The 72,089-nt window shown below is 41.1% G+C and overlaps 1 pseudogene; it reads left to right on the top strand.

Moving 5' to 3' along the window:
- Positions 1–37,101: 37,101 nt before the first annotated feature.
- On the top strand, positions 37,102–37,171 carry LOC122125941 (annotated as a pseudogene).
- Positions 37,172–72,089: the final 34,918 nt, after the last annotated feature.

Genomic DNA, 72,089 nt, shown 5'->3' with positions numbered 1-72,089 from the left:
AAATGCAAACTCACTACGTAAAGAACTCATAAGACCCATAAGAAAGACGGGATCATTGCAAGATTATGTTAAAGCATGCATAGATGCATCACCAGCAGTCATTCAAGGAATGGCATATGCTGCAGCAATGAAAGGAGAACCATTCAGTGCCTATGTACAAAAATTACATAAGACACGACCCCAGGAGGGAAATGGGGTCTGTTTCTCATGTGGCCAGTCAGGAGACATGAGTAAAGATTGTCAACAAAAGCAAAATAAACCTAGTAACAGTAAGAAAGGTAAAGCGCCTGGACTTTGTCCACGATGTAAGAAAGGCAATCATTGGAAAAATGAGTGTAGATCAAAATATCATAAGGATGGAACTCCCCTAATAGCAGAAGAAAAGGAGACAAAAAACGGGAAGAGGGGCGCTCCCTCAGCCCCGTAAATGAAAGAGGGGAAACACCTACTGTTGCACAAAATTCCACTAAGGGATCAGTTCCATTAAATCCCTTGGCTCCTCCTTTTACAGTATGGGATTTGCCAAGAGCTACTCCAGGAAGCGCAGGGTTAGATCTGGCAGCAAAAAGAGATTACATTATCTCTATCATGGATGGTATTCAGTTAATAGACACTCAAGTTTATGGTTCTGTAATTGAAGGAACTGTGGGCTTGATAATTGGTAGAAGCTCAAATTATAAGAAAAATTTTGAGGTATTACCAGGCGTAGTTGATGCAGATTATCAAGGGGAAATTAAAGTAATGGTAAGGTCTTTAAAAGAAAATATACAAATACCCAAAAATCAAAGAATAGCTCAAATCTTAATTTTAAATATTCCAAAACAAATCCTAAAACAAGATCGAGGAACAGGAGGTTTCAGTTCCACAGAAACTGTGGCCTGGGTACAATCTATTTCTAAGGATCGACCCATGAAAACTATAAAAGTAGATGGAAAACCTATTAAAGGTCTTTGGATACCGGGGCAGACCGAACATGTATTGCAGGAAAAGACTGGCCCTCATCTTGGCCAATTATGAAGACAGAATCTACATTAAAGGGATTGGGTATGGCTAACAATGTTGCCCAAAGTTCAAAAATTTTAAAGTGGGAGTGTGAAAATAGATTTGGAAACTTTCAACCTTATATTATATCTTCTTTGCCCTTTACATTATGGGGCAGAGACATTATGCAAAACATGGAATTAAAATTAGTTACTTCAGAGTCTTTTAGTGTACAAAATTTTTCATAGGGGCCACTGATGAAAAGTTTGCTGATGCAATATCATGGAAAAATGATCAGCCTGTGTGGGTTGATCAGTGGCTCCTAACACAAGAAAAGATACAGGCTGTAGAACAATTGGTAAATGAGCAATTACAAAAAGGACATTTAGAGGAATCCAATAGTCCTTGGAATACTCCAATTTTTGTAATTAAAAGGAAATCTGGGAAATGGAGGTTGTTACAAGACCTCAGAGCCATTAATAACACCATGCATGACATGGGGGCTCTTCAGCCAGGACTTCCATCTCCTGTGGCTGTTCCTAAAGGACATTATATAATAGTCATTGATTTACAGGATTGCTTTTTTACAATAAAATTGGATCCTAATGATTCTCAAAGATTTGCATTTAGTGTGCTCTCATGTAATTTGAAAAGGCCCTGGCAGAGATATCAGTGGAAGGTCTTGCCACAAGGTATGAAAAATTCTCCTACATTGTGTCAAAAATTTGTGGATAAAGCTTTACAAAAAACTAGGGAAGAGTTTTCTAATGCTTATATTATTCATTATATGGATGATATATTAATAGCTGCTGAAAGTAAACATTTAACAGAACAAATTTTAAAACATATGATTGAACAATTAACCAACTTTGGTTTGCTTATTGCTCCAGATAAAATTCAACATAATAAACCTTTAAATTATTTAGGAAAAATAATACATGATGATTACATCATGTCACAAAAAATGAGTATTAGGCTAGATAAATTAAAAACATTAAATAATTTTCAAAAATTATTAGGAAATATAAATTGGGTTAGACCCTATTTAAAAATTACCACAGGAGAATTACACCCATTGTTTGAAGCCCTAAAAGGAGTTTCTAATCCTAAATCTAAGAGACAATTGACTCCAATAATGCTAGAAAAAATTTCATTGGTGGAAGAAAAGTTACAACAAGCAAAAGTGGTCCAATTGGACTATAACAAAGATTGGGATTTTATAATATTAAAGACATCCTATACTCCTACTGGATGTTTGTGGCAAGATGGAGTTCTGGAATGGCTTCACTTGCCTCACATTCAAACAAAAATGGTAGTTTCTTATGTATACTTGTGCAGTCAACTCATTGTCAAGGCCAGGAGTAGGTCCCGAGAGTTATTTGGAAAAGAAATGCATAATATAATTATACCTTATAATAAACAACAATTAGAAATATTATTACAAAATGATGATAATTTGGGGTTAGCATTATTAAATTATACAGGACAAATAAAATTTCATGTTCCTCAACATCCTTTATTAAAATTTGTGGAAGAAGTAGAAATCATTTTTCCATTAGTGGTAACCACAACACCTTTAGAAGATGCTCTAACAGTTTTTACTGATGGGTCCTCAAATGGAACTTCGGTGGTATACATTCCAGACCACCCCCCTATTATTAAAAGGGCATCTAATATATCAGCGCAACAGGCAGAAATTATTGCTGTAATTTTAGCCTTAACCACATTTCCCCAGCAGCTTAATATTTACACAGATTCTAAGTATGTGGTTAACTTATTTCCAGGTATAGAGACAGCTCTTTTATCAGGACAATCAAAAATTATAGACTTGCTACAACAGTTACAAAAATTAATTCAACTTAGAAAAGAAAAAATATTTATTGGACATATAAGAGGACATACAAATTTACCAGGTCCTCTTGCATTTGGAAATATGATGGCTGATTTATTAACTAAAGAAACCATCATCTGTAATGCATTGGAAGTAGCACAAAAGAGTCATGCAATGCATCATCAAAATGCATTAGCCTTAAGAAGAGTGTTTAACTTAATTAGAGAACAGGCTAGACAAATTGTAAAAAATTGTGATTATTGTCCAGATGTTTACCATCCATCAAAATTAGGAGTTAATCCTCGAGGGCTTAAACCTTAGGTTCTCTGGCAAATGGACGTTACTCACATCCCAGAATTTGGAAAATTGTCTTATGTACATGTAACAGTAGATACCTTTTCTCACGTAATGCATGCTTCAGCTCGTACAGGAGAAGCAGTAAAAGATGTTATACAACATCTAATGACTTGCTTTCAAGTTATGGGGCTTCCCAAAAAACTAAAAACTGATAATGCACCTGCTTATACATCACAAGCCTTTAAAAAATTTGTATAATGTGGAATATAGAACATACTACAGGGATTCCTTATAACCCTCAAGGTCAAGCAATAATTGAAAGAAGTCACCAAACACTAAAAATCCAGTTACAGAGGCAAAAAGAAAGCAATCAATATTACTCCCCCCATCAGGCATTACAACATGCTTTATTTGTAATAAATCACCTTAATACTAATGAACAAAATCTTACACCTATGCAAAAACATTGGGGCGAAATTGGATTAAAAGTTCATCCAAAAGTTAAATGGAAAGATTTGCTTACAGGCACATGGGAAGGACCCGATATATTAATCACCTCGGGAAGAGGGTATGCATGTGTGTTTCCAAAGGATGCTGAGTCACCTATCTGGATTCCTGACCGACTCGTGCGCCCCTACAATAATAACAGAAACCAAGAAAATGAAGCAGAAGAAGGCGATACAGAAGCTTAAAAGGCTTCACCCTTCTCTTCAACAGGCGAAGACAACAAAAGAAGTCCAACCACCAACCTGGGGACAAATTAAGAAGCTCACCCATTCTTCAGAGGAGATTGTGGTGTCTACAGCAAAGACTATCACTGTTAAAAATATGTTTCTTGCTATGCTTACCATTATGTCTGTGCAGGCAGTGTCTGTTTCAGGAGAACAATACTGGGCATATGTTCCTAAGCCTCCTCTTCTACATCCCGTGGGATGGGGGGATGAGGATGTAGTAAAAGTAATGACAAATAATAGTGACCTGCTAGGAGGGTTGGAAGACTATTCTGATTTTCATATGACTTCTCAAACAATTAACTATGAAGGAATGACAGATACCACTCCAATTTGTATAACGCTATCAGGAAAAAATCTCCCGGGTGTTTACCTATAAACTATAGAACATTTTTGACTGATGCCCCTGATCAATCCAATAATAAAAAGTTCAAAAAAGGATTGATGTGTGACATCCCTGATCGATTTCGTGATAAAAGTTCCAAAAACGACTGATGTGGGAAATTGGTATGATGACATTAGGCTTTCATACGTATAATGAATCCTTTGTTATTCCTAAGAAAAATATACATTTAGATAACTGTTTACAAAAATATCATGAAAAAGATCAATTTTGGGATGCATTAATTACCTCACCAAAATGGTTGGAATGTGGATTTCAAAAGGCCTCTTTATTACAACCCTATGGGGCACCAGATAGTAATTTTGATTTTTCTATTGCTAATCCCAATTATGATTATACTACCTACTTAAAACAAAATTCACAAAAGTTTAATGGTTATGTTCCTGATACATACGGGGAACCTTTAAAAAGATGGTTCACTCCAGGGTAGGTGGCTCCCATTTTGGTGAGTCACTCCCCCTTACACAATAAAACGGGCGTTCAGCCGGCTTTGTTCAGACTTTTTACAGCAACAAACATGATTTTATGAAAAAAGCCCAAAGAAACTAAGAGTACTGCAATTGGGGTAAGAGCATGTGTGGGTTATCCTATGGGGATTTTAGCTGGAAAACCAGATAACGTAATTATTATTAATCAAGGAAAATCATACTGTATTAGTTGTAAAAATTGTATTTTTACTAATTGTCTTACTTCTTCTTTGGATAAAACATATTCTGTAATTTTTATCTTAAAAAGACCTTCGTATGTATTGTTACCTGTAGATCTAAAAAATGATCCTTGGTTTGAAAATTCTGCTTTACAAATGTTAAAAACTTTGGATGTTATGTTGTGGCCAAAACGCTTTGTTGCAGCCTTGATTTTAGGAATAAGTGCTTTAATAACAATAATTACCTCTTTAGTAATTTCTACAGCAGCCTTAGTAAATGAAGTAAATACTGCTCATTTTGTTAATGATTTAAGCAAAAATGTTACATTAGCCCTAGCAGAAAAACAAATTATAGATAAAAAGTTAGAAATGAAAATAAATGCTCTGGAGGAAGCGGTTCTGGCTATAGGTCAGGAAGTTCAAAATTTAAAAATACAACTTTCAGTTAAATGTCATGCTAGTTTTAATTATATCTGTGTTACTCCTTTAAAATATAACTCTTCTTTTAATTGGAATGCCACCAAAAATCATCTGTTAGGAATTTGGAGAGATAACGATATTTCTCATGATATGGAGGCTTTACAGGACAAAATTACAGCAGTTAGTAAAGTTCATTTAGATGTAAAAAACTTACAATCTTTGGCAGAGTCACTTAAACATAACTTGGAGGCCCTCAATCCTCTGGATTGGATTCATGTAATAATTATAATTGCTATTGTCGGATCAATTCTCTTAATTCTTATTCTTATATTTCCAATCATTTTCCGGCTGATCTTTAAATCTGTCTCTTCTGTGCGCCAAGACATTCACAAACTTCAATTAAAAAATAAAAAGGGAAGAAATGCCACGCCACATACACTTGGTTGAAACTTTTGGAATGAAAGGTTCTGGACAGGAGTGGAGTCTGGCATAGACTCAAGCCCCAGGCATCCCCCAGGAGTTGGTGGAGAACTGGATTCCCTAAAAAAGACAATCTGGTCAGACTTAACCCGTTGTTCTCTGAGAAAGAGAAGTTCCAGTGTGACTGCTGCTCACCACAGTGACCCAGGGCCCAGTGGCAGGATGCCTGCCCTGTGCCCTGACAAGTCCCACCTGGGAGAGCGTTTGTCATGCCTCCAGGCCAGTTCAGGCCTGCCATTGTATACAACTCTTGTTTCCTCCTCTAACAAGCAGCCCAGTCTGAGAGGCACAATGGAGAAGAAGCTGCCGAAGCAAGCGTTTGGAAAGGAGCAGAGATCACAGCAGGCAAAGCAGCCATGAAGATGTGTCTGCAAGGAGTCCTTAGCTGGGTTCAGCAAAGAGAGGCCGGCGCAGGTGGGCGGAGCACTTCCATAAAGCTGCCTGTGGTGGATAGATGGCTTCTGACTTGACATTGACAACAGAATAAGGGACTGCAAGTTCAATGAATAGTCTCTGGCCAGAGAAACAAGGTCAAACGCTTAAGTTTCTGCACTTCCAGTGGTTCCTGGTATTTCCAGCTGAGTGGACATCTTTCTGTGACCAGTGGGTGCCTTGCCACCTTCTGCGGAGTCTGCGTGAGAGATTGTGTTGGACAAAGAGCTTCAAGGAAGCATGCCCCCAGGAAGGGGGTGTTGGTTCAAGGCTTCCCATACACTTGGCTGCACCTTTATAGCTTCTACCTTTATTCTTACTATATTCTTCTTGGCTGTACATTCGTTGCCTTTATTCTCATTTTGGGTATTTTTCTATTGATCTGGGAACAGAGCATGTTGTATTTTTCCAGTCCAATAGAGATGGCTTCTCTAAGTAATAAAGACGAAGGCCAAAGATTAAATGTGGGCAATCCCCCAATCAATCTATCATCTGATGTGACGTTGCCTCCAGAAACTCCTACAACTTCACAAGCGGTTTTGCAGCTCACACATAGTAAATATAGAGACTTAAAATTTCCAGATATGTCCAACAGACAAAATCAATAAATTAAACTAAGTTAGAAAGAGTTATCCCAGTAGTTTAGAGAGTTCTAAAAAAGAAGAGACCTCTGATTATATAAGAAAAAGAAAGATTCTCCCAACAGTTATGACTAAGTTTAGTCCAACTTAAGTTATAGGGAATAGATGGTGTTTTCACACAAAATATAAAGTTAGTAACATATTTCCTGAACCAACCAAGAACCATTTCCTTATACAGGAGCTTATAAAGATGAAATTAGTTGGATAAAAATAAAATTAAAAAGAGTATAATGTAAGTACAGCCTTGTCTTAGGTTTGTTAATTATTAAACATAAAAAGGCTGAATAGATGACGTATTCTATTAAACAATATGTTAGACTTGTTTCGCACCACTTAGCTTAAACAGTTGGTGGGATAGTCATTAATTTTCATGTAATTCATCAATGCTTTCCCTTTAAAAAAAATTGATTACGTGCTTAAATAAACAAAGAATCTATGTCACAATCACACACTGTATAAAAATGTTAATTCTCCTCAATAAAGATACACTCAGATGCAACTCTTTTGAGTCTGTGTCTGTTTGTCACTTCACTGACTCCTTTGTCCACCTATCCCGAGATCTCTGTCCTGTCGGTCCCAGTGTTCTGGCTGAGCTGGTCCGTCGCACTCCTGTATTGTGTCTAAAATGAAACCTTTGTGTGTGGCCCACAAGCAGTACTGCCCAGCTTACCTCAAGTTCACACCCTCAAACGTTACCAGTGAGGGATCATACTCCATGTACCTTGAAAACAGTGCCTGGTCCTGCTGTGTCTGATTCCTCAGGCTTTGGAAAAGTAGGATAAGGACAGTACAAATCTTCCATGGGTGGAGCTTCCTTCTAGTCTGCTGGTCCTCAGAGCTGACCTATGGGCAAAGTATGTCCATATTCCTGTCCAGTGATCTGGACCAATACAACCTTGACCACATACAATGGGACCACAGATCTATACACAGATCAAATGCTTGAATGTATGTAGGTGCACCCGGGAAAAGGCTCATCTTCTGTGTTTATGCTTCCCAAGGTTGGAGGCATCATTCAGAGACTACAAGCACATCTTTTTCTGTGGCCCAATACAAGGGCCTGGCCCCAGTCTCTGGCCAGCACTCAGATGCCCTTTCCCTCTACCTTCCCTCTTCACTCATGCTGCCTGCACAGGCCAGAATGCCACCAATCCCTCGTGTCCCAACCCTCACCCTCCTGCATCCACCACCCCACACAGCCAAGCCAAATCCTATCTCTCCTACCTCAACCTCACCTGCAGGAAACATCCCCCTCGCTGCAGGTCATGTCCTGGGATATCCATTCACTCCCTGGCAAGCTCATCCCTGAAACAGGAGCTGCTCTTCCACACCTGAGAAGGGAAAGGAAAAGGACTTGAGGTTGAGGGATAGTGCAGAGAGGACAGAGGAAAACAATCCAGAGACAAGAAGGGAAAACAGAGGGAAAGAAGACTAGAAATAACAAATATTGAAATACAGGAGGTGGGGGAGAGAGCACTGGGGGGAGCAATCTACAATCCTACAAACACCCCAAGTCTCACTGGCAAGCGCGGTTCATCCTTCCACCATTGCCCCAGAATCCTCCTGCGAGACCAAATTGAAGGACACTCAGTCAGTCAGGTAAGGCCCACAAAACTCACTTGTCATGAGATAGGTCGGACAACATGCTTTTCACTGGCTGCCCACACCCATCTTTATAGCCACAAAAAAATGGTATAAAAATCCAGATGGCCCTTGCCTGAAAAATAAAGGTTCTTGGACCTTGTGTAGAGGATAATAAAAGTAGAGAGGAGTATATGCTATTGATGATAGAGTCTGCTTCACCATCACAACCTGCGTGGTGGACCGTCTCTCCAACTCTACTCACCTCACCACAATGGACACCTCTGCTGCACAGCAGTAGCTGCTGGGACCTGGATGGTGCCTGCATCATGGTAACAAGAAATGTTTCCTGGGGCTGGGAAGCACGAAAGAACCTTGAAGAATGATGTGTGTTACTGTCTTAATAAAAGATAAACTGGTAACCATCAAAAAGAAGCTTTTAAAGTTCTCCAAGTATGCATTGTTAAGGGAACATATGATAGGTGAAATATTACTGTTAAATATGAAACCCTGTGGAGGCACATGCTTCTGCACCCCATGCTCCACCATGGCTGGATGCTGGCCTGTGTGGCAGGCACAAGGTCAGAGCCTTTGAATGATTTGTCCCTGGACGAGACCTCAACACCTAGCGTCAATACCACAGCCAGAGCAGGGGTTCCTCACAAACTGCAGCAGACACATTGCTAGTTTGCTTTTCAGTCAGAGGTACACCCCACTAGGATAAAGGGGGGATACAGCTGCCTAGAAAGAAGAAAGCAAGGCTCTGCACTGGTTTAAACCACATGACCAGCTGTGTACTCTACTGTTAGGTTCTGGCTCTTGAGCCAAATAAATTCATCTGTTTTGGAAAAACCCAAGGTGGTTTATTTCCAGTAGTGGGGGTGAAATCCAGTCCCCCCCCCCCATTCCAGGAAAGTACACATCCCCAGTCCAAGGGCACAACCCTGTCCACTCACTCCTACACAGTCAATGGTGGTAACTGCACTGGGATAACCATGCTCCTGTTTTGCACCCAGCTGGCCTGGTTTTAGGGTAGACAGTCTCCTCAACTCCACTCTGCAGTACTGTGACAAAAACTTGAAAGCCCACACTGTCTTGAAATGTTACTTCCTGTCCAGCCACAACCCTGAGTGCATCCCATGACAGCATCAGTATTCCAGTGCTTGCTTACATAAAGGCAAAAAGAAACTAAACTGACTAAATGGATGAAACAAACAAGATAAAGTACATTTCAAGTATCAGGATTCAAAATACCAAGCTTCCATTACTTGCAGATGACTTAGTAGCGAATCCTACTAGAATATCTACAGAAATGCAGCTAGACTGCAGAAAATACAAATGTCCAAACTACAGAAAAACAGCACAATGAGTGACTCTCTTAACTTCAATTTTCTTATAATTCAAAAAAATAAATAAAATCTGATTTAAAGGAAAATACTACTAAAATCAACATTACAAAACTTGTCCAGTCTAAAAGATGACTGGGGCATGATACTCCAGAGACCAAAGTGGAATAGTTAGCAAGATGGAAAAAATAAAAGCCAGAGGGAGCAAATGAGAATACAGAGAACTTTACATCTGAATGTCTTCCACAAAAACTCTTAAACAATTCCTGTCAGTTAAAAAGCAGACAAACAGCCATGCACTGACAACCAAGGGGATAGCCTGACCCTCCCTCACTGTGGGAGGGCTATTTGGTACCCAGAACTGAAAAGGAGTTTGCACATGTCAAAAATTAATTGCTAATCTTCTTCCTCAGCCACCTCCACAGTGAGAGAGTATTGTGTTCCTGCTTCGGAAGTTAAATGCTTCTCCAAGCAACGACTGGCTCTTGCTCTATCTTGATGCCTCCTGTGCCAAGGATCAAACACAGATGCAGGCCAGCTGACAGAGTTGGGCACAGCTCAAATGACTGAGAAGTCCAGGCTCCCCAAGGCCTTTGACAAGTTCAGGGTATGGACTCCTCCCCCAAAGTACTCTGGCTTAACCTTATTTCTCCCTAATCCAATCCAAGTCACTGCAGAGGTGTTTCTGTTCTTTCTGGGTAACGTCTCTTTTGGAGGTATACTTCCCCTTGATGAAACATATTTTAATGAAGTTCATTTTAAAGCTGTACCTCATGCTTCCACCTACAGCAGTCTCAACAATCCAGAAGATTCCCGGCGTGGACTCAAGGAACTTTGACTTCCTGTCACTCTAGGTTGGTGTGACCTTTTATAAAACTTCAGGTTTATGGAATCACAAACCTTATAATTCAAGCTTGACTGCTCAACGCAAGTTGCTCCTCCTTGCTCTGTATGTTATCCCATGGTCTAAATGTACCATGTCCTCATTTCCTGTCACCTGCAGGCACACACCTTAGTATTCCACTCTTTGGCTGATACTACAACTAAAGCTCCTACAAACATCTCTGAACAAGTCCTAATGAGGCCATATTGTAGTGTGGACAAATATTTAGGAGCAGAATTGCTATATTACATTCTAAGAGCACAAAAAGCTGTCTATTTCCAGAGTGACTTTCTGTACCATTTCCTATGCTCAAGAGAAATACTCATGTTCTGTATTATTCTCTGCCAATAGATAGATGATCACTCATTCATGGTGTCAGTCTGTGTCAGTTGGCACCTCTGCTTTGGGGCCTGTGACTACACAGTACAACCTGGCAGAAGTGAGCCTGCTCAATTCCCAGCAGCTGGATGGCAAAGGCAGAGAGGAGAGCCCCAGTATCCCCTTCATGGGCATACCTCAATACTTCAAGCCCTACACTTCAAGGATCCCACCCCTTCTACTACCACCATGAGTCTTTGAGGGGCACTCATCCCAGTTGAGCACCCTGTGATCTTAAGGTGTAACTTTGCTAATGTCTACTGCTGCTACAGCTTTTGTGTCCTCATCTAACATTCATATACCACATCTTATACAAAAACTGTTATAAAAAAAAAAACAAAAACCGTTGTCTTTTTATTAGTAGTGCTGGGGCTCAAAGTCCAGACCATGTACACACTAAGCAGGTTCTCCAGTGCTGAGTTCCATTTTCTGCCTTTTCAAGTCTGGCCTCAGCAAGTGCTGAGGACTTGAGTTCAATTTTCAATACTAGGAAAAAGAAATTCTTATCTGATCATTTCTGCTTGTCTCAGACATATACTTGTTATTGCAAATAAGGGAAACCATGGGACCTATGTTTCTTTGGGCCTGGCTTACGTCACTTAATATAATTTTTCCAATTATTTCCATTTCCTAACAAATGGGGCAATATCATTTTTTCTCATGAAGCCACAGAATTCCATTGTGTATATATACCACATTTTCTTGATCCATTCATCTACTGAGGGGCATCTGGATTGGTTCCATATCTCAGCTATGGTAAATAATACTACAATAACATAGTTGTGCTGGTAGCTTTAGTATGGTCTTGTTTGTGAACATTTGGGTAAATACCCAAAGGTGGAATTGTTGGTAGGGGCGGGAGATAGGGGAGATGAGAAGGGATGGGAAGGGGAAACAAAGGAAGAGGCAAAAATGCTTGATAAGAAATGTACTCATTACCTTGCCCATGTAATTGTAATCACTCTGGGGATATTATCACAATAAAAAAAGAAATTCTTATATGGTTTTGGTATACTTCTTCAGCCAGGTAGATATGTAGATATAGACATATTGCCAAGAGGTTCTGTATAGTCTGTCTTTTTGCTAGCTCTCTGAAAGCGAACTAAAGCCCAATGCATTTTATTTTTCCCAAGTATAATTAATTCACGTTCTGTATATCCTTCTTAACAAACATTAGGTTTCGGAGTTCTGGCTTCCCTCCACAGTCCCATGTGCCACTTGGAGTTCTATTTGGTGCATAGGCCACAGTTCGGGCTCATCCACTTCCACACACATTGTACCACCACTTGGAATAACCATCTATTTCTCACTGAATTATCAAGTCTCTTTTGATTTTTTTAAATCAAAAAACATTATATTCTTCAATTGATTCTGAACTTTCCATTCTGTTCTACTCACTTACCTGTCTGTCATTGTCCCAAACTTTCATTGTCCCAAGCACTTAGTAATATTTCTTTTTTTTAATTGTGAAAATACTGTACAGCGGGCTTACAATTACATGGGCAAGGTTATGAGTACATTTATTATCAAGTATTGTTGCCTCCTCCTTTGTTTCCCCTTACCATCACTTTGTAACATTTCTTGAACTTGATCCTTTTCAAAATTATCCTGCCCATTCCAGATCCTATGCACATCTATAGAAACTTTAGAAATTGAATCATGAATTTCTATTCAAAAAAGCCTGCTAGGACATGGTTAAATAAACTGCCACACTGGCAGCTCTGAACATTCACTACATGAACATAGACTCTTATGATATCATAAGGCAGAGCCAGTCTGTGAGCAGCTGCTACAACATTTGAGATCCCAGTGATGACACTTGCTATATGTTGCCTAGCTGGCTGATGGTTGGTAGTTCATGGAAGCCTCAGATTGGGGTTGGTCCCCAGACAACCAAAGACTGGATCAAAAGGCTGGGGCTTTTTGCCCAGAGAAACAGAGGCCAAGGCAGTGTTGATGATCAGTGGCTCACATCACTGCTCATACCTACGTGATGAAGCCACTGTGAAAACCGAAAGCACAGAGTTCAGCCCAATTCTGAAGTTAGCTGGAAGTCCCTTGTGGGAAAGTGGTGAGGCTGAGGAAGGCTTGCAAGAGACAACCACAATCTTCCTAAGAAAGTTTCATCAGCCCGGAGCTGGTGGCTGAAACCTGTAATCCTAACTAGCTACTCAGGAGGCAAATCTGAGAATCGTAGTTCAACGCCAGAATGGGCCAGAAAAGTCTGTGAGATTCATGTCCCCAATTAACCACCAAAAACCCGAAGTGGTGTTTTATTTCAAGTGGTAGCTCTTGTGCAAAAGAGGTCAGGGAGAGAGTTCAGGCCCAACAAACAGTAATAAAGCCAGATCACAAAGGCAGCAGGGCCACCTAGTGGTAGAAATAAATACCTCAGAACTCACAATGCTGGGCAGACTACCTCAAATGAGGGCAAGTCCTAAAAAGACCTAATAAGAGGCCCTGTACTCAAAATGAATGGTGATCCTTGACAACTAAAGATCATAAAAAACATAAGCAGAAGAGAGCCAGGTGCCAGGCCAATGCCTGTAATCCTAACTACTCAGGAGGCTGAGATATAAGAATCATGGCTCAAAGCCATCCCAGGAAGGAAAGTCTGAGACTCCTATATACAATTTACCACCAAAAAAATCTAAAAGGGGAGCTGTGGCTCAAGTGATAGAGTGTTAACCTTGAGCAACAAATCTGAGGGAAATTGCCCAGGCCCTGAGTTCAAGCCCTAGTACTGGCACACATACGTACACACAAACACACACACACACACACACACACACACACACACACACACACACACACACACAGAGCACAAGGCCACATTTCCAAGCCAATCATGCAGCTGCTCTGAGGCAGCTTTAGGAGTGGGTCCCTGAGCTAGCAATCACTCATACCTGTGTGTGACTTGCCAACCTGCTACTGTGTAATTTCTCTTATAGCCACAGCAGAGGGACCAACTTTTCCCTGTTTCTACCCCTTCCACCCAGTCCCAGCACCATGCTCAATCTCATAAGCACAGACTTCTCCTTGCACATAAGGTTCTAATAGGTGCCCCCAAACTGCCAACCTCCCAACCCCAAGGAAAGGAAGAAGAAGAAAAATCTGCTTTTTCTCCAAACTCCATGGGATTTCTTTGTTTGGGGAGTACCTAGGACTCAACACTATATCTCCCCGGCTGGCAGGGAAGTGCTGGGCTCAAGCAGGCCTCCTGCCTCAGCCTCCCAAGCTGCTGGGAAATTCAGGTACACCACCTGAAAATGGAAACCTTCTTTTTCATTTCCCTTTTGGTGCTGTGAAAAGAAGCACATGCGATCTGAACTCAGGGACTCACACATGCTATTAACATGCCCTGGCTGCCCTCAAGCTCAAAGTGATTCTGGTGAGACTAAATAGAGTAGATTTGCCTCCCCCATGAGAAAAGTAAAACATGGGAGTGGAGCACAAATCTACTAAGTTCAAGGCTGACTGATAACAAATATGATATGGTGGGGCTACACAAGGAGACAGGCATACAGCACTGAGGTTTCCAAGATACTAGCTCCTCACTGTGAGCCGCAAAGCTGCAGTACAACAGGTGAAGCACAGGAGAATCTTCCCTGCACAGAAGTATCTTCCCAAGGAGCTTCCAGAGACCAGAGCCACCACAAGGTTTATTCCCTCTGCCTCCTTGAGAGCCCAATCAAACCAGGATGCACTTCGTTAGTGCAGGATATGATCCTGCCAGCTCATCACAGCAGAAGCAGTACTGTGCTCCTGTGTTCATCCTGCCACTGAAGGAGGACAGCCACCCGGGGAGGAGTGTCTCATCATCTGAGGGAACCTCTTCATCTGAGGGAGGTCTCATTGCCCTGGGAGGGTCTTGACACCTGGGAGTCTCCATTTGAAGAATCATACCTTCGTGTTATTTTTGGTGCCAGCACCAAAAGATTTGCTAGTTCATTGGAGACAGAGCTTCCCAGACTTTTCTGTCATGATTGGCTTTAAAACACAATCATAAAAACATAATCATCAGATTCTCTGATCTCAGTATCCTGAGTAGCTTGGATTATGGGAGATGTTACCAGAACCAAACAGAAACCCAATCCTCAATGAAGGCAACAATTCAGTATAAAATCCAGCTCAGTATAAAATCTGAGCTCCTGCTCAGTCCTGGAGGACATACAGGCAACCCCACTCAGAGCCTAGAACAGGACCAAGGGGCGAACATAAGATAATGCTGCACATGGCCACCTAAGGACCAGCCATGCTCACAACAGGGACCTTGGGTGTAGAAATAGTTGCAAAGGGCTCAAGAAGGAAGTGGAAATTTCAGCTAGCTGAGGAAGCCTATGCTACTTGGCCAGAGTGGCAGCTCCCTCTGCCTGTTGCACAGTGTCATGTGGCAGACACTGGGCACACTGGCATGCCATCTACTCAACCAGGCTGGTCCAGATGGGTACAAAGGTCCTATGTGCTTCCTAACAGGAAACAAGACCCAGAGGTTTCTCATCATGTGTGAGAATTGACTCTCACCAAAAAGAGGAGGAAGCCCCCAGCAACAGCCTGATGGGACAGCCTCTGTGAGCCTGTTTTGCAAGTGGAGTTCAATGGGGAATGCTGTCCCAGACTGCACCCTCTGAGCTCTCAAGGCAAAAAGAAAATCAAGGGGTATTGCCAATAGATAGAGAACTGAAAGCAGCTCTGACATGGGGAAGAGGCAGATATCTGAGCCAGTGGTGAACACCATAAATAAGGACTGTTCAGCTCTATACGAGTCTCAATTTCCCAGAACAGCAGGAAAGAGAACCAGAAAGCTGGGGGTCTATAACCCTGAGCACACACAAACTCAGTGGGCCTGGGCCCTGCTCAAGGGCTCATCTGGAAGGGTGAATCCTCCACCTCGCTGAGACCCGGGCACAGCAGTTAAGATGAGAGGTGACCTGTCTGCAGAGTACAGCAGAAGGGCAAGCAGAATTTAAGCTGGAGAAGATAAGCTGTGGCCCCCAAAAGGATGAGACAGCAGACATAATGGATGGGCAATGAGAACAGCCCTGTGTTGTATCACAACACCAGCACTTAGGGGCAAGCCACCCAACAGTTCCAGCCTGCAGCCCACTCTATGTCCCTCTAACTACCTGCTATGAATCAGCAACAGTCTGCTACAGAGGTCAGCATGGGTCAAGGATCTCCACCGTGATGAAATTCTTTTGTCCTAAATCATCATTTGATCCCCAGTGATTATCATTGCTAAAACGAATGACTGTCTCCCAGCACACACAGACTTGAACAGCACAGGACAGACACTCCTCACTGCTGTGGGAGTTTTCAACAAAGGTGCTAAGCCTTGAACAAATTGCATAACTCAGCACTATTTCCCTCCCACTGTCAGGATAAACCTAGGCACTGTGGAACAAAAGCCCCTCCCACATTCAGAGAGAGAAAAAATCCTCCAGATGAGGTGCTCAGGCTGCCGGCCAAGGCAGAAACATGGTGGATGCTAGTTGCCAAAGAGCAGTCATGAGGGCAGTGGCCCACCCACATGAGGGGAGGGGAGACGAGATTGGCAGCCCACCCACCAGAGGGGAGAGTAGGAGAGGGAAGGGTGGCAGCCCACCCACCTGAGGTTCAAGCTCAGGGTCTGGTCCAGTATCTTCCCTCTCCACAGCTTCACCAGCAGCTTCTGAAAAGACAACAACTACAGACCCCTCATCACAGACCAAATAAATACCATGTAAACTGATGGTGACAATGACCAAGCCAAGTCTCCTGACCTTTGAAGCCATTCTGCACAGCCACACCAGGCTCCTCGACATAGGTGAACATTCTCCTCCTGCAGTGGGTTCAGCTTCTAATATACCCTGAGCAGCCACAGTATCTCAGACTTCATGTTTCTCATGACAACTGCATCCTGCTCCTTCCTACAGGCACAGCTTCTGCTTCAGGTCCTGTGCAAGACATGGAAAAAAAGACAGGTACAGTGAGCTCTAGGAGACAGGAAAAACACCTCTACAAATGGCGAAGCCAGGAGACTGAAATCTGAGGATTACAACATGCATAAAGTCAAAAGTGAAGGTATGGCTCAAGTAATAGAGCACTAGCCTTGAGCAACAAAGCTAAGCAAGAGCAAGAGGCCCTGAATTGAAGCACAAATATCAGTCCATGCACATGCACACACATGTGGGCATATGCATCCATGCACGTGTGCACGCATGCACGCACGCACACACACACACACACACACACACACACACACACACACACACACACACACACACACAAACACTCACTTGCAGACATAATCACTTTACACTGGTCCTGCAATGGCCACATCATACAGACCTAAGAGCCACAATACACAATACAGAGCTTGGAGAAGCTGTGGAGGAGGGGACAGAACTGGAACCTTCTCCATGATCCACGGGACCAGACAGAGTCTCTTTCAGCCACGGAGAAGTGAGGGAGCAAAGGGCAGGTCCTGGATTCTCAGAGGACAGGAGTAGTTGCTGGTCGGCCAAGCCCAACAATGCTGCTCTCTCCCTGAAAGCCTTCATGAAAGCTGTCCATACACGCTATCCTAGAGTCAGTAGTGTTACAAATGTCTCTGGATATTGGGATGTCCTGTAGGAATAAGAACATCTACTCCAAAGGAACTTAGCAAGACAAAATTTACTCCTGCAGAAGGGTGTGCCATCAAACAAAAATTTGGCAAACAAGTACACACAGCACACACTGCTCCCTTTAATTCCCAAAGCCAATAGGATTTGCCCATGTGCTCATACTGTCTGAGCTCAGATACAGAAGGTGCAAAAGGATGTGAATGAACAGGGTGTCACAAACATTCAAGGGTCTTTGAACAGGATTCTTAAAGTGCAGCAGGCAAAAGATATAACCAAAATGTAATCAACAAAGGCCAAGTGACCAGGCCAACAAAGAAAGTTTCAAAAAAAATTCTCACAAGATTGGCAGAAAGGAACCAATCTACTTTTGATAGAAAAGAAGCTTTTCTCACACCAGGAAACATGTTCAAGTCTGACTCAGAGTAAGGCCTCATGTCATATCCAAGATGCTCCAGACACAAACCAAGGAAGGTTTAATAAGGGCATGCATGGGACTGCAGCCCCATGGAGGGAAGGGTGAACCAGACCTTGAAGAAACTCAAAGGAACATAACTGCAAAAGAAGTTACACCCAGCCATTCTCCCTCTCCTTCCTACCAAGATAACTTTTCTTGTTTTTATTAAAAAAAAAAAAAAAAAAAAAAAAAAGCTCTGGACTGGGAAGGTGGCTCAGTAGTTGAGTGCAAGCATGAGGCCCTGGGTTTGATTCCCCAGGACCACATAAGCAGAAAAAAAAAGGGGGAAATGGTACTGTGGCTCAAGTGGTAGAGTATTAGCCTTGAGCTGAAGAGCTGAGCGACCGTGCACAGGCCCTGAGTTTAGGCCTGACAAAAAAAAAAAAAAAAGAAAAGAGGGAGTTCCGGGAAGATGGCGGAGGAGAAGCTGGAATCTGAACAAGCTCTTGCATAGAAAACAGTTTCAGAGGTCCAGTGAACAGTCCCAAGCCAGAGAATCACACCAAGTGTGCCATCACAGGACAGAGAGTTAGTCAAGAGAGGGGAAGCCAAGCAGACACATCTGAGCGCCTGCCAGCAGCTGCTGCTGCGGCGGCAGGGTCGGGGCAGCGACCACCACTGCGGGGGCACACCTGAGACACAGTCCGGGACGAAGGAGCCAGACGCAGCGGACAAGCGGATTCTACTCAACACCAGCAAGAACCGACAAGGAGCGGACAACTTCATCCTGCACTTTGCAGACCAGAGACTACCCGGGATCCAAGACTCCGCGTGAGTAGAAGCCCGACGTCCTCACTCCTTCTCAGGGAGCAGAGGAGGGAAGGCCACCCCTCCCCCCCCCCAGCACCGGTGATCTCCATCTTGGATACCGACAAAGCTCAGAGGAGCGGCTAGCTCCAGCTCAGGCCTTGGAATAAAACGAGTCATTTAGCAGGTCACAAGAACTTAACGGTGAAGTGACCTCACAGACTCAGTTCCATCCAGGGAAAAGTCACCCAGCTCAGGCGCCAGCCATTGGAGTGGCTCTCCTCACCGGGTAACCAGAGCCAGAGGCTGCCCCTCCCTCTAGCAGCCACCACAATCAATTGAAAAACAGAAACCCTGAGAATGGCTCCAGGCTGGGTGCTGTGAGTTTTTTTTCACAAAATAGCCCCAGGGAAAAGCTACTGTTTGTTGAAAGACCTCAACTCCACCCAGAACCTAGCCTCATCACTGCATCCCCCTCTTTTGTGATTCTCAAAGCAGATCACCCTCCCTGTAAACTAACGTGGGAGGGGGATCTCAAAATCTTGGGTAAAGCAGAGCATTTTTCTGCCTGTTCCAACAAACTGACTTAAGAAACCAATCAAGCCACAGGACCTCAAGCTGACCAGAGACTCCAACCAGACTCTGGTTACAGACAGAAGGGACATACAGGACTCTTCCCACCCCTCCCCCCCCCCCAAAAAAATCAAAGAACTTTTTTTTTTTCTTCTCCTTCTTTTCTTTTTTTCTTTTTTTTTGTTTTGTTTTTTTTCGTTTTTTGTTACCTTATATATATAAAAAATTTTTTTTGCTTTTCTAAAACTTTTATTAATCTTTAATTTTTGCCTCTTCTGAAAAAATAATTGTTTTCCATTAACTTTTTTTTTTCTTTTCTCCTCTTATAATTTTTATTTTAGGAATACGTGAATGTGTGTTTTCCTTTCTTTTCTTGTCTTCTTTCTCTTTTTCTTTCATTCTTAATTATCTTTTTTTTTGTCTAGCTCTACTGAACTTCTGATCTTTTCTTCTCACTTTCCTATCCTTTCCATCTTTTCCTCTTTGTTCTTCTTTATGTGACTTAACTCTTCTCTTGCACATCCTCAGATAAACCCCTAGTTAACCAGTAGACCCTATCCCCCATTGTGTACACACTTAATCCACAAACTTATTACTCAATTCAAAACCTCTGAGACTTAAATTCATTAATAGCAGTACTACCTCTTTATACCTATATAACATTTTAAGCATTTTTTTTAAAGTTTTTCACGTCTCTTCTATGTCCCTCCCTTTCTCTCAACATATTCATATTCCTCTATAAATAGATGGTCTTTTAATCTCTAAAATAACATTAATTTTTACGTTTCTTTTTTTTTTCTGGTCTCTTATCATTCCCCTTTCCCTTTCTTCTTTTTCTCTCTCTCTCTACTTGCATCCTACCCAACCTATTTCCTGCATTGGGATTAGGACATAGTTAACTCTCCCTGTGCCTCCCCACACCAATCTATTCCTATTTTTTACCCACATCTCTCCCTAACCCTAATAATTTCTGGTTTTCCAAATTCTTCTCTGCGGTTCGAAGCCGTTTAACATATAGTTGTTTGATGTCGAATAGATGTATCTGTTGAACTAGATTGTATCTGTAGACTATTGACTGTACAAATGCAAACTTTGGTTGATGGTTGCCTTAAGATAGTGTTCTAGCACAAAACTGGTGCTATCTTCATCTCAAATGGGCAGAGTAAGCCAGAAAAACACAAGAAAAATGGCAAATTGGGGTATCTCAATTCCCAATCTTGATAATCAGGGGTTAGAACAGATAATGAATAATCCAGAGGAGAGTTCCCAAACAGCTCTACAAACACTGCTGGCAAACATGATAAATGAAAAGTTTGACAATGTACAAAGGACTCTGTATGAGCGTGACAGGGAGAGAGAGGAGGCATCCCAGAAGTTTATACAGGAATATCATAAGCGTGAGGAAGCTACTCAAAAACTGATACAGGATTTGCGTGAACAACTTGAGAATACTCAAAGAAAAAGGGAGGAATGGCGTGAGCAGGCTGAGAACACTCAAAGAGATCTGCAGGAATCCCACGAACATGAGGAAGCTAATCAAAGAGTAATACAGGAATTGAGAGACCAGGTAGAGAACACACAAAGATCACTAAAGGCATTCATGGAATCCATTAACAAAGAACTTAAGGAAGTCAGGGAGACCACAAAGGGAATGCTGAATGGAACCCAACAGAAGGAATGGGAGTCCAAAGAAACCATAACCAATCAACTAAGTGATTTGAGGACAAACACTGAACACCAAATTAAGGAAGTAAAGAAATTCATACAAGACCTAAAACAGAGCTTCAACAAAGAACTTGAAGCCATCACAGCTGACCAATTAGAAGGAAAAGATATAAAAAACAAAGTAGAGAGTCTTGACAGCAGGTTAGACAATGCAGAAGATCGAATCTCAGGGATTGAAGACAGCCTAGATATTGTAGAGAAAGAACATACAACCATCCAAGACAAGTCCAAGAAATATGATAGATCTATCCAACACCTGGAAGACACCATCAGAAGGCCTAATCTAAGGATAATGGGTGTAGAGGAGCACCTAGAAACAGAAGTTAATGGTCTAGGAAATTTGTTTAACAGGATCCTAGCAGAGAACTTCCCAAACATGCAAAAAGATAGGCCTGTCCAGATACAAGAAGCCTTTAGAACCCCAAATAGACCAGACCAGAATAGGACATCCCACCGCCACATTATAATCCACACAGGATCAACTCAGAACAAGGAAAAGATCCTTAAAGCTGTCAGAGAGAAAAGGGTAATCACTTATAAAGGGAAACCAATTAGAATCACCTCAGATTTCTCAGCAGAGACAATCAAAGCAAGAAGAGCCTGGAATGATGTATGCCATGCCCTAAAAACAAACTTCATAACTGAAGGCCAAATAAAAACCTTCCATAGCAAAGAAAAATTGAAACAATACATCTCCACCAAACCAGCCCTACAAAAGATTCTTAAAGATGTCCTACACATAGAAAACAAACAAGACTGCAATAAAGGCCAAGAAACTGCACCCAAACTGAGAATGCAATAACCATAGGAAGAACCTAGTTTTCGCAGCCCCCAAGAAGGTAGATAACATGGCAGGAACTCCCAAATACCTCTCAGTCCTATCTCTTAATGTTAACGGACTGAACTCTCCAATTAAGCGACATAGACTGTCTAGTTGGATTAAAAAACAAGACCCTTCTATCTGCTGCCTGCAGGAGTCACATCTTGCCCGTAAAAACAAACACATTTTCAATGTTAAAGGCTGGAACAAAATCTACCAAGCAAATGGACCGCATAAACAGGCTGGAGTTGCAATCCTAATATCAGATAAAATAGACTTCAAATTAAAATTCGTGAAAAGAGATAAAGAAGGTCGCTACATACTAATTAAAGGATCTCTCCTTCAGGAGGATATTACAATTCTAAATATCTATTCGCCAAACAATGGAGCACCCAAATTTATCAAAGAAACACTACTTTCCCTCAAATCCCATATAGATCCAAAGACATTAATTGTTGGGGATTTTAACACACCACTCTCCCCACTAGATAGATCAACTCGGCAAAAACTCAATAGAGAAACCGCAGAACTAAACAGCTGCATAGATCAACTGGACTTAACAGACATTTATAGAACATTTCACCCAGCAGCATCAGAATACACGTTTTTCTCAGCAGCACATGGAACGTTTTCTAAAATAGACCACATTTTAGGCCACAATGCAAACTTGTCCAAATTCAGAAACATTGAAGTTATACCTTGCATTCTCTCTGACCACAAGGGAATAAAATTAGAACTCAACACCAAAAGCCACCAAAGAAAGTCCGGTATCACATGGAGGCTGAACAACACACTGCTGAATCATGAGTGGGTCATGGAAGAGATTAGAAAGGAAATTCAAATGTTCATGCTATTCAACAAAAAAGAACACACAAAATACCAGCTCCTCTGGGACACAGCAAAGGCAGTACTCAGAGGCAAGTTTATAGCTCTGAGCTCCTACATCAACAAATTGGAGAGATCTGAAACTAGCAATTTAATGACACATCTAAACCTCCTTGAAAAAGAGCAGCAAGATAAACCCCAATCCAGTAGACAGAAAGAAATAATCAAAATTAAATCAGAATTAAATGAATTAGAATCCAAAAAAAACTATAGAAAGAATCAACAAAACAAAGAGTTGGTTCTTCGAAAAACTTAACAAAATTGACAGACCCTTAGCAAATCTTATCAGAAAAAGAAGAGAACACACCCAAATTAATAAACTCAGAGATGAGAATGGAAACATCACCACGGAAACAACCAAGATTCAGAACATTATAAGGGAATACTTCTCAAAACTTTATGCTAATAAGTTTGAGAACTTGACAGAAATGGACCTCTTCCTAGCAAATATTGACATGCCAAGACTAAACCAAGATGAGTTAAACTATCTCAACAGGCCCATATCAAGCATTGAAATAGAAACAGCAATAAGAGACCTCCCAGCTAAGAAAAGTCCAGGACCAGATGGTTTTACAGCGGAATTTTACAAGGCCTTCAAAGCAGAGCTCACACCAATTCTCCTCCAACTCTTCAATGAAATTGAAAGAGAAAGTTCACTACCGAACACATTCTATGAAGCCATCATAACCCTCATCCCAAAACCAGGCAGGGACTCATCAAAGAAAGAGAACTATAGACCCATTTCTTTGATGAACATTGATGCAAAACTTCTCAAAAAAATTTTGGCCAACCAACTTCAACAATTCATCCAAAAAATCATACACCACGATCAAACAGGATTCATTTCAGGGATGCAAAGCTGGTTCAATATACGCAAATCAATTAATATTATTCATCACATCAACAGGAGCAAGAATAAGAACCACATGGTTATCTCAATAGATGCAGAAAAAGCATTCGACAAGATCCAACACCCCTTCCTGATGAAGGTTTTGGAAAAATTAGGAATCCATGGAACATTCCTCAATACAATAAAGGCTGTATATGACAAACCTACAGCCAGCATTATACTCAATGGTGAAAAACTAAAGCCATTTCCTCTTAACTCAAGAACAAGACAAGGATGCCCACTCTCTCCACTTCTCTTCAATCTAGTATTAGAATGCCTAGCTACAGCAATAAGACAAGATGCAGACATAAAGGGGATCCAAATAGGGAAAGAAGAAATAAAACTCTCCCTCTTTGCAGATGACATGATCTTGTATTTAAAGAATCCCATAGACTCCACTCCCAAATTACTCAAGCTGATTCAAAACTTTGGCAAAGTAGCAGGTTATAAAATTAACCCCCCAAAATCAATGGCTTTTCTGTATGCCAACAATGAGAAAAGTGTGGCTGAAATTAGGAAAGCAACTCCATTTGTAATAGCCCCACAAAAAATAAAATACCTAGGAATTAACTTAACTAAAGAAGTGAAGGACCTCTATGAGGAAAACTTTAAAATCTTGAAATAGGAAATCAACACAGAACTTAAAAAATGGCAAAACCTCCCATGCTCCTGGATTGGAAAGATTAACATCGTGAAAATGGCAATACTTACCAAGGCTATCTACAAATTCAACGCAATACCTATCAAAATTCCACCCTCATTCTTCAAGGAAATAGAAGAGGCAATCCAAAAATTCATATGGAACAATAAAAGACCCCGAATAGCAAAAACGCTCCTCAACGGAAAGAACACTGCTGGAGGAATATCAATACCAAATTTCAAACTCTACTATAAAACCATAGTAATCAAAACAACTTGGTATTGGCATAAGAACAGACCTCAGGACCAATGGAATAGAATTGAAAACCCAGAAATGAATCTACAGACCTATAGCCATCTAATCTTCGATAAGGGAGCTAAAACAATAGAATGGAAGACAGACAGCCTCTTCAGTAAATGGTGCTGGCAAAACTGGTTAACTACATGTAGAAAACTAAAGCTAGATCCTTATATATCACCCTGCACCAGAATCAACTCCAAATGGATCAAAGACCTTGAACTCAAAGCAGACACTCTGAAAACATTACAGGATGGAATAGGAGAAACCATGGGTCTCCTCGGCTCAGGCCGAAATTTTCTGAATAGAGACCCGGAAACACAACAAATCAAAGAAAGGTTGGACAAATGGGATTGTATAAGGTTGCAGAGCTTCTGCAGGGCAAATGACATAGCTAGCAAGATCAGTAGAAAGCCCACAGATTGGGAGAAGATCTTTACTAGCCATACAACGGACAAGGGTCTCATATCTAAAATATACTTGGAACTCAAAAAATTAAACCACCCAACAACAAATCCTCAAAGAAACAACTGCCCAATAAGTAAGTGGGCGAAAGACTTAAAGAGAAGCTTCTCTGAAGAAGAAAGAAGGATGGCCAATAGATACATGAAGAAATGTTCAACATCCCTAGCCATAAAAGAAATGCAAATCAAAACAACATTGAGATATCACCTCACTCCAGGTAGAACGGCAAAAATCAAGAACTCTAACAACAACAGATGCTGGAGGGGATGTGGACAGAAAGGAACCTTACTTCATTGTTGGTGGGAATGTAAACTTGTTCAACCACTTTGGAAAGCAGTATGGAGGTTCCTCAAAAGACTCCACATAGAGCTCCCCTATGACCCAGCAATCCCACTTTTGGGCATTTACCCAAATGATCACAAACAAGGCCACACTAAAGCTACCAGCACAACTATGTTTATTGCAGCATTATTTACCATAGCTAAGATCTGGAACCAACCCAGATGCCCCTCAGTAGATGAATGGATCAAGAAGATGTGGTATATATACACAATGGAATTCTATGCCTCCATCAGAAAGAATGACATTGCCCCATTTGTTAGGAAATGGAAAGGCTTGGAAAAAATTATATTAAGTGAAGTAAGCCAGGCCCAAAGAAACATAGGTCCCATGGTTTCCCTTATTTGCAATATCTAGTATAGGTATGAGTCAAGCGGAAAAAGTCAGAGAATTTGATGTTAGGAAAACGAACCCTCAAATATGTATTTTAATGTTTTTGTTTCTTTTCATGCATGTGTTTCTAACGCATTTATAATATTATTTCTTTGTTGCTTTGTATGTCCCTCCCCCACAGTGTAACCCCCGCTTTCACTATATTTGATGTCAGTATAACATGTGGAGGAGACGGGGACAAACAAGTCGTTTAAGGATTCATGTGGACCTGTTGCAACAATGAGAAGTACAAAATGTCATGTCAAAACCAGCTTTACAATGTCGGTGGGGGGGGGAGGAGGGGTATGATTGGGTGGGGGGGAGGGGGGAGGGTGGGAAGGGAGGTGAAGGGTAAACAAAGGAGGAGGCTGCAATGCTTGGTAAGAAATGTATGCATTTTCCTGCCCATGTAATTTTAACCCCTCTGTACAGTATGTTCTCAAATAAAATAAAATAAAATTTAAAAAAACAAAAAAGAAAAGAAAAAAAAATCAAAAAAGAAAAGATCTTATTACAAAGCCCAGTCTGTATCTTACAACCCTCCTGCTCATCCCAAGTTTTAAGATTACAGGTATGCATCACCATACTTAGCTGGACCACAGTTTTTTGGTAATATTGGGATTAAAAAAAAAACCCATTAAGCTTGCTAGGATTGTGCTGCATCAATTAAACCATACACCTAACCCAGGGCCGCAGCTTTTGAAAGCACCCTGGGGATTCATTCAGTGCCACTCAGGTACATACACTCCCGGGGAAGGCAAAATCACAGAATTTTGGGCTCTATCACACTTGCTCACTTAACTCAGGACCTCCGAGAGACATTACCAGAAGATTTAGTATAGCCACTGGGCTACAGTAGCAATTCCCCATAAGAGAGAACACTGGGCACTCTTTAGAGGCACTTCTGTTTGCCACAGAGGAGCAGTAGCTTGTGCCTTTCACTGACACATGGTAGGTAGAAGCCAGGGGTATTGCTGAACACCTCAGAGTTCACAAGCAAATTCAAAGAATCCCCAGACCAATGTAACAGTGGGAGCTCAGGCCACTGTGGGCCAGTAGCCAGCATCTCCTCCATCCCTCCACTTATGCATGATCTTTTGTTTCTTTAGTCCTCCTAAATCCAACACATCTCAGCATCCCTCACTGTTATCCAGGGAATACTAATTCTACACTTCACCTTCACCAGCCTTCAGCTGCCACTTCCATGCCAATTCTAAGCCTCTGGCAGAGTAAGGTAGACCCTACTCCACAGGAATGACAGGTGTGTCAGGAGCCCAGGCACACCCGCTCCATCTTTCTAGGGCACCAACTATATCCCAAAGAAATTGCACTTTCTTTCTCTTTACAAATGCCAAAGAATGATAGAGTATGTGCTTCCACTTCTACCGCAAAGGGTCTAAAAGGAGGAAGAAGGACAAGGAAGAAGGGAGGACAAGGGAAAGGGAAGAAGGCAAGACACCCATTCACACTTGGATCTCAGCTTCTCCAGACCAGTCTTGTGCTCTGTTTCTCGCTGCCACTCAGGGAGCTCCATGGGAAAAGAAAGAATGGCATGCGGGAAGGACACAGCCAAAGCCAGGCATCTGACAGGATATAGCCAAAGCCAGGCATCTGGCCAACAACCCTGTGGTCATGAGAGCCCCTCTCTGATACAGCACTAGGTATCTGGTGCTAACCGGCAGAATGCTTGACAATGAACAGCAGAGTGCAATTCAGGTTCCAAAATCCCCTGGATCTACCAGCTAGACCACAAATCCTCAGATATTTGCATTAACTAAAGACTTTTTTAGATAAAGGTTATCAATTTCATTTTTGGGGGGGTACAGTTGTGGGGCTTGAACTCTGGGCCTGGGCGCTGTCCCTCAGCTCTTCAGCTCAAGGCAAGCTCTCTACCACTGAGCGACCTCCCCAGCCCCAAGGTTACTAATTTCTTAGGTGACCAGTAATCACACAATTGTCAACTATCACTCATAGAAATATTTTAACACCAAAAAGAATATAGAGGACCTCTCCTCAGAAGACAGGGCTTGTTGAGAAGGGTAGTGTACAATACAGAGTTCTAAGGAACACTAACTCCATCACTAAGCACGACAGCTCACAGAAACCTCTTCTGTTCCCTTGCTCATCTGAATTAGGACATTACTGCAGAATGGCTCCAGACATGGAGGGGAAGGAGATAAGAAGAGGAGTTGAAGGCAAAGCCAGGTAGAGGTCTGGTAGAGCAGTCAGTGCAGAGGTACTCAGAACAGCACAGGATCCCTCCCCCCCTTCAGGCCCAGAGACCTAGTCTCAACTGGGACTGAGCCCACCCACCCCACCCCCAGCCCTAGAATCTGGACTCCTCCAGGAGGCCTTCCCACTTTGTAGGCATTCCCAAGAACTTGAAGTTAAACAGAACTTAAATCAGGGCATACGCGTAGATGGAATCACTGCACAGTACACAAATGGCTCCAAAGGCTGATGTGGTGAAATGCCCAGTCCTGCTTCTCCACCTGGTTTTCTCACAGTGCTGATGGAGACCTATGACTACAACATATCCTCCTCATGAAAGAGGAAGACACACTGATGCTCCTCCTCCCAGTCTTTCCAAGAACGTCATCAGCATCCACTAGTCCATGAGCGGGAGCACAATGTTGAGCACTCAACCAAGAGGAAAGCAGTCACTAGGAGAGGATACGCACCAGGAGGAGAGCACTCACTCACCAGGAAAAGAGCACGCATGAGGAAAAGAGCACTCACCAGGGTAAGGAAGCCATTGTAACAATGGTTTATAGCATTCCCTGGCTTCCTACAATCACCCCAAATATGTCAGTATACCAGGATGAGATCTGGAGGACAGATAGCTGCCTCAATGACATAGGATGGGAACAAGCCCTACTTAAGCCAAAGTGTCTCCCTAGACATCACCCTTACCAGCCTATCCTTCTGGGCTGCTTATCTGAGCTATTCAGGGCTTTACAAGGCCTCTCTGTGCCCAGGTATCTACCAGAAACCACACAGGGCACATACAGTTCACTTGCCTGTTCTGCTGCTACTGCATCTGTAGAGAACTTCTGGAACAGAAGTAGAAAGTCCTTCCACTGTCTAAGAAATGAAATTCAAGTCCTCATGTTGGAAAAGATGGTAGTTTTTATCACCAAGTCTTCCATGGCCAACATCTTTCTCAAAGGCAAAGAAGGTCAGAGCCAACCTCCCACACCCCATCAACTGTTGCAGACAACAGAGTTTTGCCTAAACTCTTCCCCTAAACCCCCTGTGAGCCCACAGGCACAATCTGCAGTTATTTGAGCCAGAACTGTCTGTTTCCAAAGAGAAATGAGGCATACGAGCATGCCACCAAGTCCATGTGAGAGCTGGCCTGCACCCAAGCACAGAACGAGCCATAAGAAGAGGTGATCAGCAGCCTGGTGGCACAACCCCCAAAGGAACACCCACAAAAAGTATGGCCTCTGCGAATCAGAAACAAGGCATGCAAGGACAGGACAAGGGCAGTGGTTAAACATGAACAATAGCCAGTCCACCACTCCTGACTTACAGCTACATATCCACGATCAACAAGCCTCACAAAAAGATGAAGATTAAGGAAATTCTAGAACACAGGGAAGACTTCAAGATTGAGGGATTGGAACACCGATATGTTCCAAATCCAACAATGATCAAAGCAAAGGAATCCCTGCTTCTGATACACTGAATGGTATTAACACTTAAGTGGTATGACATCCTAAAAATGACCACAACAAAGAAAAAATTAACACAAATATCAATCTTTGCGAGAAAATTGATCTTTGTTATTGCTGTTGAAGTCAAAGGCAAACTTGCATGCCTAATTTATGGTTCTGTGTTAGCAGAAATGGAAAAAGCCAATCTGGAGCATAATTCAAGCTCAAAGCAGGCTAAACAGAGGTAGAAGTAGAGAAGAAAGAAGAGAGCTAAGGTCAGATGTATAAGATCTTGCAGCCATTGTAGGATCTCATTATTCCTTCTGGCTATGTCTGATAAATTAATGAAAACAATCAGAAAGCAAAAGAAGGTAGGCTAATCAGCAAGCTTAGAGTAAAATACAAAGAATCTCGTCCTAAAATCTTCTTTCACAAAGATATTTCAAAAGATTTTAAAAATTGGACTCCTTTGAGTATGACAGCTTATCCCTGTAATCTGATGTCCTTGGAAGACATAGGTAGAAGGAAGGTGGAAGTGAGAACCTATCAGAAAAATAAAGCAAAAAGAGCCAAGGTGGGAGGTGAGGCTCAGAGGTTGAAGTGCCTGTATACCAAGAGCAATGCCCTGGGTTCAACCCCAGTACTGCCAAAAAATTTAAAATAAATGAGCCAGGCACCCCATAATCCAAGCACTTGGGAAGAAGAGGCAGGAGGACAGCTAGTCTAAAGTCCAGACTAAAGCACACAGCAAGCCCTGTTCTCAAGGTACTTAAGAGAAGAATGTTTACCTCTGAATTCCCCATTTAACAAGGGCTATAGCATCAGTTCCCTATACAAAACAGAAAGAAAAAAATGTGGTGGGAAGAGAGGATGGACACATGAATACATGTATGTGGTCAGAGGCAACTGAATTCTGCCACCCTGCCCCCACTTCTAAGCCTAAATCCATTCAGTTGTCGAGACCGGATGAGAAGCAAATTTTCAGTCCTCCCCTCCTATATAATGTTGACACCTGCCTGGGGTAACCCACCAAAACATAACACTGTGCATGTTCAAATTCTGGGAACCCAATGCCTTCAGTCTAGCAACAAGGTGCCAGGGCAGGCTGCACACCAACTTCATCAAATTACAGGCCTTGTGGCTGCTCCTGCCCACTGCCAACTACCCAAGGCATTTCCTCAACAACACACTGGTAGTTAGACACAGTGCCCCTCTAACATGGCAAAGAAATGAACCCAGTGTGGCAGTGACCTCAGGAGGAAAGTGAGTTGAAGGATGGCCTGGGCTTGATTGAGACACTGTCTCATTTCTCACAAAATAAAACAAAATGTCTTTTAGAGAAGACATCTACACATTGCCAGGAAGCCTGCCACCCACAGCCTGGCCACACCAGTACCCTCATGAATCTACCTACTAGAGAGAAGTTCCTAGTGGGCCACCCTGAGCCGCCAGGGAACCCCTTCAAGGTGGAGTGCACAGCTCAGAGTGGGGGAATTGCAAATGGCAGGGTGTCTGGGCAGACCAGGTCTAGGGGCAGAAGGCTGGATATGTTCTGGGTGAGGGGCCAAGAGCCAGCAGGCTGAGGCTGGGAAAATCCCCAGGCGAGGGGCCAAAGATCGGCCAGCCCGGGCAATAAGGAGATCAGGTGCCAAGGGCCACACAGGGTCTCAAGGCAACCTGGACAGAGGGGCTGGGGTCCACATAGGGTCTTGGGCCACCCAGGGCGAGTGGACCAGGGCTGGCGGGCAGGATCTGCAGGCATATCTAGATGAGTGGCCAGGGCCAACAGGGGTCACTGGGCAGCTGTAATGAGGGGCTGAGGGCTGGGCCGGGGTCTCAGGCAGCCGGGACAAGGGGACAGGGTTCCCAGGAAATTGATGAGGAGGGGCGCAGGGCCAGCAGGTCTCAGGAACAGCCATGCTACGTCCAACAGTCAGCCTTTTACTTTCCAGGACCAGTACTCTACTGCATGCACATTTTCTCTGTGTACAGCCCACTATGTGTCAAGACTCCACTGTGTGCACATGTCATATTCTCCATGTACAGCCCATGGTGTGGAAATACTCCACTGCACATTCATGTGGTATTCTCTGTGTACAATCACCCGCCAAGAAGTCCTTAGGTTGCTTCTGGCTTCTTTGACTATGGTGAACAATGTTTTATGAACATAGGTGTGTCTGTCCCTACCTTCTTCTGTTGGCATACACTTGGGAACTAGAGGTGTATACCACCTCCCCGCACCACCATTTGGGGACCAAGCCTCTGCTCTGTAAACCTCCGGGACACTCTAAGCACATCACCTCTTAGAATCTAGCACAATTAGTCCTTATCATTTTTGTCACTTTAATAAATTTGAAATCGATTTTGATCCACTTTTCCCTAATCACCAGTGTTGGGCATCTTCTCCTTGTACTTTTCATGATATCCACAGGGCCTTTTGTGACCCTGGATTCATTTTGACCAATTTTTACCATGTGTGTTATTGTTACCTTCAAATAGTTTTTACAGAAGAGTTTTGATTTAACGAGTCCATTTATGTGCACAGCGTATCTTGTACAAGCATTCTCCCTCCATCAGTTTCATTTCCTCCAACTATCCCAAACCCACCTATATCATTCAGTTTCCAAGTTCCATTTTCACATACATATATTGAGACTGATATGTACATCCTCCCACCATTCTTCTCTCTATTCACTTCCCCTACCATTAGCATACACATGCTGTAGTTAAGACACATTTCAGTTTCCTGATATTCATTTTTGTTAAACTATTAGCTTTTTGATGGGGTTATGCCATGGAATCTCACTCCAGCCTATACCATACTTTAGTCAGTTTGGTATGGCATACACACACCCACACCCACACCCACACACATATATTTATATATATGTTTATGCTCTAGATATATGTCATGCTAGCTTATACTATACTTTAGTCAGTTTTGTATGACCAGTATGTTTGTTTTAGGTATAAGATCCACATGTGTTCTATGCACTAGTGGCTCATGCCCATAATTCTAGTCACTTGGGAGACTGAGGACTGATTGTAGTTCAAAGCCAGTCAGGCAAGAAAATCTGTGATATTTTATCTCCAATAAACCACCCAAAAGCTAGGAATGGAGCTGTATCTCAAGTGGTAGAGGGCTATCCTTCAGTGAAAAAAATAAGGGACAGCACCCTGAATTCTAGACCCTGTACTGGCAACAAAAAAAAAAGTTTAAAAAGATTTACATATGAGAGGCGACATGAGCTCCTTATCCTTCTGAGCCTGGTTGCTTCACTTCAGATCCATCCATTGCCCAAAAACAACAAAAAATTCTTCTCTCCGTCTGTCTGTCTGTCTCTGTCTGTCTGTCTGTCTGTCTGTCTGTCTCTCTCTCTCTCTCTCTCTCTCTCTCTGTGTGTGTGTGTGTGTGTGTGTGTGTGTGTGTGTGTGTGTGTGTAATGGTCCCGGGACTTAACTCAAGGACTGGATACTATCCCTGAGCCTTTATGCTCAAGATTAGCATTCTACCACTTGACTCATCTCTGTTTCTGGCTTTTTAGTGGTTAATTGAAGAAAAGAGTCTCACTGAGTTTCCTGCCCAGGCTCCCTTTGAATCACAAGCAGCATCAGATCTCAGCCTTCTGACTAGCTAGTATTACAGATGTGAGCACCAGAACCCAGAAGAAGTATATATGATGTTACTTTTTCTTTTTCTTTTTTTTTTTTACAGGAGCCTAAAGTTCCCTGAGTCTCATAAAAAAAAGGCTTTACGTTTAGACTCTTGACCATTGTTGGAACTTTTAAGACTTTGGAGAGTCTTAAGGTTTTGCCTTTTGAGAGGAACATGATCCTGAAGGTCCAGGGGCAGAATGTTATACCCTTAAAATGAAATATCCCCCAGCAGCTCATATTTTCAAGACATACTGCCCAACTAATGCTGCTATTTTGTGAGAGTATGGAAAATTTGGGAGGGTGGACTGTCTGAAGGAAGTAGGTTAAGGCGGGGGGGGGGGGTTGAAGGTTATACAGGGTCTCCAGTTCCCTCTCCTTTCTCTGCTTCCTGGCCTTCATGATGTGGGCTGCTCTACTCTACCCCATCCTAACCATGATGAACTAACAGCTCTAATACCATGAGCCAAAACAGACAATTCCTTCCTTTGTTTCTGCGAAGTATTTGGATATAACTACACAAAAATGACCAATGCAAGTACCTCAGCAATACATGATGATTGGGCTTCCAAAAGATGGTACTGACAGATCCAAATGCTGACTTTGTTTTTTTACTCTAGCTCAAAGCTTCTCAAGTTTTACAGAGCACAGGAATTTCTTAAGGATGTTATAAAGTATAAATTCATATTTAACAGCTCTAAGGTAGGCCTGAAGTTCTGCTGGTCAACAAATCATCCTTGGAGGAGAAAGGTATTAGCTTACTTCTGAACTCAAATTTGAAATAGAAGTAGAATGGCAGCCATATTTCAGCATCTTAGATAACCCAGCTTTATCACGGAGCTGGTATAGTTTTCAGATATCAAAACAATATTTTGGACGATCTAAGTATCTTGTCTGTCCCCACTAGCTCCTTTATATAATTTGGATTACTGATAGAATTATGTATCTATACAGAAGTCTGCTTCGAAGGTGTTTCTGAAAACCAGTACCTCCAGCTAACAACATTGTTTGTTCCTTGCTTACATAGTCCTTCTTCCTCCTTCTCCTTCTTCTCCTCTTCCTCCTCCTGCTCTAGCCCCTTCTCCTCTTCCTCCTCCTCCTCCTCTTCCTCCTTCATTTTTATTTTTATTTTTTGGTTGGTTGTGGGTCTTTACCTTTTTTTTCAAGGTGGTGTTCTAACACTTGAATCATACTTATTTTTCTGTTTTTTTTTTTTTTAATGGTTAATTGGAGATAAGAGATTCATGGTCTTGTCTGCACAAGCTGCCTTCAAACTGTAATCCTCAGATCTCAGTCTCCTAAGTAGCTAGGATTACAGGCTTGAACACTGGTTCCCACTATTACTGTAAATAGGTCTTTAAGAAGAGATTGCCCAACTAAAACCCCAACTTTTAGCTCAGTGCTTATCACTAAAGCACCAGGTTAGGAGAGCAGACTCAGGACACTCTCCCTGGACTGACAGCCCTAGCTCTTCCTCTTAGAACATTCATGCCACAGAACATGGGGAAATGAAGGCATGCATGTCATTAAGGAGATATATGGATTACACAAGCAGGTCACAAAGACAACTGGCACTTAGTAGGCACTGTATAAGATTCAACTGCAATAACCAGTAAAAATAAACAGTATCACATCCACTTGATCTTGTGATATACCTTCTTTGTCATATATTAATTTGTTGATTTTTTATGTTCTTTTTGCCTGTCCTTGTGCTTCAACTCAGGATCTGGGTGCTGTCTCTGAGCTTTTGTACTCAAGACTAGTGCTCTACCACTTGAGCCACAACACCATTTTTGGCTTTTTGTGGTTAATCAGAGGTAAGAATCTCATGGCCATTCCTGCATGGGCTAGCTTTGAACCTTAAACCGCAGATCTCAGCCTCCTTTGTAACTAGGATTACAGGAATGTGTCACAGGCACCTAACCCTTTATATAATTTTGACACATTAAAAAATATTTGCCTTGAGCAAAGACACACAAACAAGAAATTATTCATCCAGACAATAAATAATTACAGAAAGAAAGGTGACTTTCAAGGCACTGAAGCTGCTCTTTCTTGGCTTCATCAAGATGTAATCGAAAGGAGTAACTACTGAGAGTTGAACTTTCAATTGAATTAAATTTAAGTCTATCTGAAGATTATGGCATCCAGGGTTGAATGTAGGGCCTGGGCACTGTCCCTAAGCTTTTCAGCATAAGACTTGAGAAATGGTTCCCCTTGGGGCATTTTTGGTGGTTGATTGGAAATGAGAGTCTCAGAGACTTTCTGCCATGGGCTGGCTTTGAACTACAATCCTTAGATCTCAGCCTCCTGAATAGCCATGACTATAGGCATGAGCCACTGGTACTTGGCAATTTTACATTATATTTAATGAAACTCTTGAAACTCAAAGCATTTTACATTTTGTGTACAGTTTAGCTTCACTGTAACATCCATTGGTGGTAATAACCACTGGGATATGTATATAATATTACCAAAATATTTTCTACATTATGGGGATGTGTGTATTTACTTATTATCATTACTACAGACCATTTTCACATCTTGAGTTATTTGATGTTTGCAAAATTAATCACATCAAGCAGTATTTTCAATAACTCATGCTAATGAAGTCTGATTGTATTTCATGAATGTATTTAAGATTGCAACCTCTTAGCAGAAAAATGATCAGTAAAATATGTGAGACCTCTTATTATAAGGTCTACAGTAAATTCAGAAACAAGTGACCAGATAATATCAGCAAGAGACAACTTATCTCCATTTCAGCAATCCTAAAGCTGTTCTTAATCCTAAAACAAATAGCATTGGTTTACTTACAGTTATTATGGTCCTTTGTGATTTGGAAATTAAGATGCAATGCTCATAGGACAAGCCCTAAGAACTTGTATGCTAACCTTGCTGGAAGAATAGGAATAAATGGGGAAGTGGTCTGAATCCAGAAGTCCAATGGGAAGACAATAGCCTCTTCTCTTAAGTGGATGGTTTTATGGTGGTGTAGTGGCAGCTTAAAGGTACCAGAGACAACATTGGCTTACCACTGTGCTTCACAATGTATGGTCTCTTGTATAGGTATTAATGTTGTTGAAGAAAGAATTTTCAGGTTGGTATGTAACTCAGTGGCAAAGTGATTGTCTAGCAAGCACAATGTATTTGGTTCAATTACAACTACCAAAAAAGAACAGACCAAAAAAAGAATCTTCTGTTGGCACTGGTAGTTCACACCTGTGGTTCTACCTCCTTAGGAGGCTGAGATCTGAGGAACAAGGTTTGAATCATGAGGCTATTATCTCCAATCAACCAGCAAAAAGCTAATAGTAGAGGTATAGATCGAGTGGTAGAATGTAAAACTTGACAAAAAATGCCAAGCAAGAATGAGAGGACCTGAGTTCAAGCCTCAGTTCCAGCACAATTAAAAAAAAAATCTTCAGAATCAGGGCACTGGTGGCACACACCTGTAATACTAGCTACTCAGAAGGCTGACATCTGAGGATCGAGATTTGAAGTAGGCTGGTCAGAAAAGTCCCTGTGAGTTTCTTATCTCCAATTAGACCCTAAAAACTGGAAGTGGAGTTGTGGCTCAAGTGGTAGAACACTAACCTTGAGCACAAAGAGGCCCAGGGACAGTGCTCAGGCTCTATGATCAAGCCCCAAAACAGAAACAAAAACAAATCTTCAGAAAATTTAAGATGACTCTATCTCTATTAAGCCTGACTGAAAAGTATGTGATTGATGATGAATGACACTAATAACATTTAATAATAATACTTCTGATGAGGATTTATTCTGTGATGGCACTGTGCTGATCACTGTATATAAATGATCTCATTCCAAATTCAAAGTAGCCCTTGAAGGTAGGGACTGTGATGTCTCCATTCTACAGATGAGAAAAGAAGGCCCAGAAATATGTGTCCAAAATCAAAGAGTGTGCTCACTTCGGCAGCACATATACTAAAATTGGAACGATACAGAGAAGATTAGCATGGCCCCTGCACAAACTCACAGAGTTAATGGGTAGCAGGATCAGGGCTTAAATGTTGATCTGGGTAGAAAGTAAATTTTCTCCTTAAGTTGTGGTAAAAATATTTATTATTTTTCACAATGTGAAAATGTGTAAGTCAGTGACATTTAGCAATTCACAATTTTGTGTTACTATTGCATGATTTCTGGAGTATTTTTATTTCCCCTAAAGAAGACCTATTAAGGAGTAATTCTCCAACATTATATTGCTCCTAACTCCTGGTAGCACTAATTTACTCTGTCCCTACAGATTTGCCTATTTTACAGATATTTTATATCAGTGGAATCATACAATAAATGGCCTTTTATCTCTGCCTTCTTTTAGTTAGTACAGTGTTTGCAAAGTTAGCTTATATCACTGCATGCATCAAAACCTTTTATCCAACCAGGACGCAGTGGCTCACTCCTGTAATCTTACTCAGAAGGCTGAGATCTGAAGAACACAGTTCAAAGCCAGCTGGGGCAGGAAAGTCTATGAGATTCTTATCTCCAATTAACCACCCGAAACCAGGAGTGCCAGTATGGCTCATTCTGGTAGAGCACTAATCTTGAGGGTAAAAAGCTCAGGGCAGCACTCAGGCCCTGCATTCAAGCCCCACAACAACAAAAAGCAAGCAAGCAAGCAAACAAACAAATAAACCGAAAAATACCTTCTGGCCATATAATTTTTTTTCCACTATATTTTATTGTTAAGTTTATTTAGTGACAAGAAGGGAGGTAGGGAGTTTCCCAAGTGAGTTAAGTTGGAAGTTCGATACAATTCAGGATGTAGGTTTTCTCCATATTTATAGTTGCAATAAAGGGTTAGTTAGAGAGAAGAGTTTTTCCCAGACTTGTCTGCCCAGGCTGGTTTTGAACCATGATCCTGACATCTCAGTCTTCTCAGTAGTTAGGATGCTAGGCATACCACCTTACTCAGCTTCAATTTCTTTTTAGGTGTAAGAAAAGATTACCCTGAATTTTCCCCTCTAATCTGCTCTGCCAGATGTTCAAGGCAACCTATTCTTCAGCAGTTGCTGGCAAAGGAATGGAAATACAATGAATGATGTAAGATTAATGAAGGTTGAGGCTGGAAGGAGCCCCTTTTCCCCTGTGTCCTACAGTCACCTGATGCCTGAACAAAATCCAAAATGTAAGGGAAAGTGATGGCTGTAAGATGGGGCAGCCACCAGTTGAGTGGGCAAGATTTCCTGTAGGAAACCCCTCTATCTCTGAGGTCCAGGCCTTAACTGGATATCTGAAATGACAAACAAAACCATCCAAATCACCAACCTCAACATGCCCAAGATAGAACTCATGGTCCCTTCCCACTGTTGCATTTAGTTGGGACGAGCATTCCCATTTCAGATGCCTATGCCGGCAAAAGAATTTTCACATCAGCTTTATCATCCATACCAAGTACTGTCCAAGTCCTGCTGATCTAGTCACTCTTACTTATATCTACTGCTACCATCCTAAATCCAAGTGACCTCATCAGTTCTTCCCTGGATACTCCAGTCTAGTTTTTCACAGCACAACTAGAGTGGGCCTTTCAAATATAAATTGGTTGTGTTTAAGGCACTGTTCCTGGAATAAGGACTAAAATTTGGTCTTTGTTCAATCATTTTCATCCCAGTCACACTGCTTTCCTTTGAGCTAAATAAGGTTTACACTCCATCCCTCCTCAAGACATCTGCATCTACCCCTTGTCACCTTTCCCTTTCACCTTAACCTTCATTTCCAAAGGAAAGCTTTCCCACACATCCTCATGGTCAGACCCTTGCACTAGGAGTCACATCCTCATGGCCATACCCTTGCCCTGGTAGTCACATCCTCATGGTCAGACCCTTGCACTAAGAGTCACATCATTAGGGTCAGATCCTTGCACTAGAAGTCATGTCCTCATGGCCGGATCCTTGCTCTGGGAGTCACGTCCTCATGGTCACATTCTTGCACTAGGAGTCACGTCCTCATGGTCGGACCCTTACACTGGGAGTCACATCCTCGTGGCCAGATCCTTGCACTTGGAGTCACGTCCTCATGGCCATTTCCTTGCAGTAGGAGTCATGTCTTCAGGTTAGACACTTGCACTGGGAATTAGAAGAGGACTCTGTCTTTCTTTTTCCTCAGTATGCAGAATAAGATCTAAGGTTCATAACAAGAAGCAGCTGGTGTCTCCTCAACCACACACTAAATGCCAAGTACTGGGCTGTTGAATGGCTAAGTGAATGGGTAACCTTCACAGAAGTGTAGCGGACAAGAACGTACCCAAAGCTCCAAGGGGTTACAGGATGGCTGCGTCCAATGGGTCTGCAGCCCAGGTCACCTGCGCCCATCTGCGGTGGCTCTGCCCCTGGCCCGCCTCTCACAAACAGGCCGGGGGTGGGTCACAGAGGTCCCATGATGTAACAGCCTCCCAGCAAGTGATTGGGCTCTCTAGCACGCAGGCTGGGAAATGGGCGTGTCTCTGTGTGTTGATTGGCTATCTCACTGCAGTTGGGCGGGTAGTGGCAGCTGCAGGGAGGGACTAGAACGGGCCTGGCAGGGAGGGCAGAGGCAGGCAGCCTGGGTCCTCATCACAGGCTCTCCTGAGCCTTGCTTGCTTGGACTGCCCATGGCGGGCCCGCAGTAACCTCGGCAGGATAAGGGCGCCCTGGGGTGCCCTATGGTTGCCATCTGCACCGCAATGCAGGAGAACTTTGGCTGGGTCGTGGCCAACTGCTTCCACCAGCTGCTGGAGGAAGAGTGGGACCCATTCAATCTCTTGCGCTAGGCCAAGCTCTGGTGCCAACAGCAGCTGCAGCACCGCATGCATGACCAGGTGGTAGTGATGGCTCCTGGAGGCTGGGGTGGCCGAATGTGGTCAGGCCGGAGCCTCAGTCCCCAGGCTGGGCATGGGCGGCAGCTGCAGGGAGTCCCAGAAGGAGCTCAAGAGCAACCCAACGCCTGGTGTGCCATGGCCAGGCAGACCCGGCTGGGTACGCAGGTAGGACAGGAGGGGCGTGGGGCTCAAGGCCGCCTGGCCAGCAGCCTGTACCCTCCACGTGAGTCCGTGCCACTGTGCACATCAAGGGTGGGCGCCCTGGAGGCATTGCAAGGGTCAAGAGCATTTATGGCCGCGAAGATTGCGCCTCAGGTGGCCCTGGAGTCAGGCAAAGTTGGGGAGTCGCGGGGCCTGTGCACAAGTCCAGAGCAGGCTAGTGCTGCCACCACCACCATCCCAGCCAGTGCACAGTGTGGAAGGGGACCTGCAAAAAGGGAAGGGGGTGACCTAGAAAGGGGGGAAAAGTGGAGGGTGGGGCGCGGGGACACGAAGGGTGCAGGGAGCGGGAGGCAGAGGACATGGGCAGGGCTGCAGTTCTCCAGTTTTCCAGCTGGCGCTGGCCTGGCAGCACTTGCAGTCCTGAATCACCCCTGATTGCTCTAAAACGGCATTCCTAAGCCTGTCACCTCCAAGCTTCTAGATGCCTCCTGCCTCATCAGACCACAGCCTGGTGCAGGAAGGGGAAGGGCGCCTCAGAAAGCACTTCCACCTTACCCGCCCTGGCCCAAGGTGTCTGCACCTGCCTCCCCCTTCTTCCCTGATTGCTGAGTGAGGTGTGCTGTTGTCATGAGGTTACATGTGTAGTTCTCACTTTTGTGAGTGTTGAGGTTAGTTGTCACTGTTTTGAGTAGTGAGGTGAGGTGTGCAGTACTCATTGTTCAGACTGTTCTGAGTGTTGAGATTAGGTCTGTGGTTATCACTGTTGTGATTACTGAGGTTAGATGTGTAGTTGTTACTGTTCTGAGTGTTGAGGTTAGGTGTGTCTTTGTCACTGTTCTGAATATTGAGGTTAGATGTGAAGTTGTCACTGTTCTGAGTGTTGAAGTTAGGTGTTTGGTGTCAGTGTTAGGAGTATTAAGGTTAGGTGAGCTGCTGTCACTTTTCTGAGTGTTGAGGTTAAGTATATAGTTATCACTGTTCTGAGTATTGTGGTTAGGTGTGCAGTTGTCACTGTTCTGAGTACTGAGGTTATGTGGAAGTTGTCACTATTCTGGGTACTGATGTTAGGTATGTGGTTGTCACTGTTTTGAGTATTGATTTTAGGTGTGCATTAATCACTGTTCTGAATGTTGTGGTTCAGTGTATAGTTGGCATTGTTCTTAGTACTGAGGTTAGGTGTGTAGCTGTCACTGTTCTGAGTATTGAGATTAGGTGTGCAGTCGTCACTGTTCTGAGTGTTGAGATTAGGTGTGTAGTTGTCACTGTTCTGAGTATTGAGGTTAGGGGAGTGGTTGTCGCAGTTCTTAGTAATGAGGTTAGGTGTGCGTTTGCCACTATTCTGACTCTTCTGAATATTCATGTTAGGTGTGCAGTTGTACTTGTTCTGAGTATTGAGGTTAGGTATGTGGTTGTCACTTTTATGAGTGTTGAGGTTAGGTGTGTAGTTGTCACTGTTCTGAGTATTGAAGTTAGGTTTGTATTTGTCACTGTTCTTAGTACTGAGGTTAGGTATGTAGTTGTCACTCTTCTGAATGTTGAGGTATGGTGTGCTGTTGTGTGTTCTGAGTATTGAAGTTAGCAGTGTGGTTGTCAATGTTCTGAGTATTGAGGTTAGGTGTGCAGTTTTCACTTTTCTGATTACTGATCTTAGGTGTGTAGTTGTCACTGTTCTGAGTACTGAGGTTAGGTGTGTACTTGTCACTGTTCTGAGTATTGAGCTTAGGTATGTAGTCACTGTTCTGAGTACTGAGGTTAGATGTGCAATTGTCACTTTTCTGAGTATTTAGATTAGGTGTGTGTTGGCACTGTCCTGAATATTGAAGTTAGGTGTGCAGTTGTCACTTTTCTGAGTACTGTGGTTAGATGTGTAGTTGTCACTATTCTGATTACTAAGGTTAGGTGTGTGGTTGTCACTATTCTGAGTATTGAGGTTAGGTGTGTGGTTATCACTGTTCTGAATGTTGAGTTTAGATGTGCAGTTGTCATTGTTCTGAGTACTAAGGTTAGGTGTGTGGTTGTCACTGTTCTGAGTACTGAAGTTAGTTGTGCTGTTGTCACTATTCTGAGTATTGAGGTTAGGTGTGTAATTTCCACCGTTCTGAGTACTGAGGTTAGATATGTAGTTGTCACCATTCTGAGTACTGAGGTTAGGTGTGTGGCTGTCACTGTTGTGAGTGTTGAGGTTAGGTGTGTAGTTATCACCGTTCTGAGTACTGAGGTTAGATATGTAGTTGTCACCATTCTGAGTACTGATATTAGGTGTGTGGTTCTCACTGTTGTGAGTGTTGAGGTTAAGTGTGTATTTGTCACTGTTCTGAGTATTGATGTGAGATGTGCAGTTGTCACTGTTCTCACTGCTCTGAGTATTGAGATTAGGTGTGTTGTCACTGCTCTGACTATTCTGAGTGTTGAAGTTAGATATGTGGTTGTGAATGTTCTGAGTACTGAGGTTAGGTATGTAGTTGTCATTGTTCATAGTAGTGAGGTTAGGTGTGCAGTTCTCCCTGTTCTGACTGTTCTGAATATTGAGGTTAGGTGTGTAGTTCTCACTGTTATGAGTAGTGATGCTAGATGTGTAGTTGTCATCATTAGCAGAGCTTATTTGGCCTGTTCCTGGCTTGGTCAATACTTGTGCACTGCTTCTGGGAAGCAGAGACTCATGCCTCTTCTCCTAGGTCCTCTGGAGGCTGAGATGGAATCTAGGTTCGAATCCAGCCTGGCAGTAAAGTCCAGGAGACTCCTACGGCCAGTTAACCGCAGTGGGGCTGTGGTTCAATGGTGGAGTGCCAACCCTGAGCATGAAGTCTTGAGAGACAGAGCTCAGGCCTCAGCACACACACAAACATGTGTGTGTGTGCAGACACACACACAAAGTGTGAGTTTCATCCCTATCAGAAAATTTTAAGAACTGGCACCTTGACTTGTGCAAATCACGACTCTGCCTTTATCTGTGTAAAATCAATTTGCTACTTGAGAATCAGAAGTCAGTAAAATAAAGATGCTGAAAACCAAATGCTATTCCATATATCAGTAAGTGTATGACCTTATTTAAACAAATGAGATAATAAACTTTTGAGCTTACTTTTTCTCAAATTAGACAAATACAAAGTTAAATGAGGCAAGGCTTCTCCATTTATTTACTCATCTATGTATTTTTGGCTGTAATAGTTGGAACTGATGGCATTATTATTTTTCATACATAGATGTCTCCCTCTGCTTCCTACATAGCTGAGATTAGAAGTGTGTGCCATCATGTCTTCATGTCTAGCTTCATTTTTTTAAACAAATGAAAATGTTGTGTCCTTTAGAAGAGTGTGACACTGCAGCTAGTACTGCTAATAAGCTTATTTTTCACTGTTTTATAATTTAAAATTATATTTTTGTCATGTATTTTCTTATCATATAGTGGATCAAACATGGGCATAAAGCAAGCCAATCCAGAGGACTTTACCAATGAACTTCAGTCCTATCCTGAGTTGGAATTTTTAAACATGTATGACATTGGATGAAGACCCTTCATTTTTCCTGCTGTCAGCAATGTGAATTTATATGCACAAATTTAATTACATAAATGCATAGTGCTGTTTCTTTTTTCAAAACTTAAGTGATATAAAACTGGGATCCAGTCTACTTACTGCTTGACATTGTAATCCAGTGCACTTACCAATTTATCTGTCCATTTAGAGTCTAGGCAATCTGGCTTTTGAGATCTATATTTAAAAATCTTGAGTTAATTTTATAGTTAGAATATCATTGTAGTTCTTTTTCAAGTGCATAATAACAGCAAGCACCTCATTAATTTCCATTTATGTAGTTACTGTAGTAAAATTATCTATAATGAGTGTTAGAGATCTACACAAATTCCTGTTAGCCCTGTTATGAAGGTCTGTGCTTTTCTATACTCAAACATTTTAAATTTAGTCTGGAGTTTGAATGAATACTTAGAATAGAGAAATGTCAAGCACTTCGGAATATGCTTTTTGACATACACCGGAAACATTAATCCTCCAGAATGTGGAAATCAGAAGCTTGCCCAATGGAAATGGAAGTTTTAATGTAACCACTGTCCAAATCTGTACAGAAACCTTCGAGAGGCCCTTTGCTCAGTATATTCTTGAACCATCAGAGGCTGTTTCAGCTTGCCTTCCTCAGCTTTCAGAGCCTAGGAAACACTTTGAGCCAAAATGCAACTATTTTATGAGAACTCTTGCTGGAAACTTTACTGTATTCTTTTTCTTCTCTAGGCTTGTGTTTAGATCATTGATCAAAATCCTTATGCCAGCCTTTAATTGGAAAGGGCTGGTGAAATGCAAGGCTTGCATCACCTACTTCAAGCTGCTGTTCCAGCATGGAAAAGCAAGGTGGATTCAATTACAGTCTTGACCTCTTACAACTAATTTCTGGGGGAAAATGTCTGTCACTATTAGCTTTGGTCTTTGGAAATTTAGAGGGAGAATTCAATGTTTTAAGGATATTTGTAATTATCCTAATAAGTAGCCAATTCTATTTAACACTTTTCAATTTACATACAGAAATGATGGAAGTGACTTTACTATAAAGCAAGTTTAATTGATATAGTTAAAAATGGGGTAGCAGAAAGAAGATAGAATAAGCACTGAAGTAATTCTGTAGTTGAATGGAGATACTATAATAGTAAAACTCAGACGCTAATGGGTTACAAATAGAAAATCTAAAGCAAATCTTTTAATTTTTCAGTTTGTTAACTATATTTATTTAGGTGCTAGTTCTAGAGCTTGAACCCAAGGCCTGGCTCTCTCTTACCTTTTTTTTTTTGCTCACGGCTACTGCTCTACCACTTGAAGCCAGAGCTCCACTTCTGGTTTTCTTGGAGATACTGTAACTTTTATGCCCAGGTTGGCTTCGAACTGTGATCCTCAGATCCCAGCCTTATAAGTAGCTAGGACTACAGGAATGAACCACCAGTGCCCAGCTTCAACTTCTTAATTTTTCTTTGGTTGTGATGCTTGAACTCAGGGCCTGGATTTTGTCCCTGAGATCTTTTGCTCAAGCCTAGCACTCTACCACTTTGAACCTCAGTGTTAATTTCAGTTTTTCTGATGGTCAATTGGAGATAAGAGCCTCATGGATTTCTCATTTATTTAGGGTATCTTTGAACCACGATCCTCAGATCTTAACCTTCTGAGTAGCTTGGGTTACAAGTGCGAGCCACCAGTGACTGGCTCAACTTGTTAACATACTTAGTGACATACTCCCCCTGATTTCGAACATCCCTTCTAATTTTGTTGACCTGATTTGTTTCTGCAGTAGAAGTATAATCCTCTATGAAAATATCATTAAGTGATATAAATTAGATTTAAATATTTATAGATATTATAGGATATTAAAGCCATATCAAAATGAACTTAAATCTCTTGCACAATAGTTGACACTCAAACACATTTTATATTAAAGGTAATTATGTAATTGTATGTTTGTGATGTACAAACAGGATTTTTATTTTCAGACCTGATAGTACTTATTTTTGTTAGGCTACAAAGTTTAGTTAGGAAATATTAATGAGAATAAAGAAAAAAGCATGCATTTTTATTTATTATATATTTTGCCCATCCTGGGGCTTGAACTCAGCCTCTGGGCACTGTCTCTGATCTGGTTTTGCTCAAGGCAAGCATTCTACCACTTGAGCCACAGAACCACTTCTGGCTTTTTCTGTTACTGTAGTACAGGGTATCATGCATGCTAGGCAACCAGGAAACTATATTCCCAGCTCTATGCCTGTATTTTTAATGTGGATACATGAGAGGAATTCAATGAGATGTACATCTGTTATTTGAATAAATTTTAAGCTTTTCTATCTGCATTGTCAATGTGGAGTAATTACTCCTAAGGAAAATCAAAGAACTATAGTAAAAGGAGACTTTTCAAATGTAAGTGGGAAAAAGACAATTTTGGAAGACGGTTAAGAAATGACAAAGTTCATAACTTATTTACTAACTATTAGATGGCTTCAAATATAACATTTGATTGAACATTCTAATGCATCAGAAGAGAAAAGACTAGAGAGGGCTAGCACTTTGTCCTTGTTTCACTTGGATGATGGATTCTTAAATGGACAAAAAAGATGCCTTCTTGAGTGAGTTGGAAACTGAGTTGAGGCCCACACTATAGACATATGGAAAATATATAAATCCCATCAAAGAGCAGGAAAATCTTTTAAAATACAATTTTAAGTACAATCTAATATGTATTTTAAAGTACAACCTAATGTACTGGTATGTATCTACTTTTCTGGATGAGGTGTAGAACTATGGTTTCATAAAGCTGCTTTTGAAATGTGAAATGTAGTTAATTTATTAAAATGTGTTAAAAGAGGTCACCTATAATTAACCCGATCGTGGGGTCTGAACTCTGGGCCTGGGCACTGTCCCTCACCTCTTCAGCTCAAGGCTAGCGCTCTATCACTTGAGCCACAGTGCTACTTCTGCTTTTTTTTCTGCTTATGTGCTGCTGAGGAATCGAACCCAGGACCTCAAGCATGCAAGGCAAGCACTCTACCACTAAGCCACCTTCCCAGGCCATATGGTTTATCTTATAATCTCTAAAACATAAGTGAAATCATAGTACTAATAAGGTTTTATTAAAATAAATAAATTCCAGGAAATAGCATCAGCAACTTTTTCCCCTGAGATTCCCAAGTTTTTCCAGTGGTTTTCCAACTGGTTTGCAGAAAAATGAAATCTTAAGGAACCTACAGAATTTTACCAGTGCTGTCATGGATATTGTGTTTTATTCCTCTGCTTTGGTTTTCCGCTGGCAGGCCAGAAGCAGACTCTTAGAAGAGAGGAGCAACAAGGATGGAATGACAGTCTGGAAACAGAGGTAATACCTGATAGAGACAACGGAGATCCTACAGGGAATACCGACTGAGATGAGAAGCAGGCAGACTTTACAGCCAAGAAGTTTTCAGATGAAAAGTATGTATCATGGTCCTCAACTTGGAAGGTTGGGGAATCAGATGACTTTTCAGAATAGCCATAAGCCTTTGTGATCTTTCCATATTATAGGTCTTTGGAATATTTTGCTAGTGTATGCAACAAGTCATAATTATCTTATCAGACATCTGAAAGATCTTCGTGCATTTCAGAGATTACCTTATATTAAGATTCAGGACCAGTTGTATAATTAAAACTAAATTGTGGAGCTGGGCGCTGTTGGCTCATACCTATAAACTTAGCTACTCAGGTGGCTGAAATCTGAGAATTGCGGTTCAAAGACAGCCTGGGCAGGAAAGTCTTTGAGACTCTTATCTCCAATTAACCGCCAGAAAACATTAAGTGATGCTATGGCTCAAATGGTAGAGTGCTAGCCTTACGCTGAAGAGCTGAGGGACAGCACTCAGGCCCAGAGTTCAAGCCCCATGACCAACAAAAATAAGTAAATAATAAATTAACTGTAGGCTTGGAAGGTATTTTATTGGTACAGCACTTTAGCATGTACAAGGCCCTAGTATCAATGTGTAGTACAACTGTAAAGGAAAAAAATAATTTTCTTGTAACTATGAGAAGCACTCAGTATTTCACACCAGTTAACATAGCTGTTTTGCAAGACATCACTTGGAAAAAATTGTATTAAGTGAAATAAGCCAGGCCCAAAGAAACATAGGTCCCATGCTTTCCCTTATTTGCAATAACTAGTATATGTCTGAGACAAGCAGTAAAGGTCAGATAAGTTGATGTTAGGTGAAATGAATATCAAGATAAGGATTCAAACTTTTTTTTCTTTCTTGTAATTGTTTCTAACATATTTATAAGATGATTTCTTTGTTGCTTTCTATGTCACTCCCCCACGGTATAACCCCTGCTTTCATTATATTTGATGTTGGTATAATTTATGGAGGGAAAGGGAAAAAACACAAAAATAACACACACACACACACACACACACACACACACACACACACACACACACACACACACACACAAACAAAGCCGTTTAAATAGGAATACAGGTGGACTCATTGTAACAATGAGATGTACAAGTCCTTATGTCGAAATACGAACTTTACAACTTTGGCCAGAGGGGTGGGAGGTTTGGGAGATGGGAAGGGAGAGGAAGGGGAAACAAAGGAGGAGGCAACAATGCTTGATAAGAAATGTACTCATTACCTTGCCCATGTATTTCTAACCCCTCAGTATGGTAGTTACACAATAAAAATAAAAAAGCTGGGGGTGATGGTACATGCCTGTCAGCTATGGGGGAAGCATAAATATGGGGTCCAGGATGGCCTAAGCAAAATCAAGAATACAAAAGTAACAAAATAGCTGGACGTTATTTGCTCACACCTGTACCACTAGCTACCCAGAAGGCTAAGATCTGAGGATCACAGTTTGAAGTCAGCCCAAGCAGTAAAATCCATAATATTTTTTCTCTAATTAGCCAGACTAGAGGTGTAGCCTAATAGAGAAGCAGATGTAAACAAAAAATGGTAAGTAAAACCTCAAGGTCCTCAGTGTAAGCACCCATACTGACACCAGAAAAAAATAAATAAGTAAATAATCAAAAAGGACTGGAGGCGTGGTTCAAGTAGAGTGCCTTTGTAGCAAGAATACAGCCCTTAAATTAAGCCCCAGTACAGCAAAACAAAACAAAACCAAAACAGATGAGTGTATTGTATTCTTGAAGTTTTAGAGTAAGGAGCTAATTTTAGAATAGGGATATAATTAGGGTTTTGATTTAGCATTATGAATCAGACTCTTAAGCAGATAAAACAGATTCTTAATTCTATGATCAGCTAAGTAGGCTATCATGAGACATGTGAAGAAAAGTCTCATAGGATGCATGATACCAATCTCTGGAAAGTTGTCTAGTGTGAAGTATGGCAAAAGGCTGGTGCATTCTGTGTCCTGAATTAGAGCAGAGCCTTCTACAAAGGTAGCTATTATTTATCTTATGCCTCCTGTTAGCAAGATAGTTCTTTGTCTAGAGAGTCAAGGTTCTCAAAGTGTTTTGACTTCCTGACTACAAAATTCATTTAGGACCTTGCCTAATCAATGTCTTAGCCAAAGAACATGGCTTTATAAGGCTCGAGTGAGGAACCTGTTTCTGCCAAAGGCACTTTGAATATTTATAACCTGTCATGTACCAAATGATTTTTCTGGTCTTAAATGAACCATGAGTCAAATGTGCCTCACCCCTGCTAGAGTTGATTACAATGAAGTAAATAAAGCACATGTAGTAGAGAGCAGCTCATCTGAAGGGGTGTGCATGTGGTGACTAACTAGAAGGGACACATAAAACAGCAATCTACAACCTGGTGGATCTGCCACAAGGTTGGAGAAAGTTCTGGAAAAGCTCACTTTATTTTTTGGTGATTATTTCAAATTTTCTCCGTAATGGCTACTTATATATGAAAATCCTCTTAGATCAGAACTATATTTTTGAAAGGTTTATGTATTTTTTTCTCTATTCAGACTTTTATTCTATGGAAAAAAATGAAAATTTTGTTCAAAGGCAGAAACCCATATTGCCATCATTTTTTAAAAGTACGAAACTTTAAAAAGTGTAATTGAACATGTCAGCTTTTGAATACAATACATCTTGATTACTGTCACCCTTTCATCATTTCCCTATCTCCCAACCCCACCCAACTAATTTTTTTTTAAATAATAAGTATGGTGGCCTTGAAAAAGATAGATTTTTGTGACGTGAAAATCTGTGAAATAACATATGTAATGGTAGGAGCAGAGGGATATGAGCAATGTAGTGACCTTTTCTTTTTTTCTTTTAAAATAATTTGATTTATAAAAACATTGCGGGGCTGGGACGGAGGCTCAGTGGAAGAGCACTTGCCTTGCATGACTGAGGCCCTGGGTTCGATTCCTCAGCACCACATAAGCAAAAAGAAAAAAGCCGGAAATGGCACTGTGACTCAAGTGGTAGAGCGCTAGCCTTGAGCTGAAGGGTTGAGGGACTTCACCCAGGCCCAGAGTTCAGGCCCCATTACCTGACCCCCCCAAAAATGCAAGAATTATATAAAATATTCTTTTATACCCTTCATCTGGATTCCCTAATTATCAACTTGTTAACATATTTGCTTTATCATTCTCTCCTTTTGTACATAGATACTTTTCTCTTTGTCATTTGAAAGTACGATGTGTGAGTGTCAAAAACAATTACTAATATTAATATAGCACTGTTACCTGATTCTTTAAATTATCTGATTTGCATTCAAATTTGATGAGGTGCTCTACCTTCTTTAATCAGGAATAGAGTGTACATCAGTTCTTTTTGTAACACACATCATGGTTTGTGTTTCTCTGATTTTTTTTTTCCAGGAGGAACATTGCCATTTACATTTGTTAGGAGCACCCAAGTGGTCTCCTTTTAATGAGTCATGTGAGAAATATGTAGGGAAATGTCACTTTTTTTTTCTTATCTTGGGCCTTGAAATTGGTCTGAGCTCAGCTGTCCCTGAGCTTTTCTGCCCATGGCTAGTGCTATACTACATTTAGCAACAGCACTACTTCTGGTTTTCTGGTAGTTAACTGGAGATAAGGATCTCATGGACGTTCCTGAGCAAGCTGGTTTTGAACCACAATTCTCAGATTTCAGCCTCCTGAGTAGCTAGGATTACAAGTGTGAGCCACTGGTACCCAGCTCTGGATTCTTGAACCATTTGTTATTTTCTGTCTTTTGTGTTTGAGTTTGTCAAATATTAAACTTTGTGAGTACAATATTATTTAATTTCATCAGGTTTTAAAATACAGAAGACCTGGTATGGTGGCTTACACCTGATGTCCTAGTAATTATGAGGCTGAAGCAGGTTAATTTCAAGTTCATATCCTGGTTTAGATTAGGAAAACCACGTTTCAAAAAAAACCCAAAACAACAACAAACAAAAGAAATGGGAAAAGTATATCGAATAGATTCTGTTTTCAAGCATTACAGTGTACCAGAACACAGGGATATTTTTAGGCTTGGTTTCTATCATTAATGTATTTGAAAAGACTTTGGTGTTTTGTTGTTTTCTGATCTAGATTTCTATAAATGTAAGACTGATTTTCCCTGATGTTACTTTCCTTATATGTGTTTGCTGTCCAAGTTTTGGGTAGAATTTTTTTAAAGATTTCTGTTTTACAAAAGACCTAGGATAGCCAAAGCAATTATAGGTAAAAGAAACAACACAGGATGGATCATGATACCAGAGTTCATGCTCTACTACAGAACCATAATAACAAAGATAGCTTAGTACTGGCACAAAAACAGACCCGAAGACCACTGGAACAGATTAGAAGATCCAGAAGTAAAATCACGTACCTATAGTCAGCTGATATTTGATAAAGCAGCAAAAGACATACAGTGGAACAACTATTGGTGCTGGGAAAACTTGGTGAACACATGCAGAAAACTAAAAGTGTACCTCAACCAGTCTCCATGCACTGGCATCAACTCAAAATGGACTGCAGGACCGAGTAGGTCCTTACAGGCATGCATGAACTTCCTGAACAGATTCCCAGGGTCACAACAAATTGGAGAGATACTTGCCAAATGGGACTACCTTAAAATAAAAAGTTTCTGCATAGATAAACAAATAGCAACACAACTAGAAAGACAGCTACCTAATTGGGAAAAATATTTACCAGCAATGTATCAGAGAAAGTCCTAATATCCACTATATACAGGGAACTTAAGGAACTATCGCCTCTCAAATCTATCCAATCATTACATGGAAAAGCAGCTAAAGAGAGACTTCTCAGCAGAAGATATAAAAATGGCAAAGAAACAGATGAAATGTTCACCACCTTACCCCAATCAGAATGGTCCACATCCTAAATTCAGCCAAGACAAATGCTGGAGGGGATATGGAGAAAGAGGAACCCTACTGCATTGCTATTGGGAATGTATACTAATACAACCACTTTGGAAAGCAGTCTGGAGGGTCCTCAGAAAGCTAAATATAGACCTCCCGTATGACCCAGCCATACCACTACTAGGCATCTACACTGAGCAACAAGAACCAGGATAGAAAGACACTTGCTCCTCCATGTATATTGCAGCACTGTTCACAATATCCAAGCTTTGGAAACAACTCAGATACCCCACTACAGGTCAATGGATCAAAAAATTGTAGTACCTATATACAATGAAATATGCAGCCATTAGAAAGGACAAAATAATGTCATTCACAGGGAAATGAGTAGAACTAGAACAAATCATTTCGAACAAGGTAAGCCAAGATCAGAGAGACAAATGGCACATGGCTCCCTGATATGTGGATGTTAAAACCAAAATGCAAGGATATGACAAAATAAACAGGACTCAAGAAACATGGGACCACTAGTTAATTTGTCGTATCATTTCTAAATTCCTCCATGTTCTTGACCATATATATGATGTATATATATGCATATATATTCCATATATGTGTGCACATCTGAGGGAAGCTAGGAGGAGGACACAGAATCAGAGGGTAATGGAAAAACACACAACAGAGGGGCCCATCAGCTACACCTGACATTGATGAACATAAACTAAGCAACTGAAGGGCAGCATTGGGAGTGAGGGAATGAGAGGGAAAGAGGGGGCAGCATACACTAAATGAAAGGAAAGAAAGGTACATATCACCCGATTTGGAAGAAATAGTTGTATTGTCAAAGCTTATACAATTCACAAACTATAGACCATGATAATGACAACTTTGCATTGTGAAGGTTAAAATGAATATATGACTTTAACTAAGTATTACTATTCCACAATAAGTGTAATTACTTAATCTCAATAAAAACTATTTAAAACATTATTACCCTTTGGACTTTAGTCTAACAATTCATAATGTGGCATGATTTTTTTTTTCCTGTATTTCTATGTCTAGTCCAGTTTCCATAAGGGATTTTGATAGGTTAAAAATAATTTCTTTTTTTCTCAAAATTTTATTAAATGCTAATAAAGAAAATTGGAGAAGAATAGAATTTTAAATCAGAAAAAAACATTTCTGTTTTAAAATTTTTTTGGATTTCGTTAGAGGGTAGAAAAGCCAATGTAGAGAATTTATTTAGAATAGTCTTTTATATGAAAAACAAAATTAATAATCAGTACTTTGGCATTTCTTTTCAAGAAAAGAAATTTGTAAATGGGATCTTTTTTTTTCTATTGTGGAAAGAATGGCTTTTCTTAGCCATGAGAAAATGATAGTATAATGTTACTGGTGCAAGTATTGAAGCTATTAATGCTCTGGATTTCTTGATTTCAAGATTCCTTTTTGTTTTGGTCAGTCATGGGACTTGAACTCAGGTTTTGGGCCCTCTCTGAAAGCTTCTTTTTTCAAGGCTAGTGCTTTACCATTTTAAGCCACAGCTCTACTTCCAGCTTTCTGGTGGTTCATTGGAGATAGTGTCTCATAGACTTTCCTCTCCGGGCTGGCTTTGAACTGTGCTCCTCAGATCTCAGCGTCCTGAGTAGCTAGGATTACAGGTGTGAGCCACTGGCACCTGGCCAGGTTCTCTTTTAAATAAGTAATTTTATTTATGGCAAATGTTTTGAAAAGCCTTTACAAATAAAAAATGTTAATAAACAACAGTTAAAACAATTAAAAAGATGTAGTCATTTAGAACTACATCTTAGGAGATTATAGACTAGTAGAAAAAAGTAGGTATTCAGAAAGCAGGAGGATGGGCAGAAGGGAAAGTGGGCAGGTGATTACACACCAGAGCCTGATGGTCTACCACAACATCCAGGAGACTGGATGTGGCAGAACACAGGCAGAGGCTTGGGTTCTCTTATCATATTGCATTGTCACCTTTTCCTAGACCAGTGGACAGGTTTGATCGAGACAGGCAACTGAGATGACGTGGAGGCCCAAGAGGGGGCATGTTAAGCAGAGCAGAGGTTGTCCCGGGAACAGAGCTTTTGATGAATTTGACCAGAGAGGGAAATGAGATTTTGAAAGAAACAGTGGGAATTATAAAATCTAAGTCACTTTATAAATACTATTTTCCACGTAAGTTTCAGTAATACATGAATCTGTTAATTATGTCTGAATATTTAACCAACTTCATATCAGTATGGTATTACTCTGTGAAAGGCTGATCCTGGGACAACTTTTATGGTCCACCTTTTCTGATGTAGAAATTGACTAAAGCGTCAATTGAAGGTTAAAGGAAAACTCTTCATTTCTCTAGAGCTATTAGACCTGAAGACAGCGTGTGTGGATATGGATCTCGTACCTGGGGATTAGGTAAAGACATCAGGTAAGGAGTGAATTTGTGTCCTCTGAAAGCCTATGATGAAGTGGAAATCTATGTACTTTTATTTGCCTATATTGAGAATTGTGATCGTTGACTTATGCTTCATAATTAGATATCCCTAAGCAGATACTGATTTGGAGCTTTGATTTACTGAGATAATTTTTTTTTGGTGTAAGTACCTAGGTGAAAACTTTTTGCTGTTGTTAGTGATGGTGGTCGTGGGACTTGAACTCTGGACCTGGGTGCTATCCCTCAGCTCTTCAGCTGAAGGCTAACTCTCTACCACTTAAGCCACAGCAACTCTTCCAGTTTTCAGTAGTTTGTTGGAGATAAGAGTCTCATGGACTGTCCTGCCAGGGCTCCATTTGAACCACAATCCTCAGATCTCAGCCTCCTGAGAAGCTAGGATCACAGGCCTGAGCCACCAGTGCCCAGCTTCTAGATAAAAACTTTTTAAAACAAGTTTGCTCTGTTGAAGTTAGATTTGAAACTATTTTTAAAGAGTTTTTTAATTTTATATTAGCTAAATGATTTGTGACAGATGTCTACATACTTGCTGGTGCCCTAACAAGTATATGGCATAGCATATTTATGTATGTCTCAAGAAGCTTTCTAAATACCCATACATTATATACTTCTCTGAGACCATTCAGAGTTCTTTTAGCTTCTTGGTATTGCATCTTACTTTATAGTCATTTGTAGATGTGGGTTGCAGCTCCAAGAGAAGTTTCTCCTGTATTTTGCTCCTGTTAGACATTTCTCTATGGCTTCATGATACTTTAGATCTTTGCCAATTCTGCTAGTTAGATTAGGTATGTGTTTGCTTTTACAGTAGTATTGACCTTCATGGTGTCTGCTGAGAAAGTGATAGGATATACTGTAGGGTAAGGCATGGTGTAGAGCAAGAAACTGTGTAAGACCACCTTTCTGTAAATTAGAAAACTTGATGCATCTGTACTTCTATTTTCCTTCTTTTAAAGAATCTAAGCTTTTTATGCAATCTTGTTTTTATTTATTGTTAGTATTATTCTGGAGAAAGTTCCAGGGTGACCTGGAGTTCTCTGTGTCCCAGGCTGACCTCTAACTTGTGAGCCTGCTACAGCCACCTCCTGAATGCTAGTGTTCTGCTCTGTTCCCCTATGCCAGACAGAAATTCTTTTCCTTGAGTATCTGTTCTAAAAGACAAATGTATAAAATAATAATGCCAAAAGTAAAATTAGGTTTTCCACCATTCTCTTCTATGGAACCGGAACAGAAACTTTTTGAGTGGTTGCTCAATCTCGAATTCCATAGTTTCAATGAACTTTTGTTTTACTTCAATTACATGTACGTATGTATGTATATATACATATATAAACATACACACATAATATCTATATGTGTGTATGTAGAGGTGGCTGTGCCATTTATGGGGCTTCCAAAAGTGGTGTAAGGAAGACATGTCTTGTGGCATTCATTTTCGGGTTTGTTTGTGACTAATTTAGGTGATGATAGTTTATACATAAGTCTTAGAGTAAGATATTTTTGTGTGTGCAGGATCTGGGGCTTGAACTTAGGGTCTGGGTACTGACCCTGAGCTTTTGTGCTTAAGGCTAGCACTCTACTTGAGCCATGTATGTCTTCACTTCTGGCTTTTTAGAGATAAGAGTCTGATTTTCCTGCCCAGCCTGGCTTTGAACCACAATCCTCAGATCTTAGCCTCCTAAGTAGCTAGAATTACAGGTATAAGCCACCAACATCAGGTAAGAGTCACTTTTTGTGGTTGTGGTTGTAGTTGTGGTTGTTGTTTAATTGTTTCTGTAGTTTTCAGAGCTGAGGTCTGAAGTTAAATTTTTGCACTTGCCAGGTAAGTTTTCTTTCAATGAGCGAAGTCCCCAGCCCCTGTTTTTTTGTAATCAGCTGATGTGCAGTCAGTGCTGTCATGTGAACTTTGGATCTGTGAGGAAGTGAATGAGAAGTGATGTGCAGTCCATCCCTTGCTCGAAAACACTGGCAGTATTTACTAGAATAAAGGACAGAATCACGTGACTAAGTAGTTCTGACAGTTTTGAGTTTCCTTCACAGGTCTGGCATGGAGTGTCATCAATATCATTTAAAAACATAGTATTTTGATAAAAGCATAAAAGACAACCACACATGAGTTTTCAATAATACTGCCTTAGAGTTTATACTGTTGAGAGCAGGTAATTGTATGTTATCAGGTAACATTTGATGAAACTCCATCCACTGTTAGAGATTTGGGTTCAGTGTGAAGGCTGACTACATTTGAGCTAGGTCTTAAAAGCCTTGAAATGTTCAACAGCAATTTTGGAGCATAGTCACACAAATAGACATGCTTTTCTCTAGGATAACAAGTCAAAGTATAGACAGAGTCTCTCAGGCTGTTTCTTGTAATGAACTTAGCATTCTCAGTTTGCTTTCAGCAGAACATTATCTGTCAAAACAAATTGTTGCTCATCTTTGTAGATTTGATCACACGGTTCAATAAGCTGCGAGTACACCATGAGTTTTGAATTTATGCATAAAATAATTTAGGTCAACACAAAGGGTAGAACTGTGATTTTTCCTCTCTGTAAAATCAGTTCACTGCTCAAGTTTAATAAATGCTGATTTTTATAGTCTCAGGTGTTTGTGTTTCCCTTTTTCTCTTTCCCCACATCTTTTTAGTCATTAATTGCCAAACAGTACAAACTGTAAGCCTGTAGGGTTTTAATTGTGTGTGTGTTCCAGACCTGGAGCTTGGGCTCTGGGCATGGGCTCTGTGCCCTGAGCTTTTGTGCTTAAGGTTAGGGCTATTCTGTTTGAAGCAAGCGACAGCTCCACTTCCAGCTTTTCTGGTAGTTTGAGATAAGAGCTCATTACTTTCCTTTTTGGGCTGGCTTCGAACCACAGCACTCAATCTCAGACTCCTTGGTAGTTAGGGTTGTAGTCACGAGCCATTGATGACTCATTTTGTGTTTTAATCTTTGTTTCATGGCAAGAGAACAAAGAAAACATTGAAATAACTTAGCATTGTTATTCTGCTAGACTTTGGGACTACTGGTGCTTAAAAATGAAGTGACTCACTGGGGTCTGGCTGATGGGTAGATGTGAGCATTTATGAAGGGGCTTCAACTAGGTGTGTGTCATTTTATACATCAAATACATTTGAGTTAAGATCTTGTTTAAAGCCAGGCACCAATGGTGCATGCCTGTAACCCTAGCTACTCAAGAGGCTGAGAGCTGAGGATCACGGTTGGATGTCAGCCATGTTAAGAAAGTTTGTGAGAAATAATCTTATAAATGCGTTAGAAACAAATGCATGAAAGAAAAAAAACATTTAAATACATGTCTTAGGTTTCATTTTCTTAACATCACCTTATCTGACCTTTTCTGCTTGACTCATACATATACTAGATAATGGAAATAAGGGAAACCATGGGACCTATGTTTCTTTGGGCTTGGCCTACTTCATTTAATGTAATTTTTTTCCACGTCTTTCCATTTCCTAACAAATGGGGCAATGTTATAAGATTACTTCTTTGTTGCTTTGTATGTCCCTCCCCCACAGTATAACCCCTGCTTTCACTGTATTTTATATGGTATAATTTGTGGAGGGGAAGGGGAAAACAAGTCGTTTAAATAAGGATGCAGGTGGACCCGTTGCAACAATGAGAAGTACAAGTTGTCATGTCGAAAATGAACTTTACAACTTTGGTGGGGGTGGAGAATTGGGTGGGGGGAGCGGGGGGAGGCTGGGAAGGGATGGGAAGGGTAAATAATGGAGGAAGCTACAATGCTTGATAAGAAATGTACTCACTTTCTTGCCCATGTAATTGTAACCCCTCTGTACAGTATTTTTACAATAAAAAAGAAGAAGGAAAAAGAAGAAAAAGAAAAAAAAGAAAGTTTATGAGATCCTTATCTCTACCCACCAAAAAGCTGGAAGTGGAGTTGTGTCTAAAGTGGTAGAATCCTAGCCTTGCGAAAAATACCTCAGGGGCAGTAGCTAAGCCCTGAGTTCAGGCCCAGGACCTGCAAATAAAAATGAAAAGACAAACATCTTGTTCATAAAGTAAAAGTTTTTAATAAGAGCACAGATCTGTAGCCAACTGATACTTGACAAAGGAGCTAAAAGACACACACTGGAGAAAAAAATACTCTCCAATAAATGGTGTTAAGAAAACGGGTCATCCACTTAAGATACTGAAAATGGGCCTTTTGTCACCTTCTAAAAACAAAAACAAAAATCTCCAAGAGGTACAGAGAGCTCAAAATGAGAACTGAAGTTTTAAATCTACTACAGAAAAATATAAGAAAACTTATGAAACACATGCAATTATTTTCTGAATAGGACTCCAGAGAATGGAAACAAACATGGGTAAATGGGACAGTATCAAATTAAGAGTTTTTTCAAAGCAAAAGAAGTGACCAGAATCAAGAGACAACTCAAAGAATAAGAGAATAATCTTTGCCAGCTATCCAACAAATAAAGAATTGATACTACACAGAGGACTGAAATTAGACATAAAAGACCCACAAATAATGTAATTACATAGTTTAAAGAAGAATAAAGGGATGGCTAATAAAGTCATCAGGAAATGTCCAACAGCCTTAGTTATAATAAAGAACATGCAAATTAAAACTGCAATAAGATTACATCTACTTCAGTTAGAATGACAGCCACCAAGAAAATGCTGGCAAGATGCATTAGAAAAGGAATCTTTATAGTCTTTTGGTGGGAATGTAAACTAGTGTAATCATTATGGATATCAGTCTAAAAATAAACCCTTGCAAAGACTCCACTGTATCAGTATAAGGCATATGTCAATAGAATAAATCAATATACCAGAAAGATGTCAGAATAACTCATGTTTATTACAGCACTGTGTAAAACAGCCAAATAATGGAATCAGGCAACTGTAATCTTCTTTTTTTTTTTTTTTGGTCAGTCGTGGGCCTTGAACTCTGGGCTTGGGTGCTGTCCCTCAGCTCTTCAGCTTAAGGCGAGCGCTTTACCGCTTGAGCCCTCAGCATCACTTCTGGGGATTACAGGCATGAGCCACTGGCACCCAGCATTGGAATCTTCTTAAATGATAAAGAGGAAGTGGTATTGATGCACAATGGAATGTTACACAGCCACGAAAGAAAATGAAATCATGTCGCTTTCAGAAAAATGGATATAATTAGAAGACATCATAATGAGCTAAGCTAAAAAAAAAAAAACCCACAAGATATATGTTTTTTTCTCCTATATAAAAGCTAGACCTAAAAAGCATATGTATTTGTAGACATGATTCTACTTTTATTATTATGGGCAGACATACAATTTGAGTCTACAAGTCTATTTAAGAGGAGAAGGGGAAAACAGGGTGAATAATTTTGAGATACATTGTAACTATATATTAAAATTACTTGAAAGCTGTTGATCAATAGCAAGTTGGGGGAGAGAGAGAGGCTAGGGTGGAGCACTAGTAAGAGGGTTGACTAACTAAGGGAAAGAGAATGAATATGGTTTAAGAAGATTTTTGTCAAAATAAAACTGAAACCTGTTGAAATTGTTTTGAGAAGAGGGAGGATAACATTACGTGGAAATGTCACAACTATAACTATTTTATGATAATTTGTTAAATGCCAGGGACTTGTTGCTTAGATCTATAGTCCTAGCTAGTTAGGAGGTTGAGATCTGAGAACTAAAGTTTGAAACCAGCTCAGGCAGATGAACCTGAGATAGATATTCTGATCTCTAGTTAAACAGTAAAAAACAAAAAAAAGCTGGAAGTTAAAGTATACCTCCAGTGGTAGAGTGCCAGCCTTGAGAGAAAAAGCTGACAGAGGATAGAGAGAGAGAGAGACACCCTGAGCTCAAGACTCAGAAACCTTTACAACAAAAGAAAAAGCAAAACCAAAGTGGAAGTTAATCAAAATTTATGGCAAAAAGAAACTGAGATTAAAAAAAATGGTTAGTAATTTTTCTTTGTTGATCATGGGGCCTGAACACTTAGCCTAGGCTCTGTCCCTCAGCTATTTGGCTCAATGCTAGTGGTCTTCCACTTGAGCCAAAACACCACTTCCAACTTTTTCTGCTTATGTGGTGCTGAGGAATCGAACCTAGGGCCTCATGCATGCTAGGCAAGCACTCTACCACTTAGTCACTTTCCCATTCCCTGTTACTAATTATTAAAGAGATGTACAGAGGGGTCACCATTTCATAAGCAGATAATGAATATATTTCTTTGGTGGCAATTTCACCCCTTCCTTTGCTCTCTCCATTTCCCTCTCCCATCTCTACCTACAAATTATATAGTTGTACAGTTCATTTTCCTGATAGTGTCTACTATCAATGCTGCATTTGTTTAACCTTGGTTCTTCCATTTTTTGCCTACTCTTACCCCCCAAAGACAGTTAAAGGAACAAACAGACAAAAAACAATAAACAAAGACCAAAAAGCAAAAAACAACACCATCTTCATCAACAATGGGAAAAAAGTATTAAAAACTTGTTGCCATTTCCTGGCATTCATGTTGATAAATATTATTTTACAAGTTCACTGGCACAGAGGCATTCATTGCACCTTTGGGTCCTTTCCTTAAGAGTACCTCCTTTAATTGTAAGGGTCTTTTAAAACTGATTGCAGTTTCTACACGCTTAGAACACACAATATTTAAGTTGAGATGTATTTTATTAATGCAGCTTAATTTATATGTACTTTAAAACCTTAAAAAGCCATCATTGAAAACTTTTTTTCTGCACTAGGATGAAAAAAATGCTGGATTCTGTATATGACTGTAATATTTTCCCAGCAATATTAGGAATTGAGCTTGGCTTGTTAGACCAAGCCTGTGTCACTTGAGCCACACATCCAATTCTACATTTTAACAGTTTACTAAAAGTAATATTTCTTTTTCTGGGTCTTCATAAAATGTAATGTTCAATTAGTATTAATGTCAATACAGAAAGGAAAAGAATGAGGTCATGTGAATTAAAATTCTAATTTTCTTTGTGCTGTCATTTCGTCTGTAGATTGTATATTAAAATGAAATAGTATATAAATTAATTCAATGTCTTGTTTTGCTGGATTAGTTATTACCAGCTTATTTATAATCATATGTGATCCTTTTTGTAAAATTTATTTCTACCTTATTGCCATTTTCTGAGTTTGTTCAGATGGTCTTTTTCTTCCTTTTGGGAGTACTAAGTTTGAACTCAGGGCCCTTGCACTAGCCACGCAGAGGCTCCATCACTTGAGTTATGCCCCCAATCCTTTTTCATTTTTTTTTTTTTTTTTTTTTTGTCGGTCGTGGGGCTTGAACTCTGGGCCTGGGCGCTGTCCCAGCTCTTCAGCTCAAGGCGAGCGTTCTACCACTTGAGCTACAGCGCCACTTCCGGTTTTCTGGTGGTTTATTGGAAATAGGAGTCTCACGGTCTTTCCTGCCGGGGCTGGCTTTGAACCGCGATCCTCAGATCTCAGCCTCCTGAGTAGCTAGGATTACAGGCGTGAGCCACCAGCGCCTGGCTTCATTATTTTTTGAATAAAGTACCTTTTTACCCAGGCTAGCCTGACCACAGCCTGCCAAGTAAGAGCTCCCATGTCTGTATAGCTCTTGTGGCAGGTGTAAACACTACACCACCATTTTGTTGGTCTCTTACCCCAACCACACACTGTGGTGCCAGGCCCAATAGTCTTATTTTTTATTGGGAGTATTTTTAATACTTGTAGTTTAAGAATATTTATGTTTCAGGCTGGGAATGTGCCTTAGTGGGAGAGCGCTCGCCTAGCAAGCATGAAGCCCTGTGTTGGATTCCTTAGTACCACATAAACAGAAAAGGCCAGAAGTGGCACTGTATCTCAAGTAATAGAGTGCTGGCCTTGAGAAAAGAAGCTCAGGAGCAGTGCCAGGCCCTGAGTTCAAGCCCCAGGACTGACAAAAAGAAAAAAGAAAAAAAGAATATTTATGGCATGCTCACTGTTTCCCTCTTTTTGTCTCTCTGATCATGGTGCTTGAACTCAGGACCTAGGCACATAAGCCCAGTGCTCTACCATTTGAGCTAATGCACTAAAGCTAGTGCTTTACCACTTTGAGCCACAGCTCCATTTCTGGTTTTCTGCTGATTAACTGGAGATAAGACTCTCACATACTTTCTTGCCTAGGCTTGCTTTGGACTGTGATTCTTGATTTCAGCCTCCTGAGTAGCTAGGATTATAGGCATGTGCCACTGGTGCCTGGCCTATATCCCATTCTTAATTTTAGATTATTTATGGAAATTTCTATTTATAAAATAACTTTTCACATTCTGGAAATTTATATGGATAAGAAATTCATTTTGGTGTGGCAGTTGTATGTGTACAGAACTCCTTGAAAAGCAAACCCTTAAGAAATAAGACACTAAACTTGAGCTCAGTGACTCCCACTTGTAATCACTAGAGGCTTTGGAGGATCATGGTTTGAGGCTATCTGGGAAAAAGACTGAATATCAACAAGCCAGGTTTGGGGGTATGCTTCTATAATCTCAGCTATGCAGAAAGTATAAGTAGGAAAATCTTGCTTCAGTGCAATGCTCTTAAGTTCAAACCCTAATACTGCTTTTATTGGAAAAAGAAGAAATGGGTCATTAATTTTTTTTTTTGCGAGCTTATGTTTGTAAAAGCATTGGTGTAATTCATTCATATGACTGCAGAGGTTTTTGCTGTTCTTCAGTGGCATGAAGTTAAAGGCCCCAAAGAAAGAAACCTTGGAGGAGGAGACCCTAGGTGCCCTGGATGAGGAGTCCCCAGCCAAGTAGGGTGTTTTGCATATTTTCTCATTGGATTGTAATCTTTTCATACATCTTCTTAATGTATTAATAAGGAGCAATGTAGTTCAAGCTATCTAATGAGTAATTGTTTTTAACTTAGTCAACTTACTTGGGGTCTGAAACTTACATTCCCATTTTTTCTTGCTAACAGTAGATGGCATTGGGTCTTGCCTTATGACCATAGTCATTCCCTGCTTCATTTTTTAAAATATTTTTGTTATCTTTAGGTATTTGTACAGAGCAGTTTATGAATATTGTGTGTCTTGATCAATGTTACCCTTTCAGCATTCTCCCCCAACCCTCCAAGCCACCATTAGATTTACTTATCTTAATTCTAGGTTATGTATTGAATGTTTTGCAATTTAATAAAGAAATTTATGTGTACTCTGCATCTTGATTTGTGTCACCACATCAACATCTTTACACACTCCCTTTTGACACACCCTTTCCCTTAATGTCTCAGTTCTGTGGTATGGATTCTTGCCTGCATTCTCCACCCTTCCCCCTTCATCTACCCTTCTCCCCTTGCTCCCCTAGCCTTCCCCTCTTGCTAGCACCAATATCCTGGTTCTTGTTTTGCTGGGCTTTGATTTAAAGTCTACAGAATTGCTAATGAGTGATTTAAATTTTTTTTAGGTACTGTGTTTTGAACTGGAGCCTCGAACTCTTGCTCAGCTTTCTGACAGCTAGTGCTGCACCACTTAGTTGCTGCTGGTTATTTTGGAGATGGAGTCTACGACTTTTTGCCTGGGCTGGCTTCAAACTGCAATCCTCTGGATCTCAGTCTTCTGAAGAGCTAACAAGCAGCATGACCCACTTGTGTCCCCTTCTAACGGGTTTTAATAAATTTAATGATTTAAATTCAAATATTCTGTTCTTTGCCCACCTCTTTCCATCAGTAGCTTGTTCAACTCATTTCTTCTGTTACTCTCGCCAAGTCCCTCTTTTCTCGCTTTTCTTCTTGTAGCTAAGGTGTCTGGTCCGTATCTAGCAGGTTTCTACCTTAAGTCTACTTGTCCTTTCGAGTTCCTGTGGGACCTTGCTTAGCCAAACCCAAGCTCGATGACTCCTCACAGTTGTCCGCCCTGCCTGAACCCACAGGCAGGCACTGTAATCATTTGAAACCTCTGCATGTCTTGACTCCCAGTATTCTGAAATGAGCCCTCAGTTCCACCTAGCAATCTTTTCCAGGGTTTCACTTTTACCGCCTTTACAGCTTAGACCTTCTTGTCTGCTCAGAACTCTGACTCTACCCTTTCCTTCTCACCCCACACCTCCTCTTTCATTCTCCCTGTGCAGCTTTGTGTCTTAAACAAAGTGGGAGCCATCAGATGGGAACTTCACAGTTTTCTCACTGTCAAAGGTACAAACCTGTCTATAGCCACTCACCCCCTAGCTTTCTGCCTTCCTGGTAAAAGACTATCTTCTCACAGCTCTTCAAGTTTTTTATCTTTTCTCTCTCAAATTCATAGAAGCTTCATAGTTACGGCTTTTCTCCTCTGAATTCATCTTCTTTCTCCCAGATCTGGTCTTGGAATCAACATTTTAAACATGGTCATTCTCATGCTGGCGATGGGACTTGAACGCAGGGACTCTTGTTTGACTTTTTTGCTCACGACTGGCACCATTAACTAAAGCCATGCCTCCAGTTACGTTTTTTCTGGATAATTGGAGATAAGAGTCTGAAGGATTTGTGTACCCAGGCTGGCTTCAAACTGTGATTCTCAGATCTCAGCCTCCTGAATAGCTAGGATTACAGGTGTGAGCCACTGGTGCTTAGCACTCAGAAATCTGCTGAACCTTCTCTTGACCCTCCATTCTCTCATGCTTCCATCTTTCTAAGTTGTGTTCCCTCTTTCTTCATTTCCATGCCCCATCCTCATTCCTCACTTCACTCTTGCCCTCTTGTCCTTCTGGAAGCTGTCACCATGTCTCCTGGTGTAATGGTTGTTTCAACATGAGTCTTCTTGGTTCTCAGAAGCATTGGACTTTATTGCTTTCTTAAACATGATCTCTCACTGGCTTCTGACATCACTGTCCTGGTTTATCTTCTGCCTCTCAGTATCTCCGTTGTAGGCTCATGCTTATCTTGTTGGTCTTTTAAAATGCCATTTCCTTCAGCTTATCTTCTAGAGCCCGTTTGTGGGATCTTATGTATCCTGTGGCTTAAACTGTCAGATATATCTCCAGAATTTATCTCTGAGTCCTTCCTTCAGTATACTTCTGGACACCTCCCCTGATCCCATATATTCCTTGTATTCCACATCTCCAGGATTTAGCAAATTACTTTCATTACAAGCCTCTGAGCCTCCTTAGTTGTTTCCACAAACTAGAAGCCTAGGAATCACCCGTGCAACTCCTTTTGAGACTACCTCTCCCAAATTGAATCCTTCCCTCTGCCCTGTGTGATTTGTACCCTACCTCCAACAGCACAGTCACCTGGCTGTCACGTGTCTCCCTGCATTTTCAGCTTGTATGCCAAAGTGGCATTCAGACTGCTGTGCCCTCTTGCTCACTGAATCCTGTTCTTCTTTAAGTTTCTGACCTGACCTGCCCAGTCCTACATGGTCTGGCCTCCACAGGACCCCTGGCTCTAACTGTGCCTTCCTGGGTTCACTTCATATCTCCTATTTTTAATCTCAGACATACCTGTCCTCTACTACTATCCTCACATCTGACATACTTTCGCAAGTATTGATTTCCTGTTCTCTATTCTTCCATTCATCTTCACCTTCAAACCATTGGAACTTTTACTCATTCTTCATCTGCCCAAGGCAGCGTGTCTAAAGAGCATAGACTTGAACCTAGAGTGCTGAGTACAAATTCTAGCTCCACCACTCACCAGACTGGACAAGTTATTTAATCTTTCTTCATTGGTTCTGTTTTCTGTAACAATATAGTACTTGTGCTAAAGGATTGTTGTAAGGAGTGTGTGTATATGTAAGGGAGAGAATGTACACATAGTGCCTAGCATCTGGTTAGCACTATAGAAATATCACTGTGAATATCTATATAGATATAGAAATATCAATATTATCAGTGTGACTTATCCTAAGAGTAAAAAGGCCATAATTATTGGTGATTATCAAAAGCATTAATTTGCTATTCAAAGCTGATGGGAACATGCTTTGTTCTCATAACTCCACGTTGCTCCTATGTCCTCTCACCTTCCACCCCTCCTACCCCCGGGTCCTTCCTGGTTCTCAGGAATAGTTCATCCCTGACTTCATCTGAAGTGCAGGACCAAAGCCGGGCGCTGATGCCTCAATCCTGTCATCCCAGTTACTCAGGAGGCTAGATCCGAGGATTACAGTTCAAAGCCATCTCAGGTAGGAAAGACTGTGAGACTCTTATCTCCAATTAACCACCAGAAAACCAGAAGTGGCACTGTGGCTCAAGTGGTAGAGCAGTAGCCTTGAGCTGAAAAGTTGAGGGACAGCACCTAGGCACAGAGGTAAAGTCCCATGGCCTACAAAAAAACAAAGGAAAGTTCAGGACTAGGATGATACCTCTGCTAGAAAATCTCAAATGGAATATAAATTCCAAACAGGACAGTTTGGATAATAAATCGCAAATAGGACCAGACAAAGAATCTCCAAAGAAGAGTCTAACAACTCCTGGTTTCTTTTTCGAGCCCAATCCTTTTATCTATTCAAAGACTCTATATGAAAGACTTACCTCTCCCCTCTTGTCCCAATCTTCTTAGGTATCTAAAGATCGAATATGAAGAAATGACCGCCGCCTTACTGTCTCAGGCACATATGGACCAGGCAAAGCCCAGGTATGTGTGGACTTGATGTGCAGGCAGGGCAGTCTGACCCAAGCCTGGCCTTCAACATTCCACTGTGAGCTGATTGAAAGTCCCCGCCTTTCTCTGCCCTAATAGCTTTTTGATAACCTCTGCCCCCTGGCTCAGACCCCACAAAACCCACCTCCAAACCCAGCTTCTTGTAGCCTCCATTCCTGCAGGAAGGTTGGTTGCCGCTTGCTGAATCTCAGTAAGTAGACCTGTCGAGATGGAAAGTCCAACCTGTTCCTATTCCTTTTTCTATTTTTCTTAACAAAAACTGCAAAATATGTTGGAAAAATAAGATTAATAGTTAATATGATGACTTAAGCAGTGACTTGCCTAAATAAATACATGTAAATTTATATGAATGTTGGGAAAGTACATTAACTGGATACCTCTGGGAACACATAATATTCTTTCTGAACCAATGAACATTTATATATAGTTGGGTGATATAAGGTTGAGTAACAGAATAAAATATAGCATCATTCTAATCTTCATACTTATGGAGATACTGTAGCATTCATAAAAGACAAAGTGTTTCTATGATCTCTCTAAGAGATGGCAATCTCCATGAGGGCTAGTCCACAAATCTCCACTGGCCATAGCTGTTACTAAGCATCTGGTTGAACTGCTGGTGCTGCCCTGTAGAGCAGCCAGGTTGGCCAACCATGCTGAGAAATCCTTGTTTCTGTTTTCTCTTGTCAAGCTTTTGAAAGTTGGAAAAACTATATCAAATGACAGTGACACTGGCTGGTCTCAGCCTTGTCTAAATAGTGATTTAACATTGCTGCTTTCAATAATATATAATGTGTACTTCTCAGTTCTAGAAACCCTAGATGAATGAATTCAATACTATATACCCAATAATGTTTTCTTTTACTGACAATCACAACTGCTCTTCTTTTTTATGTTGCTTCCTTAGAGGAATGTGAAATGTTCTTTGTCCCATGTGTTTTAATATGTGAGGATAACTGTCACAACTTGTATTTTGTTATAAAAATAGCATTTCTGAAGTATTACTGTGTGCCAACATCTGCTCTTTATAGAACTGTGTATTAATTCACTGAACTCTGAACTGCTCTGAGCAGTTAACTCTTAACTTTCTCACATGGAAGCACAGGGGTTAAACAACTTATTAGTAAGTACATGGCCAGAATTAGAGTCTAACTGTGCACCAGACAGAAAATGATAAGAATGGTTACTTGGAATTCAACTGACCATCCTGTTAGGGACTTCCCTTAGCTGGGAATAGGTTGCTCAGTCCTATAATCCTAGCTCCTCAGGATGCAGAGATCTGAGGATTGAGGTTCAAAAGCCAGCCCAAGCAGGAAAAGTCCATGAGACGCTTATCTTCAAGTAACCACCAGAACTGAAAGTGGCAATATGGTTCAAATAGGTAGAGCGCTAGCTTTGGCAAAAATGCTCAGGAACAGCCCCTAGACTCTGAATTCAAGCCCCACAATGAACAGAGAGAGAGAGAGAGAGAGAGAGAGAGAGAGAGAGAGAGAGAGAGGGACAGAGAGAGAGAGACAGAGAGAGAGAGACAGAGAGAGAGAGACCTTCTCCTAAAAAGAGAAGATACTGGTTCTGTCAGCTTGAGGATTGCCAGAAAGATCACTGATGATTTCCCTAGATAGAATTGATGGAACAACCACCCCATTTCTTCCCTTCATGAAAAGAAAATGTTGAGGATATGTTTGCTTGCTTGCTATCTTGTACAAGTGTTTGAACTGAAGGACTCAGCTTGCTTGCTTGTCACTCTCCCACTTAAGTTATGCCTCCAAACTAGCTTTTTTTGTTGGTCATGGGGCTTGACCTCTGGGCCTAGGCTCTGTCCCTGAGCTCTTCAGGTCAAGGTGAGCACTTGAGCCACAGCACCACTTCCAGTTTTCTAGTGGTTAATTGGAGATGAGTCTAACAGTCTTTCCTGCCTGGGCTGGCTTTGAACCAGGATCCTCAGATCTCAGCCTCCTGAGTAACTAGGATTACAGGTATGGACTACCAGCACCCAATCTAGCCTAGCTTTTGCTGGTTATTTGGGAAAAGTCATCTTGCAGACTTGTTATTCACAAGAGCTCAATTCTCCTCTATAAGACTGTAGTTATGAACCAGCGTGGTCTAGCTGAGTAAGTATTAATACAAGATGTCTATCTTCTATTGCACTTTGTTTCCAAGTGTATTTGTATAAACAGTGAAGATTTTGCATATTTGTGTGTTAGGCTAAATTTGCTTGCCTCACTCATGTCTGATTAGTAAGTTTTACTTCGTTTTAGGGCCCACTTTCTTTGGTTCACTGTATTTTTTCCCTAGGTTCAGGTAGAAAGTGGAAATGTGTACGTGTGGACTGGTGTTTTAGATATTCTCTTGAAATATGACTCTTTTTATAAGCTCCATTGCCCCCTTACTCCCTAAATCTCAATGTAGTACAAAGGTGAAGGCTTTATAGATACAATGCAGCAGCACTGTGGTACCTTGGAGCCCCGCAGGGTCATCACATGGACCTCTGATGGGTCTACGTGGGCTGGGTATGAGTGTCTTCCCAGGATGCACATTTAGAAGTGCCACTCCCTTTCTTGGTACCAGAAGCAACTGGTGCCACATATAATTTCTACTCTCTAATATTTTCCCTCAGTGATATAAACAGGACCAGAAAATAGAAATGCTATGTTTTATTACAACAATATACATAACCTACATTATTTCAACCTTTAAAACCATTGTAGTATTTTGTGTACAGTAAGTATTCTTTCTGTAATTCCTTTTTTTACTTTTGAATGTAACTGAAATAATATAGTTTGTGCGTATTTTATCATTCTAGTATAACTTCATTTGCAGTACTTACATGCAACTATTTTTCAAATTCTGAGATTTAATATTATGTTTTTGGATAATTTTATTGTACTTTTATTTCAGTTTTCCATTATGGCCTTATAAATACAAACAATAAAATCCATTCTTGCTAGTATGGAGTTCAATGTCCTTTGGAAACTACAGACTCAGGATATAACATTGTGCATACACTAATGTGTATCACCTTACTTACAACTGCTCCATAAAATTAGTAGTTCAGATGGCAGCCTCTTCATCTGGCACACTGGGCCCACTGGGCATGCTGGGGCCTCTGGTGAAGTAAAAGCCTAGCTGCAGCCCTCCCACCTTCTGCAATGCCAGTGGACTCTGGGAGAAGAAGACTTGCTGGCAGGCTAGGGCAGTCCTCAGTGAGTGCCACAGCACAGAGCCAGCTGCAGTCGCTGGAAGCTCTACCTGGGCATGGCTTACATAGCACGGTGCCACTGAAGCACTCTAGCACCTGCCTGCAGGCCCAGGGCCTGAATGACCCTTCCCTGTGATCTCACATTGCATTTCATGATGGGGCTGACTGAATCGAAGCCATTCTCCAGATCTGCTTGTACATAGTTAGCTTTCTTGGAGCAGGGGATGACTCTGCTGGGCTGTGAGGAGAAAGACAGGCCCAGAGGTGGTTACTCCAACTTTTGTACCCAGGTCAGTGTGGAAGCTTCCTTCCCTGCATCCTCCCACCGGATCAAGCTGCCCCGCTCCTTGTCCATGGAATAGCAACCATTGACACTCATGTCAGGTACTAATGGCTGCTCTTTTGGGTTCGTTAATTTATGTAAAGAGAGCCCCTCCCTCAGACAACAAGTTATATTCTGGTTTCTGTAAACATTCTGTATCTGAGCATTCCCAATGTTTGGCTTTTTTATTCTTTCTTGTAAATTCTAGTGAAATTTGTATTTTAGGTGTTGAGGTATGGGGAAGAGCAGCCAGATTATGAACATAGTTTCCTACAAGCTTTTTAGCTAAAAAGGAAAACATATTCTCCTCTAAAACTGCTTATCAGTCAATAAATTAGAGGGGAACAAGGCTGTTTTCTCCTAAGATCAAAATGTGCTAGTTTTATATGCATGCTTGATGTGTTCAAAATACAATTAAGTCGGCCTGGGAAGGTGGTTCAGTGGTAGAGCGCTTGCTTTGCATGCCTGAGGCCCTGGGATCGATTCCTCAACACCACATAAGCAAAAATAAAAAAAGCCAGAAGTGGCGCTGTGGCTCAAGTGGTAGAGTGCTAGCCTTGAACTCAAGATCTGAGGGACAGAGCCCAGGCCCAGAGTTCAGGCCCCAGGACCGGACCCCCCCAAAAATACAATTAAGTCATTCTCTATCGTGGATACGATTGGGCAAAACTAAGAGTTAAGTGTCCTGGGAGCTAGAGGCAGGATTTTTGTGAGCTTTATCCAAAGGGGGGGAGTGGGGAGAGAGGGGGAAAGTGTTAAAATCCATACATTATTTTGTAGAATCAAAGTAACACAAAATGAGGATGACAAAAATTCTGTCTGGTCTAGATCTCACGTGCTGCCCTTGACATGGAACTTTTGCCTTTTCTCGCTGTGGTTAGGTCCACCTGCCTGGTGGGTAAGTTGTCTTCAAGGTATCTTGGTCCTGAAGTGGGACCTGGATTACCTAGTGGCAGTGGGAACCAGTCCAAGGACAGAACAAAGACCACTTCCAATGCATGGCTCCTTAATTCCTCGTGCAACTAGGATTACCAGTGAAATTTCTCTGAATTTGACTCCAGAAAACAATCACTGAACCAAAAGGAAAGGCCACCAAACACCTTTCCTATTCCTCCAATCCCTCCTTCCTTGGTAAAGCACCAAATAGTTTTGCAGGTTTTGGTGCACAAACAAATCACCCACCCTCCCCAGGTGAACTAAGTTGCAAGTGACTAAGTCATGTAAATGCATAATGCCACACTTTTTATTCTGGACAACATCTTCAGGTTGTTTGATGCTTTAATCTTTTTTTTAAATTTCTTTTTGTCAGTTGTGGGGCTTGAACTCTGGGCCTGAGTGTTAACATGTTCCTGAACTCCTCAGATCAAGGGGAGCCCTCTACCACTTGAGCCACAGCAACACTTCCTCTTTTCTGGTGGTTAAGTGGAGATAACAGTCTCACAGACCTTCCTGCCAGGGTTTGCTTTGGACCATGAATTTTTAAATTATATTTCTATATATTTTTGCTAATTTCAGGAGACTTGGTTCTCCTTCCTCTTTAATTTTCTCCTGTATCTTCTTGTTTTGGAACAAATGTCATGGACTGTCCATCCATTCAAAATTAAGCT

The sequence above is a fragment of the Dipodomys spectabilis genome, unplaced genomic scaffold (genome assembly GCF_019054845.1).
Source record: "Dipodomys spectabilis isolate Male_0828 unplaced genomic scaffold, ASM1905484v1 ptg000267l, whole genome shotgun sequence".
NCBI lineage: Eukaryota > Metazoa > Chordata > Mammalia > Rodentia > Heteromyidae > Dipodomys > Dipodomys spectabilis.
Note: the sequence above shows the minus strand (reverse complement) of the source record. Positions and strands in the feature narration are given on the sequence as shown.